General features: G+C 41.4%; 1 protein-coding gene and 1 long non-coding RNA gene across 2 annotated transcripts; one reads left to right on the forward strand and one right to left on the reverse strand.

Moving 5' to 3' along the window:
• Positions 1–6232: 6232 nt before the first annotated feature.
• Positions 6233–28737, reverse strand: Slc30a4 (solute carrier family 30 member 4). Its single transcript, XM_028878740.2, has 7 exons — positions 27982–28737; positions 20604–20750; positions 14340–14493; positions 12819–13023; positions 12082–12187; positions 11116–11250; positions 6233–10454 (listed from the first exon to the last, which is right to left on the reverse strand). The coding sequence occupies exons 1-7, from the start codon at positions 28370–28372 to the stop codon at positions 10300–10302; spliced, it is 1293 nt and encodes a 430-aa protein (XP_028734573.1). The 5' UTR covers positions 28373–28737; the 3' UTR covers positions 6233–10299.
• A 23058-nt stretch (positions 28738–51795) lies between these two features.
• Positions 51796–57205, forward strand: LOC119087883. Its single transcript, XR_005091394.1, has 2 exons — positions 51796–52077; positions 53166–57205. It is a non-coding gene; the product is annotated as an uncharacterized LOC119087883 (long non-coding RNA).
• The last annotated feature ends 14884 nt before the right edge of the window (positions 57206–72089 follow it).

The raw sequence follows: 72089 nt of genomic DNA on the forward strand, positions 1-72089 counted from the left end.
TTTTAGAGGCTTGTATGAAAGCACACACATCAGGAATGCTAGAACTGTCATGAACCAGCTCAATGTCAACATTGGGTTCAGATGGAGAGATGATCATGTGCTTTAAGAGTAATAACTGTTGCCTATTAACAGTAAGCATTTATTGTATTTACCCAAACAACAGTGTGGGATGTTTTGAGAAAATATCCTAAAATAGAGACATGGAAAACAGCCATAAAGATCTCACGGCTGTAGCATAACCACACACACTCCTAGTACACAAACTTGGTTCTGTGTATTGGGAGATGGCTAGTTTGGAGTGATTTCATGAAACAGCAGATACATTGTAAGAAAAAGGTTAGAATATTGATGGCCATGGGCAGGATCATTAGGGATTTTGCAAACTTCCATGTAGGGGCTGGAGAGATGGCTCAGTGGTGAAGAGCACCAACTGCTTTTCTAGAGGACCTGGGTTCAGTTCCCAGCACCCACAGAGCAGCTCACAACTGTCTGTAACTCCAGTTCTGTGCAGGTCCTGTGCATGCTGCCACAGTCTCTGTGAGTTCTTATGTGTGTCAGTCCTGAAGGGCCTGGAAGACATTGTTTCCCTGGAGTTATCCACCACCTCTGGCTCTTACAGTCTTTCTGCCTCTTCCACACAGATCCCTGAGCCCTGAGGGGAGGGGTTTGATAAAAAATCCCGTTAGGACTGAGTTTATTACTAGAGCTCTGTAGAACAACTTGAGGTCTAGGATGGTGGCACTACCAGCAGATCTTTTATTGTTCAGTATTGTTTTTAAAAGCTATCCTGGGCTTTTGTGTGTTTTCATATGAAGCTGAAGATTGTATTTTTATTTTCTGTGAATTGTGATGAAATTTGGATGGGGCTTGCATTGAACGGTAGATTGCTTTTGGTAGAGTGGCCATTTTCACAGTAGTAAGCCTACCAATCCGAGAACATGGGAGATCTTTCCATCTTTTGCTGTCCCCTCCAACTTATTTCTTCAGTGTCTTAAAGTTTTATTATGCAAATCTCTCACTTGCCTGGTTAGAGTTATCTGAAAATAATTTTTGAGGCTACCGTGAAAGGCACTGTTTTCCTGAGTTCTTTCTCAGTGTGTTTGTCTTTTGTTTACAGAATTCCTGCTAATTTTGTAGTCCTGCCTCTTGGCTGAAAATACTTCAGTTGTAGACTTTTCTGGTGGAAACTTTAACGATCTTTTGTGTATCAGATTATACCATCTGAAAATAAAGATCTTCTGACTTCTTGATGAACTATTTATGTCACCTTTGTATCCTTCACTTGTCTTATTGCTCTAGCCAAGACATTAAGTACTACATCAAATAGGTATGAGAGAGTGGACATGCCATATGTTAGTCTGTGTCTTTTTATTAGGGAATTAATATGAGGATTATCAATAAACAGTTTTAATTTCTGTTACTTTTTGTTATGTTGTGGGCTTCATCTCCCTCTTTTGATTTGCTGCTCAGGAATTATTTATTCCTTGTGTCTTCTTGGGTGTGGTTAGCTTCTTCAGACTGAAGTTTTCTTCTAGTGCCTTCTAGAGCTGGCTTGGTAAATCAAAACTGCTTGAGTTTGGTTTTATCATGGATCTTTTGTTGGTTATGATTGATCGTTTTGCTGAGTATAGTAGTCTAGGCTGGCATCTGTGGTCTAAGTTTGTAGAACATCTATCATGGCCCTCTGGCTTTCAGAGATTCCACTAAAAAGTCAGACGTTATTCTAATGTGCCTGCCTTTGTATGTGACCTGATCTTTTTCCAATAAACTTTTAATATACTTTGTTTTTTACATTTAGTATTTTGATTATTATGTGTTGTAGGGAATATCTTTTTCTGGTCCTGTCTATACAGGGTTCTGTATGCTTCTGTACCTGATAGGGACCTCCTTCAGAGTGGGGGAAATTTTCTTCTATGATTTTGTTAAAAATATTTTCTGTGCCTTTGAATTGGGCTTCTTTTCCTCCCTCTATCCCTACCATTTGTAGGTTTGGTCTTTTCATGATATCTTAAATTTCCTGAAAGTTTTATATTTAGGTTTTGTTTTGTTTTTAGATTTAATATTTTCTTTGACTGAGCTAACCATTTCTTCTACTTTGTCTTTAAGACCTGAAGTTCTCTCTTCCATGCATTTCAATCTATTGGTGAGGCTTACCACTGAGGTCTTCGCTAAGAGTCAGAGTCCCCAGGCAGTGGAGGTGAGTGGGGAGGGAGGGCTTCTGCTGGCTAGTAACTATATCACTAAGAGTAATTCAGGAGAGACTGGAATTGAGGACAGGAATGATAGTAGAAACCTACCTGTATACCAGCTCAGTGTGGCCCCTGGGGTCCCGGGTAGAACATGTTTCTGTAGATCAGCAGCTGACACAAGGGAATGGATATGGGCTAAAAGGAAAGGCCGAGAAGGATTGTGGGAAATAGCTAGGGGAACCCTTGGGTCTGCACCAAGAAGTAGGGGGCAGGTATGGTGAGAGGTGGGGCCTCCTGCGGGCAGGCTGCAGCTGTAGTAGGAGGAAGAGTCAGGTAACCCTAACCCCATTTTATGGGTGAAGAAACTGGAGCATGGAGAAGTCAGAGATTTTGCTCAAGTCTCACTGCTGAGGGGGAGTCAAAATGGAGCACGGCCAGGTTGTTTTGAGTGAGGCTGTCACTGTGTGAACTCACAACAAAAATATGCATGTGGTTTAGGGCAACCTTATAACTAACTCTACTATCAACTGTGTCTTATCCACTCACTTGAACCTCGACTTCTGACTTCCTGCACAGCTCTGTGACTTTGCAGAGGTAAGCTGCTGTTTCTGGTGCTCCATGCAGCATTTCTGAGCTGTTCGTTTCCATCCTGTCTTGATGATGGTCTATGTGTGGGCCCAGTGCCTTCTCTTAGTGCGGAGTACTGCTATGACCACTGCGGGCCATGGGATGTTTTATTGTTATATGCAGTTACTTCCTTCTATCAAAGACCAGACCAAGGGAGGATACAATACCCCAGTGGCAAAGCAGAGGCCAGTTAGAGAGCAAAGGTCAGTAGAAGCCTTAGAGTTACCATTGTAAAGGCTGAAGAGAAGAAGACACAGTGACAAGAACACAGTGGAACCTTTATCTGATACTAGTCTGGTGCTCCCCCTCCCCCAGTGACCTAACACAGCAAACTCTGGCTACATCATCATCATCAACCAATCATCAATCACCATCACCATCCAAACATGCATGTAACTTTGGAGAATGCTACTAACCATTGTTATCCATTATGTTTATATGTCACCTAAAACTTGGTTGTGATTTTTAACCACATTAGCCGACACTGGATCCCTTTCGAGTTATATCTTACTAGTTGCAACTGTTTGTAGTGTGTGACCTACTCCTGCTTTCCAGCTCTACCTACAGGACTTTGGGGAAGTCATCTATCCTCTCCTGGTAAGGATTACAATATTCTTCATGGCACCGTCCTGGGGACTAACTTAAGATAGCATATGACACATAGCACAGCTTCTCAAATGCGTAAAGATGAACAAATACAAGCAATAGTATATTCCTTAGGTTAGCCAAAGTTGGTTGTGATTTGGCATGGCTGACACAGAGGTGGCAGGACAGTGGCAAGGGGATTTAGCAGTGGGGTGGTTAGCTAAGTGGTGACCAGATCAGGATTTTGTGTGTTTACTGAGAATGGACTTTATCCTTGTGGGTCAGGTTCTGAAGTCATTCTTCAATGGAAGACAAGTATAACCTTCTATCTGTTGGGAGGTAGTTTATGGTCCAAGATGTCCCCATGTATAACACTATTTCCTGTTTAACTTAGCCCATAGCAATTCCGTGCCCTATCCCACACCATGCTTGGTGGCAGGAAGGTGGTATTTAAAGGATCTTGAAATGGAAGACATTTGCAAATAGTTCCCATATACTAGTGTGCTAACCCTTTGAGATGCCTTAATTCCAGTATCATGGCATCTTAGAGATGAGAAGTGCCTCTAGAGCCAAATATACATCCATGCCAACACACTGGGAGTTATATAATACTTTGTGTTAGGATTTTAAAGTTATCTTAGTCCTTCTAAAATATATTCACACAAAGAGGTATAGCTGGAAGTTTTCCTGTGTCCTGCAGCTGCTTGGTCCCAAATGAACAGACAGAGGCTTATATTAATTACAAACTGTTTGATCTATGGCTCAGGCTTATTGCTAACTAGTGCTTTTCTCTTAAATTAAAAATTAACCCATTTCTATTAATCTATGTATCACCACATCTTGTGGCTTCACCTGTGTTACATCTTGCTCCCCCAGTGGCCCACAGCATCTCCCCTGATTCCTCCTTTCTTCTCCCTGTATCTTTGCTTGGATTTTCCACCTGGCTATAACTTGTCTTGCCATAGGCCAAGGCAGCTTCTTTATTAACCAATGGTAGCAGCACATATTCACAGCATACAGAAAGACCATCCCACAGCAAAGAAGCAAAGGGAGAGTGGAAAGGACTTGTGTTCTGATAATAATGAATGCAGGAGGTAACCGATTAAGAGCCCAAAGGAACAAGAATTGTCCCTTTAGCTGGTACAGGTGATAAGTGAGTAGATGGCCAGGAAATACACTGTGTCTGCCCCCAGGACCTTCTTCATACCCTGAATGAAGTTATAGTTACCACATTACTGTTTGGAGACAAGCATCCCTGCCATCTTTTAAGTAGTTAGTAGGTTTCCTCTGGGTAGAAATGGAAGTAGGTGGTAGGAAAGGGTGGGCCCCCCTGGGGTTTTGAGGGGGGCAAGGTGGTTTTCCTTTAAAGCTAGCTAGACCTTACTCTCATGAGGTCTTTAGCATTTTTCTAGTTTAAAAAGAAACCTACTCTTACAAAGAAATAGCTCAATATATTTTGGGAAAAACCAACCCACATACATTTTTATTTTTTTTGTCTTGTGGTACTGGGATTTGAACCCACGCTTTGGGGAAGGTAGGCAAGTGTTTTGCCACTGAGCACTTACCCTGCCTTCATTTTCTCTATCTCGTCAGGTTTGTTAAAATGAAAAATTACAAAAATTAAATCAACCCTCCCCCCAAACCAATGTGCAGAAACTGGCAAGTAAAACCAAAGGAATTTGAAAATGAGGCCAGAACCAATGTTTAAAAACCATGTCTGCCAGGACAGGACACATGGAGCTATTTGATAACCCAGAAGTATCATCTTGGTGTTTCTTGTGCAATACCCACAGACCAAACTCTGTACTTTGTAATTTTCTGTAAATGTCACATGAAGTCTGTTAAACCAGGATGCTGCTCAAAAGATTGTATCTTTTGTAGATCTCTAAATCTCATAATCTTAAATATGCCGCCTGTGGGTTATAGTCACAAGGCTGTAGACTTCCCATTATTGTAGTCTTACTACATTTTCCTCAGTTTTTGTTATAGCAAGTGAGAACTGAAAAGTGTCTCTTTAGTTGAAGGCACACTTCCACGGCAGCGGCCAGCATGTGCTGTGCAGACTGCTCTCATGAAGAACTGGAACACTAAGATGGGAAATCTTGCTGTTTGGATTATTTCTGCCCTGGACCCAAAAAGGAATAAAGAAAAAAGCCAAGCAAAGATCCGGTGGTCAAAGATGCTTCACCTTTACCAGATACATAAACTTCCAAGTGGGAGTCTCAAACAATGCATGCTGTTGCAGCCTTGCCAAAGTACAGCAATCAACACCAGGGCATGGCAAACATGCTACAAAGTCCCCACGGTAAAAGCTCATGTTGATCACAGCTATTCAACACTGCCGCCACCACCCAGCATGAGAGCAGCTGTGGCTATGGAGCTGGATCGTACACATTTTCCCAGGCACACGATGGCCACTGGAACTTAGAGTTCACATAATCTTCATATCATGAAATATTCCACTGATTAAAACCATTTAGAGACGCAAAACCCACTTTTAGCTCTTGGGTCAAACAAAAATGGTCGCAGGCAAGACCTGGCCAGGGAGGGGTTTTATCACTGGCCCAGAACACTGGAGTGGCTAGGCTGTTCTCTTCAGTCTGATTTTCATGCTAGCGTCTGTCCCTTTTGCAGGTTTCTGTTAATGGAGGAACATTACAAGTGATTGACACCAAAAGAAAAAGGTTCTTTTAATATCTCATCCTGTTTAGGCAATTTTTAAAAGAGAGTTTATTTCTTAAACACTTAAGAGGGCATTGCAGTTTGAGACTACAAAGTTAGACAGTTATGTTTTAAGGTCTTCCACTATTAATCAATGAAAGTAGCAAAAATTTAGGACACTGTACATTTTGTTTTTAATAAACCACAAGGCAAAAACAACACTTTATTTAATAATCATATAGGAAATTTCATTTGAAAATGGCAAATACAGTACATATACAAAGAATCTGATCTTCATTACACAGTAAACCCCAGCTTCAAAAATCTTTCTAAAATCAGTCATATGCAAAATACTTGGTTTTTGGAGGAGGGTTAAGTAAAGTATATACAATTTCTTAAACCGTGATATGGCTTATTTAATCACATATTTATTTAGAGAGGCAGATACTTTCCAAATACAAGGTATCTTCCAGGTAGAAAAGGGACATACTGGCACATTTCAACGTTGTGCTGCATTTATTTCAGGATATTCTTAATGGCACTATTTAAATTGACACTGTCATGGATTTAGCTGTCAAAGTCTCTAAAAACATTTGCCAATCTTAACAAAAATCAGAAAATGACTGTTGGTTCCCAACAAACCTTTTGTAACCAAGAACTCAATGACTGGCTTGCCTAAATGGAGACACATACTGAGGATTTCCCATAATTTCTTCTTTCCAGTTTGCATGCTCCCACTAACATCACAAACAACATATCTAACTGTAAAATAAAATCTGAAACCCTGGCCTGCAGGATCCATCAGACAGCCCTAGAGTTGGAGTTACAATCTGCAAATGATGCTGTGGCTACAGAGATGTTAGGCCAACCACTCGGAAGTCAGACTTGCTTCCCCTCAGCACAGTATCTAGTGAGATGCTACTGTTCATTTATAACTAAGCATGGTCCAAAGATGAACTGAACTGAATGAACTGATCTTGTATGTAGGGATACATTCTGTAACTACATACAAGGTAGTCAACAGCAAAAAATGCCTATGACTGTACTTCAAATGGGTTCAGATTCTGTAAGAACATCTTATGATGATGAACCAATGATCCTAAATACATAAAGCCAAATGTAGCTGAAGTATGTACTTTAGGATCAAAATCTCCAACAGGGCTGACTGGTATCTCGAGAAACTCAAAGCCCTTCACAGTGGCCGCTCATTCTAATTCTGTCAATATGCTCTACTAAGTTCAGTGTGCAGAAACCTGGGCAGGGGATGATCCACTGTTTTAAAAACCTTTTTCACCTGGAAAGATATTTCTAAGTATTGCCTGAAAGTTCTCTCTGAAAAATGAGAGAGAAGCTGTGTATCTATCTGATCTTGACTGTTTCCACTCTGGGAAGGATTGGCTAAAGACAAAGCCTGACAGGTGGGCCACCTAGGCTTAAACAGGACACTGCGAGTTGTATAATCAGGAAACATTTCAGAGAGAAGAAATAAAACCCCTACCCCAAACTGAAAAGGAACACAATAAACTAAGAAATCCAGTGATCTGGCAAACAATGCTGATGGGAGCTGTGAAAATTTCTGATCACATCAAAACCTGTAACACAGCTGTATGTAAGAATTACAACAGCTTCGGGTTCTGACTATCAAGTACGTTTCATTCACTGCATTCTTGTTACGCTTGTTAAGGTAGCAAGGTCAGTAGTCAGATAAAGTCTTCCTAAAACTAGAGACTGCAGTGGGCCAGAGTTGTGAAACACAGGTTAATTCCTGCAGTAACTGGTTATCTGCAGATATCCGTGAGAATGGACTGCAGTGGAGGATTGCCAAGTTTTTATGTTGTGATGGTTCCCAGTGCAAAATTAGCGCTGCAGCTCTCCGATCCAGACCCTGCTTTTCACAGTGCAGAGAGCTCGGCCAGCTCAGCTAAGACGGTGTGCCACTGTACGCTGGGCTCAGCGGGTGAAGGACAGAGCAAACCCCACAGCTGTGTCGTCGCTGGGGCAACTGCTGAGTTAATGCCCTCCTCTGCAGGCGCTGACAAGTTAAAAAGTAAAATCTATCAGTTCTCTGTCTGGTGGGTCCAGTCAAGGACAAAGTCTAGTGCAAAGTAAAGCACAGAAACTGCAGGTACACCCCACTTTAAGTTAAGATTTGCAAAAGTTTTCAGTGTTTCTGTATTTTATAAAACCCTTTTCAATATTCAAATTGCTTTTTAGGCTGTTTTATCAAATAACTTAAAGAATGAGTCAATAAGAAAATCTAGATTATGGACTACAGAGTTCGTTCCAGGAAAGGCGCAAAGCTACACAGAGAAACCCTGTCTTGAAAAACCAAAAGAAAAAAGAAAAAAAAAAAAAGAAAATCTAGATATGCCCACATTGTGATAAAGGATGCTTACAAGAAATAAACTCAACTGACATGGGAAAATGTTAAGTATAAAATGTACATTTTCCCTTTCTTTCCTAGATACCTAAAGGCCACAAATGCCCAGGCAGCCACTTAAATGCCTGTCACTTACTCATATGGTTATCGTTGTTGTATTTAGTTTATATTCTAAAAATTTTGAAATTCAAACATTTATAATTTTAAGTGGACTCACAATAATAAGTCAACAAAGTAAATTTAATTCTTTTTTTCCAAAGCAAACTTGGAATTCAACAAATACTGCTGGGTTTTATTAGGTAACATCAGCTGTTTTTTTTGATTACCCAACAACCTTATGGGTAAATCCAGATTTCCTTATTTTAGCTTTATACATAGGGAAAGTCTGTAGTAAGAGGATAACACCTATTCCCTCTCTTCATTTACACATCATTTGGGTTTCTAGGATTTCAATTCACAACATGTTGGGACACTGTTACTCCACTCTGATTCTCTGAGGAGCCAAGAGCCATATAAAGGGTCTACGCTGAAAAGAGATTATCTCAAAAAAACTGTTGGAAATGAAATATAAATATTCATGACTGTCTCTTCTGCCAATTATGTTCCCTTAAGCTTGGAAATATTTATGCTGCTCCCCTAGACATAGCTTGAACGTCCATCCTTACTTCGGTTCTTTTGTGCACATACATGGTTAAAAAACCAAAACCCTTTATCCGTTGTTTTCTCAAAGCACTTTCTCCGCCAACTCCTCTCTATCTTTCTGCTATAGCATTATTGCAAAACTTCAAGACTGTACTTTGGGGGTTTCTGTAATGCATGGAGAACCCTCAACCCATATCATAAACAGGATTTCTCTCTGGAGTAGCAGGGTACTCTGTATGGCAGGCATTAATAAACTCAGGTACTCTCTAGGCCACTGAAAGATGCATAGGGATCATGGTGTACACATGAGAACAGGGCACCAAGCAAATGATGACTAACAACTGTTGGCACTTCTTCAAAGGACGTGGAGAACTGTTGAAGCTTTGTTGTCTCCTACTGTCCTTAGACAACTCTACAGAAAGCACAGAAGTGATCTTCAGGGAGGACGGAAATCCAAACCTCACACCCCACTGCTTGCTCCTCTGTTTTAGATCACCACATGGCAAAGTAACTGAGGTTAAATCTAATCTCTGCCATTTAGAGTTATAGTAAAAATTTCCTAAATAATTTAATGACAGTGACCACATTATTTCTGATGAGATTACAAATAATCAAAACATTGAGATTCAAAACCCAGTAACATCTGGAAAATTTGCTTATAAAGTATGACTCTAGTAATAATATTAAGAGTTATCTGTGAAATAAAACAGTTCTGAAATACTTAGGAATGCATGCTTATTCCATTTTCTGGATATTATTACTTTCTGAAATCTGTTGAGGGCTGATTTTTATAAAAAGAGAACACAATTCCAGAAACTAGATGCCAAGATTACACAGAGACATAAAATCCCAAATGATTCAACACTGAGTTTGCTAGCACTGACTTCATATAAAAGGCCTGTAAAAAGTAGTTTTAGATGCAAATACTGAATTCCGAGTCTTCCTGTACGTCTTGTGTATTCTGTCAAATTAGTGAAGTATGGTCTTGGATTGTCTTCTATGAGGTATCTGCAGAGTTACAGCTCACTCTGTAAACAGTACTTTGGAAACTTCATCTGAAAATCATGCAATTATCAGTCAGACCCGAGTGACTGTTTTTGAGAGACTGGTACTTGACATGGACACAGCTGTCAGGGACTCCATTAGGTTTGCATTTATTGCTCTCAAGTCTGTGACTTCAGGATAAATAAGGCTGTCGACCCCAACTACACAGACTCAGGTACTGGAACTCTGACAATTTGCACAAGTTCTGTTCACTTCTTGTCTGTAACTCTGGAGCTGAATAGTGCATTTATACATGCCAAATGTGTTCAGTAATAAATGCTTAGCTTTGGACTGTACTTCTTCCCATTTAGATGAACTTCCAGGAACTGCAATACCAAGGAAATACCACATTATCTATTGTACACTACTACACATTAGTAAACGAGATACAGAAAGAACCAACAGTACACTGCGATCACATGCTCATCAGTCTGACCCCCCCTCGCTAAGCCCTTCTTCTGTAGAAGGCAGTTCTTAAGCCCAGAATGGCTTCTCAGGACCTCAGTCTTTCCACACTCAGTAGAGAGAATGCTGGATACAAGCCTCTTGTTTAAGGACCTTAGGCTCCTTAAGAAAGAATCAAATGCATATATTATTTTGATTTTAAAAAGCCATCCATCTCTGAAATGATTTAAATAAGAGTCTTGTTTTTATTATCTAATAGACAGCACAGCAGAAGTATGTAATGTTTTTAAAATGCAGGTAGATATCAATTTGTAATATTTCCTCTCAAAGAAGTACAAAAAATTAAATGTTATTATTTGTTTATTTGGCGTTCTGGGAATTGAACATGGGGCCTCATGCACGGTAGGGCAAATGCTCTACAATGAGCTACTGTCCTGGCCCTGTTATCCTCTGGACCTGCAATTTATCTTTGAAGAGCCTCATCCCCCCTTAAGTCTTTTTGTCAGAGAAGTCTTCATACATATGGTAAACTCAGATGTTGGCTCCAAAAACAGACCCCTGTGAACCCCATCAGCAACATACTTAGCTGCATGTGAACTATGGCAGTGGATTTTCCCGAAGTGAGAGACCAGATATTCAAATCTTCCACAGAATATACATCTTCTATTTTCATCAATGACTCTTTGATATAATCTACATTCAAATGGCTTGGTACACCTATTAGTTTGGAACACAAAATTTGTAAGTTTACTTTGGTAGGAAAAGTTTTATATTACATTTAAAGAAAACAAATGGTTTTTGCCAAATTCAGTTTCTATGAATTGGTCAAGCTATGTTTGTACTTTGATATAATTATAGCCATTCTATAAAAACATAGGAAATATACATGAGATGAATACATACTTTTACTCCTCACTAAATGGAGTGGCAGTAAAGTTGGAACATTGGCTTAATCTTAATAGGTTAGGATATAAAAATTTTTTACATGGTTTCACTATGTAGACCTGGCTGGCCTAGACTTCCCCCTGTGTAGATCAGGTTGACCTTGAACTCACAGAGATCCACTTTCCTCTGGGTTGTGAGTGCTGGGATTACAGGCATGTACCACTATGCCCAGCTTAGAAACATTTGATAATGACAAGTTATTGCTGAGAACTTTTGTCTTCATGCCTAGACATGCTTTCAGTAAGACAAGGATGTCCAAAATACGACAAAGTCACAAATTAAATGAGATGAAGGAATTCAATAAACCACAACTGCATTAAGAATCAAAAGGTCCACTCTTATCCTAACTACAGTTTATGAGTGACATGACACTGACCATCAAATATTTTCTTTTTTGTAAATGTCAATTCACTCAACTGTCTGCTTACCTACTGTAAGGGTCAAGTGCATGACCCACAGATGGTACTGCTTTTTGTTTGCTATGTACAAGAGAGTATCAGGAAAAGGAAAGACATGGCTCCTGTCCAGAGCAATCCTGTGACTTATCTCCACTAGGGAGGGCTAAATCCACAGTGGGGTGTTTACCTTCCAGTGAATGCTTACCTTCCAGGATTATCACTACTGTGTCCCATATGATGCGAAATGTTGTGAAAGCCACAAGTAATGAAAATACATATGTACAGATGGGGTCAGCAATCTTGTATTCTGGCTAAAAGGCAAGCAGATGAAAGTTGTGTGACTAAACAGAGAGTGACATTAAAACATACTATAAAGCAAGCAAGGTGCACGTGCCTGCTCTTTATCTTTCTTTAACAGGATTGGAAACCACTTTTAAAACTCAGATACTATAATGAGAAACATCATCTCTCTTAAGATTGTTCAAATGACTTCCTCGTGCGTCTTTTCTGGAAGTGTGATCATTATGTCTATTCTCCTCTGTGCCTTCTCTGAATCCTTTACTCAGAAGCATAAGACACTGAAGCTGGAAAGAACTGTACCAGCAATCTGGATTAAAATACTCACGAAGAGGACTGAATTAAAATTTAGAGTTGCTGCAAAGGTGAGAACCGCAGCACACAGCCTATCATCCAGTGGTTCTGAGACAAGGCTTAACACTGAGTTTTACAGTGAAGGTGCTACCAAAGCCAGCTGCAGAGAAACCAGCTGGTAAGGTGACAACACTGTGCTTACTGATAATAAGTAACTATACCGATGGCCAATTAATCTTACATCAGTGAAAAATGAATAGAAAGGCATTAGTGTCCAGTACATTGATAAAAGACAACCAGCTTTTTAAATAAGCATTTAATACTTTTGAAGTAGGAAGTGCATCATTTTACCTTGAATCGTATGATGTATGCAGCTATAAGCACACCAACACTCTGGACCAAATCCCCCAGGGCATGTACAAATGCAGCTCTCACTGCCAGGCTGTCCTGCCCATGGCTGTGTCCACTAGACACCATGCTTGGAGAATTTGAAGCCAGGGAGTGGGAATGGGAGTGGGAATGGTGGTGGCCGGACTGGTTCAACAGAAACCCCATTCTGTTCAAAATGAAAGAAGACACATTATTTCTCTAAACTATTGCTAAAACACTTATTACTACCCAGACAGTAATGGAGCAATGCAGAACAGTCATTTAATAAGAATGAAAGCAACTGTTACACAGCAAATAATTGTTTTAGGTTCAGGAAGCTTATGATCTGGATGGGACATCAGAAGCATAGGCAAACACTCATCGACACACAGCCAGTTAATGCGAAATGCCTTGGAAATGTATACAGATTTGTAGGAGCATGAAGACGAGAGGCGGGGTGGTGGCGTAGGTGGGTGGGGTGGGCACGAAAGAGCTCTCTCAGACTCCATGGGAGGAGCAGAGACTTACACAAGTCAAGAGCAGATGGTGGATGCGTATTCTAGGAAGAACAGCAGGCAGAGGCTTAAAATGAAATGTGCTCAGTGCACTTGAAGAAGGATGACATTGTGGCCAAAATAAGGATAGTAAGAAGTGCTAAGAGGCAAAGAGGAGGGCTACACAGGGTTTTATTTGAAAGGTGATTTTTATTCGAACTTCAATAGAAGCCATTGGCCACTAGACCAGATCTGGTTATTTTTTTTAAGGTGAAGTTTTAATACAGGCATATATATTTATTCACACAGTGAATCTGGCTGTTTTTGTTAACATCAGGGTTCCATCACTTCAAATGAAAACGCTCAGACACTCACTCACTAGCCTTTTAGTTGTTTTAGAAGTGCAGGAATCAAGCCAAGGCCTCAAGCATGCTAGGGAATGCTCTATCACTAAGCTTTACCCATAAGCCTCATCTATTCTTTAAAGAAAGTCTGCTTAGTTCTGCACTAAATGGTTAGGTTGATAACATATTTCAGTAGATTTGAGGAGGAGAAAATAATTTTAAAAACTGGCTAAGAGACTGGTGATATAGCTCAGCAGGTAAAGGTGCTTGCCGCTAAGTCTGACAGCCTGAGTTTGATTCCTGGAACCCACAGAATCAAAAGAGAGAAATGACTTCTGTAAGGTGTCCTCTGACCTCCATGTGTGCACAATAGCATGTGCATGCCCACACGCACACGCACACACACAAATAAAATAAATGTAAAAAAACCTTAAAGTACAATTAATGTAAAATTATTAAATATTAAACAACATACTTGGTTCTACTTAAATTCCTTAGTGTTCAACATGTGGGTAAGTTAATGAGTTTATAATGCTCCATTTTATTATACTTTTAAGTAAAATTTATGTGTTGTATTTTTAAATATGAAAATATTTAATGGTCTGAATATATACATGTGCAATAGTCTTTTAGCTTATAGTATGTGAAAAAAAAGTTGTGCTTACATTACATTAACTGCAACTCCAACAGCTGCGGTGATGAGCATGATATCACCATTTATTTCATAGTTCATATGGATTGTTCTCTGCACAGCTTCATATAAGAGGAATCCCATCAGTACATACACCAACATCACACTGATCATTGCTGACAAAACCTCTAGAGGGAAGATGGAGAATACACGAATCTTCAGCACAGCCATTATACTTCAGACCAACTAAACACTGTTCACATTTTACTCACATTTTCTTTCCTCGAAGGAGGTAAAAGCACTATGTTATTTTTGTCATACAACATTTTTTATGTATTTCACAGCTTGAATTATCTAGGCCCTTAACTAATTCGTCCCCATCCTCTATTCATACCTCCAATTAAGTATATTTATAGGCTATTCACAAGGTAAAACCAATAAAGAAGAAAATGGAAACGTGACCACAGACTGCTTTTCTAACAAAACAAGTACACTTAAAAGCGTAACAACAGGCATGTGGTGTAGTTCGCATGCAGAAAGCCCTGGGTTGATCTCGAGATTAATTCAGGTCTGGTGGTGCATCTGTAATCCCATCACTCATGAGGTAAGGTCAAATGGATTGGAAATTCAAAGTCATCTTCCTCAGCTTCATATTGAGTTTGAGGCCAGACTGGGATATAGGAGAGCTGGTCTTAACAGGACAACAAAATAAATAACCTATAAGAAAAATAACTTCTAAAAAGAGGTAAGGAAAGAAAGAGTAATTTGTCATAGAAAGAAATGGACAAATTTTCAATAACAAATGTAATAAAGAAAATTGTATTTTAATGGGTGTTTTGCCTGCATGGATGTCTGTGTACCATGTGCATGCTTGGTGTCCGCAGGGGACAGAAGAGGATATGGGATCCTGTGATTGGAGTTACAGACAGCTGTGAGCTGCCATGTGGGTGCCTGGGTTCTCTGGAAGAGCAGTCAGTGCTCTTAACCTCTAGCCCCTCAAAATTTTTATATCCTTGTTAAGTGGCAAAAAAATTTAAGACTGATGATTTCTAAAGTTAGCAGGGATACTAACAGAAATAGTAAATGGTTTAATTTGTTTTTGAAAGCCAGTTAGTAAAACTAATCAAAATTTAAAATGCATATATTTCTTAATCTAGCAATTTTACTAGTAGAAAAGAACATGTGTACAAAGACATATAGAGGGCTTTGTACTGTAACACATATCTGAAGACATGTTAAATGTACATCCAACAGGAACTTAAAGGGTTAAGCATTATATACACAGTAAGGATACCAGACACCTACTTATACTACTTAGAAGGTTAAGTATTTATACATATACAGTGGAGATACCAGACACCCTCTTATCTACTTTAAAAGAAAAGAGGATAACAAGAAAATAAAAAATCAGGCAATTAATGATTACAAGACAGGAAGAGAAGAAAGCATGTATCTGGGAAGTGGAATGAACCAGGGGCTGAAGGAATTTTTTCATTTTATTTTTTTTTGGTAATGTTTGAAATTTAAATTTTTTTTTACCACAAATATTAAAATTATACTAAAGAAAACCTGATGATTTATAATTAAGAAGCATAAGACACAGATTATACTAAATGGCTTAAAATGCTAACCAAGTAATATTGATTATTCTGATTAAACAAAAGAGCTATTTTACTATGGATAAATAAAGGTTTGGAGAAATGCCAGGAATAGTGACAATTACTGCTTAAAAATATCTTTTTACTTAAGGTGACAGGATGCAAACTGTAGTGGTTTGAAAGAAAATGGCCCCACAGGGAGTGGTAATATTAGGGGGTGTGGCTTTGTTGGAGTGGGTGTGGCTTTGTTGGAGGAAATGTGTCACTGTGGAGGCAGGCTTGAGGTCTCAAATATGCTCAATCCACACCCAGTGTCTCAGACTACTTCCTGTTGCCTGCAAGTCAAGATATAGGACACTCAGCTACTTTTCCAGCACCATGTCTGCCTGCATGTAACCATGTTGTATCATGATGATAATGGACTAAACCTCTGAAAATGTAAGCCACCCCAATTAAATGATTTTCTAAGAGTTTCCATGGTCATGGTGTCTCTTCACAGCAATAGAAACCCTAACTAAGACACAAAAAATGACAGGTTAAGTTTGTCTCCCAGAGAAAAGGAAGAGTTCAATCATCCATGCGATGATGACACTATGGTCCATTCCAGATGTCTCATTCTTGTTTTGGGTTGGTCTCTGGTCACACAGCTTACAATAAGCTTATCATTCCCTACATCACATCTATAGTGCCAGCTATGGTCAGGTTGACTTATGGTTATCCAATGTTGACCATTTCATTCATGTCTTCCTTATGCCTCAATTTAAACTCCCATTTCTAGCAAGTTCTAGAACTCAATTCTTTTCCTGTAAGAGTTCATGTGACATGATTAATTATTTGCAATAAGATGTGAATAATAAAAGGCATGAATTTTGTCGAGGGTAGGGGGGAGCTGTTAAGAATGAATCACAACTAGGTAGAAGGGCTTTTTTTTTTTTTTTGGATGCTTTCATGAAGGAAATTTTTAATGAATGCTTTCTGATCCTCTAGCATCAGGGGATAAAGCAACAAACTATACAGAATTAGTTACAGATTAAACCTTATCTAACTGGGGAGATGGCTCAGCATGTAAGAGCACTTGCTCAGCAAACTTGGGGACCTACGTTCAAATCCCCAGAACCTGAGGAAAAAAACCAAACATGGTATTGAGTATACTTGTAGGCTCATCGCTGCAGGGGCAGGCTGGAAGATCACCAGCAATTCCTGGTGATCAATCTAGCTCTAGGTTCAGTGAAGACACTTAACTCAAGGGAGCAGGTGGAGAGTGACAGAGCAGGACATCTTTGTCCTCTGTGCGCACTCATGGGTGAATGCAATCCCCTACACATGTGCACGTCAAGCACATATACTATACTACACACATACACACACACACACACACACACACACACACACACACACACAAAGCTCTTTATCATAAGAGTTGTGCATGTGTAAGAGAAAGTGTACACATAGTGTTCAGTAATATCCATGGCCTCAGGTGTTCACTTGGAGTCTTGGAGTATACTCCTTGCATATGAAGGGAAGCCATTATGCATATACTATCTTCATAACACTGTCTACATAACTATATAGCATATATCTGTAGCCAAATGCTGCCCAAGACACAACTAGCTGGCTCTGACCATGATCTCTGCTCAGCAAACATTTTGAACAATTCCTGTCCTATCATCATTGACACTGGCTGAGAAGTTAAGCCACACACACATCACATCACACACTGCTCCCTACCCAACACACAAACAGCTCTGCTTACTACAGTCTTTCTACCAGTGGAATCCCTGAAGATCTGGAAGAAATGCCATATAAACAAAGACAATTACTAAGGTAATTCACAGAGAGGCAGAAAGGAAGCATGGAGATGGGGGCAGCTGTCTTCAGAATGGCCCCCTTGTAAGAGAATCTTTTTCCTCCTGAGGATTTGAGATTTCTTTCAGCGTGGTTTCATTAAATCCTGAGTTTTATTAGTTCTCAGAGCAAAGAGACATGCCCACATCAAATAAATCCAGACATTTAAAAACAACACACAAGGCTTCGGTCCTCCTCCCTCCCTCTCCCCACATAAACCTGCTGCTGTAGCTCACTGTAAATAAAGAAAACCCAGAATGATTTCACAGCACCCACAGCCTTACACAAAGGAAAAGAAAAACTGCAGCGATTTAAGAGACTGGTGACAGCTCTAGGAGAAGAGGGTGACAAGCTCTCCTGCTCATTCCCACGGGCCCTCGGCATTTCTTTTCTGCTAAGAAGCACACATTCTGTCTTATCTCACAATGTGGATTCTTAACAAATTATGATAAAAAATTAGCAAACATTTTCAAGACTGAATATTCTAAGGAGTTATACTGGCTTTTCTGCACACATGCATACGTGCTACACAGAAGCCTTGAATTCATTTTAATTGTTTTTCAGAGAAGAAATGAAGCTGATTAAATGAAGAATGATGATTCCTTTAAGTGTTGGATACTGTCCTGAGTGCTTTTCAAAGAGTAATGCACTTACTGCCCTTAATAACTCTATGTGGAAGGCACTATTATTAACATCCTTTACAAACAGAAAATGGAGGCACAAAGATGTTACAGAACTTGCTAAGGTCAGATTGGTAGGAAGTGAGACAGCCAGGATTTGAACCAAGCTATTGGTTTCTTTGCTGCCTCTCATGGGTGTTTGAAAACACCAATTAAAAGGCTATAATCAGCTGGGCAGTGGTGGTGCATGCCTTTAATCCAGCACTCAGGAGGCAGAGGCAGGTGGATCTCTGAGTTCCAAGACATCCAGGACTACACAGAGAAACCCTGTCTGGAACCCCCGCCCCCCAAAAAGGCTATATTCAACAGAGCATAACTGTGTGTGTCTGTACGTGGGCATACACACATGAGAGCAGAGGACCGCTAGACCAAAGGCAGCTGACCACTGGGGCTGAAGTTATAGGCAGCAGTCAGCTGGGAACCGAGTCTTCTTCAAGAGCAGCACATGCAGGGCTGGGGCAACAGCACAACATTAAGAGCACTGGCTGCTCTTCCAGGGGACTGGGTTCAATTCCCAGCACCCACATCGTGGCCCACAACAGGCTGTAGATCCAGTTCTAGGGGATCTGATGCCCTCTCTGGCCACTCTGAGTACCAAGCATGCAAGTAGTGCACAGGCATACATGCAGGTAAAACACCCATACATATAAAATAAAGATAAGTAAGTCTAAAGATCAAAGTATATCTTTATTTAAAAAAAAAACCAAAATTTAAAGAGCAGTGTGTGCTCTTAACAGAGACATCTCTCCAGCTCCAGAAAATGTGATCTCTAAGAGTGGAGAACATCTACACAGCAGAACTAAAATGACAACTGCAATTAAACTGCTGTGGACTATTAGTTAAAGCTGTGTTACATCTGCTTATGCTGTGGAACACTTGTTTAACGATGCAAAGAGGTGTTGCATTCTTTTAACTCTGTGAAGCTGTGTTACTGTGCCTGTCTGAAACACCTGACTGGTCTAATACAGAGCTGAAGGGCCAATAGCTAGGCAGGAGAGGGATAGGCGGGGCTGGCGGGCAGAGAGAATAAACAGGAGGAGAAAAAGAGAAGAGGGAGGAGTGAGAAAGGGAGAAGGAAAGGATGCTAGGGGCCAGCCACCCAGCCAGACACAGAATAAGAAGGAAAGAAAAGATATACAGAAATAGAGAAAGGTAAAAGCCCAGAGTTTAGGTAGATGGGAAAGTTTAAGTTAAGGAAAGCTGGCTAGAAACAAGCCAAGCTAATGCCAGGCATTCATAAGAAAAAAATAAGTCTCAGTGTGATTATTTGGGAGCTGGGTGGCAGGCCCCCTAAAGAGTAAAGAGTTTTTTAAAAAAACAACTACATTAAACCATGTTGATATTTACTACTGTCAGATGTTTGATTTGGTTCATTAATACAGTGCTAATTTCTAATAACTTCAGTCCTATTTTCTGATTCCTTATGTAGAATCTCAATGCAATAGCCAGTGTTTAGCTTTTATTCAAAAAGCCAAAGAACATCATTTTTATCTCAATTCCTTAATTTTTATTTTTATCTCAATTCTTTAATGTGCATTATCAAGTGCTGAGCTTTTCAAACCAGAAAATTCTTAATTTGGGGGTTCTGTGCAAATATCTATTGATATGGCCCTTCATATAACAGTTCACATAGTTATTTTATGTATTTTCAGAATAAGAAACAAGTTTAAAATCACATCAACAGTAAGAACCAGAGCTATGTAGGTAATGATATAGATTTAAACCCTTCTGAATTAAATATTATGAATGTATTTGCAGAATTACATCGATATAACGCAAGGTCAGTCACATACCATATTTTGTACATATGATGAAAATGCTTAAAATATGGCTTCAGTTGAAATTCTTAGAATACGAAGAAGCAGCAAATGCTTATTAGAGTTACCCAGATGGGTTTGCTAGGTTCAATAAACTGGAAATAAGCCTCCTTACAGTGGCATTTTCAGAAACAGGAAGACATGAGTAACTGTAACCACATAATTCTGGTACTATTTAGGGAGGCCTGAGTGGGATGTTCCATGGAAGACAGTTTTGTGGATAAGTATCATTATTTATTTTCATTTGCTTTGTTCAAATCCACTATTATCACCTTAAAGATTGCAGTTAATTAAGGTCATAGTTCATTGTAGTTTTACATTAAAATATTATAAGCCAAATGAAACTTATATTACCTACCTAGGCGATGAAATCCAAAGGTGAATCTTCTGGTTGGTGACTTTGAGGACAGCCACAAAGCAAGCAAAGTGAGTATGATGGCACTGAGGTCAGTTAGCATATGGAGTGCATCTGTCATAATTGCTAAGCTATTTGCAATGTATCCACCTGGAAAAAGGGAAGGAAGATTAACATGTCAACAATCAAACCTGAAATGTACAACATCCTACAAAACCTAACTGTGAGCTTAATTTCTATCCTGATATAGCTAAATCAAAGTATTCTAAAATTTCATGCAAAATAGTATACATGTCATGTCATAACCTTCAATTTATATGGGATGGTTCCAGAAACCCTTTGATACCCTTTGGGTATAAAAATCTGCATGTATTCAAGTATCTTATACAAAATGGTGTATTTGCATACAGCCTTACATATAAACCTATACATAGTTTATCTTATTTCTAGGTTACCAATACCATCTGATACAATGTAATCATTATACTGTACTATTTAGGGAATACTATAAGAAGACAAGTTATATATACTATACTATAAGACGACATATTCTATACAGACATTATTTTTTCAAATATTTTCCATGCATAAGTAGCTGAAACTATGGTTATGGCAACTGTGGATATGCAACTTGTGGGTATGGAGGCCCCACTGCACAAATTTCTGGCAAAGAAAAAAAAAACCATTTTTTTTTTTTTGGTTTTTTGAGACAGTGTTTCTCTGTGTAGCTTTGCGCCTTTCCTGGATCTCACTCTGTAGACCGGGCTGGCCTCGAACTCACAGAGATCCATCTGGCTCTGCCTCCCGAGTGCTGGGATTAAAGGCGTGTGCCACCACCGCCCGGCAAAAAAACCCATTTTTATCAACAGGGTCTCCAAAGTGTTAATTACTTCATACGGTTAACCATTAAATTGGCAGTAAAAACAAAAGAGGGTTGGAAATTTTTGCTCAACTTACTAATTCTATGAATACAGTGAGTTAATAACTACATTATCTGAATACCACAACAAAGCAGGAAAACATGTTTTCTTTTATTCAGACATGGAATGACATTGAAGAAATCAATAAAGTGCATACTAGCTCAATCCAAAGGGTAAAACTAACTTAGCTTTTAATTCTGAATACAGATAACAATCTCTGAAGAGAGGAACAAAAAGTGATATTTAGAAAATATTTTATAATCGATGGCACAGGAGTAGTAGTAGTAGTAGTAGTGTAGTAGTAGTGTGTGTGTGTGTGTGTGTTAGAGCTTGGATGTCTCCACCACAACTCATTCTGATGTTTCATCTTCACGAGGTATTAAGAGGTTGGAAATTTAAACTGATCATTGGGAGGTAATGTTAAATGAGACCCTAAGTGGAAGGCCTCAATTTAACAGGACTGTGGCTTTATAGGAAGAAGAGATCTAAAAAGGGGACATCTTCCTTATTATGTGACCCCCCTCAATACTGCTTTGAGACTATGAAAAGGACCTTAACAAATGTGGCCTCTAGATCTTGAATTTCCTAGTCTTCAGAAACACAGGCTGAATAAACTTTTCTGCTTTATAAATTACTTAGTCTGCGGTATTCAGTTATGGCAACATAAGACAATATAATTAGGGTTTAAAATATGTAATTTCAGGCATCCACTAGGAATTTTGGAATATATCCCCATGGATAAGTGGAGGACAACAACACAAGTGTATGTATGTATATTAACACACATACTTTTTCATTTCTCTCCTATTATTAATTTTATTCTATTCTGGAAAAGTATAATAATGACTATTTTCTTTTCTTTTTTGGAGCTACAGTCTCCAGATGTAGCCCTGGCTGGCCTAGAACTCACTATGTAGGTCAAGGTGGCCTTGAACTCAGAGACCTGCCTGCCTCTGCCTCCCAAGCACTGATATAAGACATGCACCACCATGCCTGTCCCTCATTTTCTATGAGTTTTTGTTTGTTTTCAAGTTTCTTTTAGGCTTTTATTGTTCAACAGGCTTTTTTTTTCTTTCTTTACCCTGAATTTCTTTTGTAGAACAACCTGTTCTTTTCTAGATACATGATCTTATCTCTGAGTATACTAATTATATGATTATAACTGGTTCTTAGAACAGGTTTTTCATTAGCTTTCCTCATTTTAGCCTTCTTTGTACATATACAGAGGCACCTGGCATGGCCCAGTCTGGCCTGCTTAGGATGATCTAGTGCAATAATCTTCTATGTAGGTCCTGTGGGGGTAGCATCAGCATTCTCTTCGTTCCAACAAAAATGCAAATGCTGGCCAGGTATAGTGAAGCACACCTTTAATAGCAGCATTCAGGAGGTAGAGGCAGGTGCATCATTATGAGTGTGAAGCCAGCCTGGGCTACACAGTAGCAAGACTGTCTCAAAATACATACATGCTCTGGTCTTATCCAAAACCTCTCTTATTAGAACTTTTGAGGGTGGGGATCAGTAATTTGGGTTTTAACGAATTCTCTTCATGACTCTGATGTACAGCAAAGCTTGAGAAGCACTACTGTAGTGTAACCTGGGTTGGTCCTCAGCTGAGGTGTTGGCTTTCTTGAGTGTAGTAAGACAGTTAACTCTACCTGTTTCTTTTCCAGTTTCCAAGATTTTTGCTATTTTTCTCCTTTTTAGTTTTTCTTGTCTGTGTGGATTCATCCCTTCCCCCAGCAAGACAAATCCTTTAATTCGTTTGGAGAGATATTTTGAGACAGGGCAAAATTAAATACACCAGTTCTTTATCTAAAAGTCAGTGTGTATAAATTTATGTGTTTTTAGGTGCAATAAAAACATGTAAAACATTGCTTTTTCTGTTACCAAGTCCAAAGGCTATCTTAGTTTTCATTTAAGAAGTTCTCATTTCCTCTTTGAAATACAGTAGTTCTCTTCACCCTAACCTGAGGCATGTACTCCAAGATGGTCACTGGACACCTGGAATCTCGGCTAGTACCAAATATTGTACATGTATTTCTCATACACATACGAAACTAAGATAAAGTTTAAATTATTAGTTAGGCACAGTAAGAAACTAAGACAATAGCTAATAATAAAACAAGATAGCTGTAACAATACACCACAATAAAAGCTACATGTGGGTACATTCAGACAAAGGGATGCTTCACATCCAGGGCAGGATGGAGCAGGACTGCAAGACTCCATATTAATACCTGTAACAGTGAACAACTGAAAACATGGATTATTTAGTTCTTGAATTTTCCATTTAATAATTTTGGATATAGCTGTTGCAATCAATTAAAACTGCATAAAGTGACATCAACGGTAAGGGAGGGGACTGTAGTTTGGTTCCTTGGATTTTGGGACACCTGTTTGCCTCTGTTTGACTTTCTAAAGTTGAAGTTCCTCAAGACATAGGTTCTCAGGGAGTCCTGTCTGTTCTAGGGGCATCGTCTACTGTGCTGGGCTGTCTTCTAAAGCACAGGCTTGTATTTAACAGCCCACCAGACATTTCCACTTGTCTGCATAAGCATGCAAATAAACATGTTTCAACAGTCTCTGAGTCCATGCCCCAGCCTTGCTCTGCACCCTTTCCACTTCATACATGACGTCCCATGTATCCAACAGGTGAGTGAACAGCTCAGGATCACTCCTGACCTGTGCTCTCCCCCACCCCATGTCCAGACCAGTCCGTCTGTTCATCTTCCCTCGAGACTGCCTCTCCAGCAGGACATTTCCCTCCATCCACTCGGGTTTGTTTCTAGCCAGGAGCTCTCTAAGTCTGCTCCCACTCTTGCACTCACATTCCTTTCTTCACAGAACATCCACGGTGAACTTTTAAAAAGTTGCTCTCCTACGTAAAGCCGTTCACTGGCTTCCCATTGTACTTGAACAAAAACTGCAGTCATTCGGTGTGGTCTATCAGGACCTGTTTATCTGGTCTTCCTGTTCCTTCCTTTCTGCCCACTACACTCCAGGCACACGAGGCTTCTTTCAGTTTCTTAAAAGAACTGAAAGTTTGGGGTCCTCTGCACATGCTGTTTTCTTTGCTTGGGTGATTCTTAATATCCTTTTTGTTGTTGGTTTTAAACGCTCCTATCCACGCAAAAACTATATCCCACTGGGTAATATGTCTATTTTTTCTTTGTAGAACTTAATATTTGAATTTACAATTTAATCACTTGGCTATTCATTTAATGTTCGTCTCCTATATTAGGCCAAGAACTTACGATGATAACAACAGTTTTGCTCTCCATTAGATAGCCAGAACATGCAGGACAATGCATGCAAACTAACATGTAGGTAGGTGCTCAGAAGGATCTGCTGAATGGAAGAGAGGAAAGAACAGACCCTGTCCAATGTCTTCAGAGGCAAACTTAGATTCAAAATAAGTCTTCACTCTCAAATCTTTTAATGATTTTTTTTATTGGCTCATACTTCCTACATAAGATGATTTATTTCCAAGTTCTCTGAACACATTTTAATAACCGCTCCACTAGATCTAAGTCTAGATAACATTCTGAGCACTATGGTTCCTATCATTTCTGTATTATTAACAAAAGATTCTGTATTTAGATATTGAATCAGTATTTGAAAGGAAACACTTATTGTGGCTTTTGCAAAGTATTTACCAAGAGACTCTGGAAATGAGAAGTCAGGACAATTAAATATTAATTTTTACTTAAGTTAAATTATATCTAAATTAATTTTATGGGAGAAAATTATGATTAACATGACTAACTTCAAATACTCAATATCAGCTTCAAAATCACTAAGTCTGAACGGTATTTTAGCTGCATGAGTTTGAGAAAGTCCCTGAAACTTGGTCTGTTGAAGTCATGCGATCATGCTCTGACCACAGCTTACCATCTCTGCATTTGAGAGTTTACACATTTATAATTCTCTAATAGAAAAAATAATTCAGAGTGCTCAGCCCTAAATGGAACATCTATATCGCCTCCTCTGAGGCTCAGGGAACACGTGGAAGAGGGGGCGGAGATGAGTTTGGAGCTGGAGGATGGGGAGATGTGCCACGGAAAGCTGTCTTCTGTATATGGCACAGCTGTTGTACTCAGGGTGCCACCATGATTCCTTAACAAGAACTGCAACAAGACTGGGCCTGTGGATACTTCATCTGGGGGAGAGGAATGTACAGGGTTTCACCTCCCTGAGGGACTACTGACAGCTGCAGCCCATGCTTCAGAAGTAACTTTTCCCCAATGCTCACACAGACAGCCCCAGTTAAAGTCAGTGAGTGCATCACATATCCCCAACGGACATGAAAGTGGGAGCCTTGTTGGGAAGAAGGTTTCCAGTGGGAAAGGGGAAGGGTATGAGAGAGAATGGGTGTGTATAATGATTAAAACTCATTATCAACAGTAAAAAAAAAAAATCCAAGAATTTAAAAAATACAATTAAAAATTCAACAAAAGCTCATTTACTATGTCTAATTTTTATCATTCGCCGTTGGAGGTGTTAGGCAGTCAGCTTACATTTCAACAACAACAACAACAACAACAAAGGGCATGGAGATAGTTAAAGCGGGAAAATGACAGGTTTACTCCAGACAGTCGAAGCCAAGCCTTTCAGAGGGGTCTTTTGAAATGAGATGAGACAGGACTGACACACTAGCCGAGGGATGATCTGGGAAAAGGCAGGGATCCAAAAGGCAAGCTCAGAGGCTGCAGAGACAGCTCAGTGGTGGCTCCCAGCACCCACAGCAGGAAGTTCACAACCACCTGTAACTCAGCTCCAGGGGATGTGATGCCTCTGCCTTTACGCACCTGCACACACTCACGTGCACACACTCATCCTCCCCACGCATACACGTTAATTAAAATTAAGTAAACATTTTTGAAGAAGCTGGAAGATGGGTGATGTGCCACATCTGGCCTACTGGTGGGCCACTGATTTCGTAGAGTGATGGGCTGAGTGATAACCGAAGACATTAGAATATAGCATGTAAAATTTGTGTTTGCTCTGAACATATTTATACTCGTATCTGTGGATACGTACAGACCTAAGTTTGCATGTGCAGTATTTTTTATTAGTGTGTATTTCTTATTACAGTGAAGCCAACAACAGCTTGAAAACCATTGGGGGGAATCAACCTGTACGAAAGTCATCAGGGCAGGAGAAGGGGAGCCCCGAGAAAAGAAAGATAATCACCACAGGTGAGTTCACTCTGGGGAAGAAGGCTGTGGCATGGAGGTAGGGAAGGGACATGATTCCTCTGCACACAGCTTCCATAGCTTCCACGCAAGCATTTGAAATGTGGGTTGCCAGGTCTCATCCTGTCACAGTTCACTGTAAGAGACAACCATCCCCCTGTTACTGTCACTTCATAATCTGTCACCAAGAACTTGTTAGTCCTCTCTCTTCGCAAGTACTGCATTCGTGGATCCCATCAATCGTGGATGGAAAACATCTGGAAAAACAACAGCGCCTCAGGACTCTCCCTGCACAGACTGGTCCTCTAAACAATACGGAATAACAACTACTTACACAGCATTTAGTGTGTATCTGGTAGTCGAAGTAATTTCCAAATGACTTAGAGTACACAAGGCCGTATATGTAGGTTATATGCAAATAACTGCCTCGTTTTATGTAAGGGACCTTTACATAAGGCATCTTTGGATGAGGCATCCTGAGATTCAGGTTTGCAGAGAGGACTCCTGGAACCAATCCGCCTTGAATATGAAGCGGGGAACTATAAACTAATGTGACAGTAAAAAATAAGGTCTAAACTGAGAACCTTAGAGTGAGAAACTATTAGCTGAAATGGTTAAACGAGAAAGAAAACAAGCTCTTGCAGCTGTGGAGGCGCCCTCTGGCTCACACAGATTCTCCTTATAATAATAAACTTTAAGTTAGTTGACGGGATTAAATTTTGTAAAGCTCTTGGTTATAATGTCAAGAGGAATGGCATAAAAGGATCCAAACAAGCCAAATGTAGAGAGAAAGGAAAGTCTAGTGCCCTAGGTGGCTCTTCCATTGCCCAAGGTGGCCTCACAAGTTAACCCCTTCAGAACCTCTATGTGTGAAAACAGACTGGTGTTGAGCAACGTCCCTTGATAGTATAAAATTCTGATTCTAAGTCACGTTAGAATTAGTATAGCTGTTCCGAGATCAACCTGGTGTCTTATCAGCATCTGTAAAAAGGGAAGTTACGTGATACACAATCACGATAACACCCGAAACCCTACAGTAAATGGCACACGGAGGAATTACAAGACAGCTGTCCGTGCAAGCTGTCTGTGGACGCTCACGGAACCGCACTTTGGAACCCGGCGGCCCTTTCCATATCCCGCGAATGTCTCTCCATACCTGACACACACTTCCTGAAAACAAAGTTTCCACCTCCACTGAGGCGTAGGTAGGGTAGCTACCGGGGCCGGACCGAGCCCAGGGAAAAGCGAGGCGGCAACAGCACTCACCTACAAGCTCTCCGATCATGAAAAGCAGGTACAGGACGGCAGCAATAGTCAGCCTGGTCTTCACCTTCCTCTGCTTCAGCCGCTCGCGCCGTTTGCTGCAGTTGTCGCAGGGGTCCATCTTCAAACTCAGCTGACTGTTGGTCAAAGGTAAGTCCTGGTCCAATAGGGAGTCATCGTCGGCCTGGAGGGCCGGGTGCGCCCCGTTCACGGGCCTGTCCGGGGCTTCCGAGTCATCGTCGGCCACCACGACCCGAAGTTTATTAAAGCGCGAAAGGCCCTCGTCGCTCACCTCGTCCGAGAAGTCAAAGGCGCTGGTGTCATTTAAGAAGAGCGGCGCGTCGTCCTTTCTCAGCAGGGATTTGAGGCGCTTCCACGCGCCGGGGCCGGCCATGGCCGCGGAGGGCCGGCGGCGGCGGCGGCGGCGGCTCCGCCTTCACCGGCGCTCGGGCTCCTCAGGGCAGCAGCACCTCGCGTCCCTGCCCATCGTGAGGAGAACGAGACCCGCTACGATCGCCGCCGCGCCCCGACCGCGCGCCAGCTCCGGGGCGGCTCAGGACCGCGCGGCGCTCAGCTCCCCGCGGGCCGTCGCCGCCGCTGCCGCCGCGCATCCCCTTTCCCGGGCGGCTCGCGCTGCGGCTGCTGCTGCTGCTGCTGCGTCCCGGGGCCAGGGATCGAGGCCGAGCGCCAGCTGCTGCTGCTGCTGCTGCTGCCCGCCCCGCGCCGCTCGGAGGCCGGCCGCGGGTCTGACAGGCCCGGCCTCCTCCGGCCCCTGCGCGAGGCGGCGCGTGCGCCCCGCCAGCCCCCGAGGCGCGAGGGAGGGGTCGCCGCAGACACGCGGGCCGCGCGGCTCGGGGGCGCGCCGAGGGGGCGTGGCCGCGCGTCGCCCCCCCGCCCCGCCCCCGCTCCTCCCAGCCCGCCCTTTAGCCGCCGCAGTCCCGTGCGCCCCGAGCCCAGGGCTGTGCCGCCGCGGAAAGGTCCCTCCCCGGGGATGGGTGTCACGGCTCGGAAATTCCCTCCACTGGAGATGGGTCTTGGGAATCTCGGGTCCGATCTTGGTTATGGCTGGACCGGTGGAAAACGTCACTTTGTGCTCTCTTACTAAGCGGGGAATCTTGGTAGCGTCTCTTTTGCCAAATTGGGCAAAATTGGCTGCTTAGCGTGGTCAGATGGCTAGGAGAAGGTGATGACGGTCAGTAGTTCTATGGCTTGCCTTATGTTTACTCTTTCTCAGCACACATGTCTTCCCTCTGTGTTGTTCACTGTGCTACTACTACGCTCCTTGTGCAAAATGGCTGTGAGCTTATTTTCCCTATCTCTCATCACATTCTCAAATGTCATCAAGACACAAGATTAAAGACCCACAGTCAAAAAAAAAAAATCATCTTAAAGTGTATCCTGGCTTCTATTCCTCCCCCCACCCGCTTTGAGATCCGGGAATCGAATCCAGGGCCTCATGCACCTTAGGTAAGTGTTTTACCTACTGAGCAACACCTCCAGCCGGCCGGTGGTGTCCTGCAAGCCCCTAGTTTCCTGGTGTTTAAAAAGACTGTAGTTTTAAAACAGTTTATATTTTACCAAATTGCAAGTCACAAAAATAACAATAAAAACCACACGAAGCATTTGGTTCTGAAGACAGTTGACACCTTCGAGTCATGGGTGAGCACACTAGCTGCTTTTTTATTCCAGGGAGATCCCTCATTTCTCAGTCTCCACACATTTCCCCCAGAGCTGCAATCATGACAGCAAGTTAGGGAGCCTGAATTAGACACTCTCTGTTCCCTAAATCAGGAAGGGAAGACTACTACCTAGAATTCCATCAATCAGGACACTGGTCATAGCCAAAGGAGAGAGCTTACTGGGGATTACTTCTGCTCCAAAAACCTCAGGAGTAGGTGGTTCTGTTGTTTTTAATGTCCCGTTTTACTGCCTGCAATGTTTCAGGAGTGTCATCAGAGTCTCTTGACACAGAACCTCAAGGAAGGAGGAGTGTAGATGTTTCAAGAGTAGTTGAAATAAAAGCGTGGTTGTTTGGGAACATTTACTGCACGCTGTGTTGAGGAGGGCTGCAGTTATGACTTCTGTTTTGTTTTTGCTCTTGTCTCTCTGGATTCTGGAGAAACTGATGAGATGACACCAAAAACTGTCCGTAAATTCTGTGCTAACCCCACTCCTCAGGGGGTAGAGTTAAATCCCCTTCCTATTGCTGTGGACAGCACCTAGTAATGGCATATGACATGTAATGAATAGAATATGGCAGAAGTGACTGTGACTTACGGACTAGGTCATAAAAGGCATCACAGCTGCTTCCTCATTCTCACTCTTGGATCTCTTGCACTGTGAGGAGACAGTTACCACATCATGAGGAACTTACCCAGCACCATAAAGACCTGGGAGGGAGGGAGCTGAGCCCCATCAACTGCCATGTGAGTGAACCATTAGCGGTGGACCCTCACACCCTAGGAAATCCTTTGGATGACTTCACCCTGGACAAGAAGCTTCATGAGGCATCCTGGGCCAGCACTACCCAGGTAGGCCACTTGCAGATGATGCAGAGACTGTGTGAGATAATGGATGCCTGCTATTTTAGGATATATTTTGGGATAATTTTTTTTACAGTGATAGATAGAGAATACACTATATTACAAATTTCTCCAGAACATGGAAATACTCTTTTATTCTTTCTTTTTTTTCTTCTTATATCACATGGGGTCTTGTTTCTACACCTGCCCTGGTACTAATGGCATGACTTATTTTTCAAATGGGCCAAATAGACTTATGTCAATAGATATGGAACATAACCACATTTATAGCCTTATGTCTCTGTGTTTGGTATTTATAACAATAGACAAACTGTTGAAACATGACTCAGCAGCAAGACCTACAATTCTGCTCGCATTCTTTTATATGCTTTTTTCCAGGCTGGAGACTTTTTTTTTTTTTTTTTTTTGTAACACATAAGAAATTTAACCACCATTGAGCCTACCTTTCAGCCAGGTGACTCATAATATGTAGGTTGTTTAGGTAACTCCAGAGGCCTTGCCGAAAGAAATACAGCTGAGATAGACATAAATCCACACCAAAACCTATTTTCTAGCCTAGATGTCTCCTAGTAACAAAGCCAAACATTATAAAACAGCTAACATTTACTTACAACTGACTTGTTTATGTGCCAGGCACTACGCAGGGAGTGACTTATGTTAATTCAGTTAGCTATTAAACAGTGTGAGGAAGAAGGTAGTGATAATAACATGGCTTTCAGAGTCCAGTTGCTTATCTTTGAATCCTGGCTCCACCGTTCTCCACCTAATAGTCTCTGGCAAACTACCCTCCCTTTGCTTGCCTATCAAATGTAGATGATAACAGTGCCTACTTCATAGGGCTGTGATAAAGACTAAAAACGCATGTCAAACAAGACACACACTTTCCTGGAATGTTGTAAGTGCTCAGTCACTGACAGCTGTTATTTCTACATAGGCAAAGGTACAGTCTCAGAGTGCTAAGTGTCTTCTTGGTCAAGATCATACAGCTAGGAAAAAGAGCAGGAACTCAATTGCACATGGTTTCAGTGCTCAGACTCAATAATTTCTGTACCGCCTTCCTTGTTGTTAATTTTTTTCTGTGAACAAATGGAACCCACCTGAAGAAAAGCATTGAGGGGCTTAGAAGTGTACAGAGACCTTTATTTTATAGAATACCAAGGGCTATGAGGCCTCTGTACATCCTGGGAAAATTCCTCCTTGGAAATTAGTAGGGAAGAAGTGTTTTAAACATTGAAACAGGCGAAGAGGCCACTTAGTCAACTGAGTTCAGTACTGCACATATTAGAATGCTTTTTCTCTTTTCAGAGTGTGTGGCCTTAGGAGGTTCCCATGGGATGTGTTCTCCTTTTCAGGACATGGATACTGTTGGAAGAACAGTGATAACTATGTGATACACAGCTAGTAATATAATACAGGCTTTCTTTGGGGGTATTCTGCTAACAAAATGGACAGTTTCAATTTGAAACATCCCCCGAGGGAGGAAACAGGAAGGTCCCAAGATAGACAAGAGAATTGTCCAAATATAGGAAAGGCCCCTCCTAGGATGGAGGGGAATACAGAAGGACCCCTAGCCTAGTCAGACAAATCTACCTGTAAACCAGATCTGTAGGTAACTGAATTCATTGTTTAATACCTTTGGTTTTGTTTTCCTATAGTTTTTAAAGCAAATATTGCTAAGTATTTCTCTATTCATGCTGCAGTGGTGTTTAGGGGAATAAATGATAAGATGGGGGTCTGGAAGGCAGCGCTGGGCTGGAAGTTTGAAGATGAAGGCAGAAGAGGGAGTGCTTCATCACAGAGCTACCTGGGAACTTGGAGAACCAGGAGCAGCTTCTAATTTTGTCCCCCATTCCCTGTGACCCCCTTGTTGTACACTATTGCTGCGTTAGTTTCTTGTCTGTGAAAGGTAGGAAATGGTATTTGTCCTACCCACTTTATAGGGACACTGTAAGATCAAAACAGATCCCTTGCTGACTTTACTAAGGGAGATTAGAGATCATGGTGTTGGAATTAGAAGGTCAGGAATCTAGTCTAAACTGTTTTTGTATCCACAGTACCTAACATCATATATGATAGGAGCCCTGGAAACACTTACAGACTTATTCCTGAAAGCTATTTTAATCATAGGGCATCCACCCATAGCTTTACATTTCCCTCTAACATAAATGTCTAGCTAGTTGTTTAAAAGCAAGCATAGAAAGCCATTCCTAAGAAAATTCTCAAAGCCTGGTATGGCTACATCTCATTCCTGTAATTATAGCACAGGGAAGATTGAGGCAGGAGGATTGCCAGGAGTTTGAGGCCATCCCATCCTGAGTTATGACTCAAAAAAATAAATAAATAAAAGATAAAGAAATGACAAGAACAAACAACAAGGCAAGTTTTAGGGGTGAGCTCAGTGTTCCTCATAATGATTAGTGATTACTAACTCACTACAGTTATTCTAGCTCTATTATAAAATTCATGAATTAAACCTGGACAAGAAGCAACTTCATACAAAGTAACTCGTTGTGGCCTCTAACCATTGGTGACTTTAAACAATAGGCCTTTGTATAAAGTCACTCCAGAGCTTATTGTGAGGATGATTTAGATTAAAATCTGCCAAGTGCTTCAAGCTTTTCTCAGAATTCTTTTATAAATAAAAATAGCATTTTTTTTAAATCTCAAAAAAGAATGTTTATTCTGGTCCTGCCAGAATGAAATATAACAAGCTCACCTGCTGCTGAATTGCTTGTGTTCCCTAAAGAAAAACAAAACAAAACCCAAGATTAAAACCAAGCCTAAATTACCTTTAATGGCTTTAAGCTGACTACAGGAGCACACTTGACTGAGCAGGAATTACTACCTTAATCACAAAGAGTTTGGTGTATAATTTATACTACACAACAGTACCTCATAGCCATCATGCCAGATGGTAATTATATATAAACTCTGTAATTACTGTAGCTATTCTACACAGAGGAGCAAAGATTTACTATCCTCTTTGTTATTTATATTTTAATAATTTACATTCTATTCACTTACAAATAAGATGAAAGGCAGCCTTCCCTTTAGTAGGCTTCTTCATACAATGTAAATGCTAAAAAAATTTCTCCAACACCAAATACTGTTCAATCTTCATTGTATGCAGAAGCCAGCTCCCAGAAGTGAGATCCAAAGGCTGGCTGACTTCCTTGGGGACCCCTGCTCCTTAGCCGCCTGTTGTCCTCTGGTCGGAATCCTGTCCCTAGTGACTTGCCCACCTCAGGTTGGCTATCCCCACCCTCAACCAGAAGGAAGAGCTCTGAATATTCTAGACTGTAGGCTTCTGGCTGCAGAACTCTGGAGTAGGCCAGATCTTGGAAGAGGGTGGATAAGAGCCTCATTGTATTTACAATGGCGCCTGTCTGGCAGGTGGCCAGCCAGGTTTGCTTGGGGCTGCAAGGGTTCCTGGGACTTGGGACTTTGATTTACTGTTACCTGTTTGCCTGGCAGTGGACATAGATCCTAGAACCCTGACACTGACAGATTTGCTGGGTGGGGAGGGAAACTAACCCTGGGAAAGACACTTGGTGCCTTTTGGATCCTGCAGCACATTGCGCTGAGTATTCTCAGGGAACTCTGGGCAGAACTCTTGTGGCTTTGAAAGATGTCAGAGGTGTCTGTCTAAGAATCAGCGCAGTTTTACTCAGGCAGGACTTCCATGGCATCAGGGCTCTGGAGCCAATAATGTCAGTCCTTAGGTCAACCAGTTCTGCAGCTTTGCAGGTGGGGAGCCAGCACCTGGTGGGTCAGTGTGGTAGGAAACAGCTCCTGCTAAACAACCGTGCCTCGACACTGAATTATGTCACATATCCTGGGGATATGGTGATCATGTTCTCTAGAGGCTCTTTTCCAGGAACTAGTGACCCGACACACCTAGCTGCCTTAGAGCTAAAGCAAGGGTGTCCAGGAGATTTAAAGAACATTGCTTCCCGGTATGTCAGCTTCCCTCCTCCGAGTCACCCTCCTCAGCCAGCTCGCTTGCTTAGGTCCAGTCCAAACCCCCGTGGATCTGCTCAGTGGCCATTATCCCTGGCCACCTTTCATTCTTCATCCCTCCTCTCCCTATTTCCCCTCCTGTCCTTCCCCCTCCCTCTTCTGTCTCTCCTCTTCTTATCTTCCTTCCTTCTCCAATAAATATTATTTGAATGCCTAACAGATGCCAATCATTAACTGTGACACTTACACTCTAGGGAAAGAGAAAGCCCAGATGATAGTTCACTCCTCAGTCCTGCATTCGCAATTGCAACTTCTAAATCTGGAATAAATGCAGATTGTTACTATCTATATGTGTGTGTGATTTTAAAAAAAGATTTATTTCTTTTTATTTTATGTGTGTTGGTATTTTGCCTGCGTGCATGTGTGTGCACCACGTACGTGCCTGGTGGCCTTGGAAGCCAGAAGGGCAACAAAACCTCCTAGGACTAGAGATACAGACAGCTGTGAGCTGCCATGTATGTATTGGGAACTGAACCCGGTCCTCTGGAAGAGCAGTCAGCACTTAGCAACCACTGAGCCATTGCTCTAGACCTGATGTTTTACTCTTTTTTTAAATATTGCCTGCCTGGCCTTGAACCCTGAGGTTCGAGTCATTCTCCTGCCTCAGTCTTCTGGGTAGTTGAGTCTGGAGATGCTCATCATTGTACCTGGTTATCTATGTGTAGTTTTTAAAGGAAATCGCAAAATAATGGATTCGTTATTCCTAGGCGATTTTCAGTCTTGCATTCTGGGAAAGGTCTTTGTACGCTCTCACCCGATGAACTATGCAGATAGGCAGCTGCATCCATTGTGTTATGATCGGGTGCAGGAAGCTCTTGCTTAATTCTGTCGCAGCTGCCTCTGGTCCTGAGCTGCCACCTCAAAGCTCAGAGTCCTGTCTTCACTTTGCCCATAATTTGGATATTTTTTATCTCAAAGTGCATTACTTTGTATTTGCTTCCACAAAAGCTCATTTATCAGTTGTCTGATCACATGGTCAGATTTCTGGGCTCTTCCTGTAAAAGGCCAGATAATGAATAATTTCCGCTGTGTGGAGGGATTGAAGTGTCTTTTTTTTTGTTGAAACAAGTACAAAAGCATGCATGGAAGACAGAAAGTCAAGGACAATGACTGTGCTCCGGTAAACCTTACTTAGAGAGAAACAGTTCATGTAATTTTTACTTGTCATAGAATAGGATTTTTTTTTTCCATTTCCTCCAACCATTAAAAAAAAAGTAGAAACTATTCTTAGTCTGCAGGTTGCACAAAAATAGGCAGAGACTGGCTTTGTGTCCAGGGCCTGATCAAGGCCATCACTATCTAGAAGTGTTGTTAGAGACTGTTTACCCTCTCTGCCCTCCACAGCATCACACCTGTACCAGTGGGCCCCAACCGGCACTGACGTGGGAGGGTCAGGCTTTTACACAGTTCTGTTAATCCTGTCTTCCCTGGATATTGTTAAGGCCTCCGTGTTTAAACTGCTCAGCAGTCCTTGTTTAGGTGAGGTGTAGCCAAGGTCTCTCTCTGCTTCTGGTTCTCCAAGATGGTCCTGTTAAAATACCTGGAATCTTTCAAAACAGAGACGATTGTGTCTACCCTGCATCCTCAGCTCAGGGACTCTTCCGGTGCCCCTGCGCTTTAGTCACATCACACTGCATTTGTGTTGGGAAACTTACCATGGGCCTTGGCAGGTGCAGTTCGTTTTCGATGCTCTTCGTCACCACTTCTTTATCTGTTTAACTCGGGTAAGCGTTAGAGTGACTCTGCCCCCTGGGAGCCATCCGTTTTACCTCAAGTCCAGATGAGCCCACTAGTTAGAGGTCGTCTGCTGCACTCCTAAGTGTTAGTGGCACTGTCTGGCCCAGGGCTGCCTCTAACTCCTTGTTAGTAGTCTCTAAGCTCCAAGAAAGCAGGGACTGTCTTTGCTCACCACTATATACTCGAATCCTAGCACTAGATCTGGCACAGAGCCAGTGCTCAGTAAGCACCCAGTAGGGCCTCAGCCTGCTGGCTGGGACATTGACACCTCTTGTCAGTCTCCCCATACCAGTAGACTGAATGGCCTTGGGTGAATTATAAGATCTTTTCTGTTTTCCTCTTTTAAAATAGTCCTGGTAACTAGTATTGTTGGGTTGTGATGATTTAATTGAGATAATGTGCATCACACACCACACACACACACACACACACACACACACACACACACACACACCTGACCTAGCGACTGCTAGGTTACTCTTAACTCTCTTCCCCACTTGCCCCTCACTGATGTCAAATTCATGGTTGCTTGACTCCCAAGTACCATTTTCCCAGATTGTTAAGGGTGTGGTTCTCCACCCTCCCGGTGAGCTACCTCGTTTCCATGGAGAAATGCGGTTTGATTAGCACGCCATCATCTACCCACTGTCAGAATCAGTCACCTGGTTCCTGCAGTTCTACCCACTGGACTCAGGAGGCCCCACCCATTGTTTTCAATTTGAGCTATTTCCTTATTGTTTCACAAAACATTCCGATCCTGGGCAACTTATGTCAGCCTGTCCCTTGGAAATGTGTCAAATGTTTTATGAGGTCTCTAGCTTGATTGTGCTAAACAGGTTTTTAAAATCTACCTACTATTACTTCCTCAAGAATTAGGCCGTCCAATTTGATCCTTAGCTGTATCATCTTGACATCCTTTCCTGATAGTTTTTTTTTTCCTGTGTGGTTAGTCTGCCTATGTCACAAGTCCACCGTGACTTCCCCTGTTCACGTTAGAAGTTTTAAAACAATAACATCATTGTGCAGTAATGATTTCACGGCTTTGAGCTCCCTATGCTAGAAATATGCTTGTATAATTTATTTAATTTAATCCTTGTAATAATTTTGCAGATGAGACACTGTGAGAGTGGGAACTGGAAAAAGTGACATCAGTGAAAGAAGCCAGTTTGCAGAGGAAGACAGAAAGCCCTTCCTCATCCTGCTGTCATCTAAGGAACAGAGCATAATCAGCAAAACAAAATACAAGAAATACAAACAGGAAGCGGGGGACTAGAGAAGACCACACATTGTGTGTCTGGACACCTTTGGGACTTGTCCTAGCTCGCTTTCCAGCACTGTCATAAAGACCATGGCCAACAGCAACCTGGGAGCACAGGTTGATTTGGTTTGCATGTCCTGATCACTTTCTGTCACCAGGAAGTCAGGGCAGAACCTCTAGCAGAGCAGGAACCTGGAGGCAGGAACTGAAGCAGAGATGGTATAGGGACATTTGTATAGGGACATTGCTTTCTGGCTTGACTTCCCTAGCTTGCTCAGCCCCTTTCTTTTACAGCCCAGGGATGGCACTGCCCATAGTGGACTGGGATCTCCTATATCGACCATTAAATAAGAAACTGTCCCACAGACTTGCCGATAGGCCAGTTTTATGGAGTAAATCCTACAATTCAGTTTCCTACTTCCCAGATGACTTTAGTGTCAAGTACACACATGTGCGCGCTCGGCCAAGCGCACACGCACACACACACACATACACACACACACACACACACACTCACTCACTCACTCACTCACGCACACCTTTCACAAGGCTCTTCTTTCAGCTCACCATTCCACTTCTGTTTGTGAGAATGCTTTTACTTTCCTAATAAAACTCTTTCTTCCATGCCTAACTTAAAAGGCAAGGCTCTCTCTCTCTCTCTCTCTCTCTCTCTCTCTCTCTCTCTCTCTCTCTCTCTCTCTCTTTCTCCATGGTGACTACTGGAATTTTTGCCTAAACTGTACTGTGTTTTTCTCTTATAGTCAAATAAAATTTCCCTCAAGCTCCCTTCTGAGTTCATTTCTAATTTCTCTTTACCACTTAATGAATTTACTACTTAATAAAAAATAATTAAGACTAAGAACCCCTAAAGGGCACATCAGCTTCTCTGGTAAAAAACACTAATGTTGCCATTTTGTTCGATGACTAGAAGAAATTTTATATATGATTTGTTCAAAGTCACAGAATTGGAAACCTGTCAAAGAAGGATTTGTAGAGGTTTGTCTGAGCCTAGGGTCCATCATGGTTCCACTCCTATATTTTCCTTTTATATTAGATATGGTGGTTAGTGACAGCAGTGGAAATGGTATGTGTGTGCTTTTTTTTCTCTTTTCAAATTTAAATGAGTAGCTACACATTTTGACTAAGGGTCTTAAATGTCATATTGGACTTCTAAAAGAATTCGTCAGGTATTGTCCTTGTATGTAAGATCATCATCCATCTGTCCATCTACCCATCCAATATCCTGTACAGTTTTGTATACCAGATATGTGCTATGTACTAAACATAGGCCAAAGCTTAAATCTCTAGTTTCTGAAAGGACATTGAGAGTTAGAAGAAGACACTTTTGGCAGGGGGTGGAAAGATGGCCTAGGAAAGATCTCAGAGCTAAAGGAAGGTCTTCCTGTGGAGATAGGTCCTGGGTTTACTAGTTTGGTAGAGAATTCAGGGCACTATCTCTCAGATTCATGTGCTCCAAGATGTGAGTGGTGGGTGGAAATGGCCTTCTGTCCTGGTCTGACGTGGCTCTGTGTGTGGTTTACTGTGGTTCTCAGTTCCCTTCCCCATAAGCGGGTGCTTTCCTGGTTCTCAGTGCTCTCATTTTCAAAGTCAGTTTTCAAAAATTTCTGATGTAGATATTACCTTTGAATTTTGTGGTCTCTGTATAAGTAGCACCCTATTTTAGGTGTCTTCATATGTTTGGAGTTGTAGTAGCTCTCTGAACTTTAAGCTCATAATTCAGCTAGGCTGGCTGGCCGCTGAGTTCCAGGGATCTGCCTATTTCTGCTTCCAACCCCCACCTCAATGTTGGGGCTACTGCAGTGGCCCAGTTTTCACATGGGTGTTGGAGTTCCAAACTCATGTGCTCATGCATGTGTGGCAGGCACCTCACTGACTGAGTCATTGTCCCAGCCACTCATTACCTTGAAAAGAAGCTGTGCAGAAGTGGTTTGCTTCATTTTCTGCTGCAGTTTTGTGTTATGCATATGTTTGTATGTGCACAGTGGGTGCATTGTGCCCTTGAGTGTGTGTCGACCTGTAAGAAAGGAACCTGGATTGTTGTTGTTCAACCATTAAAACATGTTCAGACAGGAATCTTGGTGACTTAGAGTTCTTTGTGGGGACTTTAATTTGATGAGTCAAGCACTTGATTTTGTTGACATTCTCAGAGTACATTTAATTCCCTTTAACCTGCTTGCAAAAACCAACAAATACAAAGCAGAATATTGTGAGGATAGATGGATGGATGGGTGGGTGGGTGGGTGGATCTATCTATCTATCTATCTATCTATCTATCTATCTATCTATCTATCTATCTATCTATCAATCATCTATCTACCTATCTATATATCTAAAGGTGTGTGTGTGTGTGTGTGTGTGTGTGTGTGTGTGTGCATGTCTTGGGGATCTATAGGGAACTAAGCATCTTGGTCAGTGTGGGCTGTGATTTCAGAACAACATAGACTTTATTTCTGACAGTTCTGGGGAAGTAAGTCCATAATTGAGAACAGGCTGCTGGTGCATTCGCTGTCTGGTAAGGATCCTCTTTCTGGTTATGGGTAACCAACCATCTTTCCATGTCCTCACAGTGAGAAGAGACCAGGGAACCCTTAACAATCTTTGCTGGGAGGGCATTAATTGTGTGAGGTTTCCACTGATTATTTCTGATTATTTCTCAAAGGCTCCACTTCCTAAAACATTGCTTTAGAGTTTAAGGTTTCAGTTATGAACTTTGGGAGCACACAGTCAGGTCGTAGCAGAGGGGATGAAATGATTTAGGTGAGGGATTTTCTTTTCAAATGATTTAGGGATTGACTTCTAAAACTGGCAAAATTTTAAGGATTTTATATTTTATTCTATGTATAATATATAGTAGTCATTATAAAGCAGTGGTGGCACATGCCTTTAATCACAGCACTTGGGAGACAGGCAGGTGGCTTTCTGAGGGTTCAGTCTGGGCTACACAAGACCCAGGTTCTTTTCAACAATAAAAACTTTTGGGCAATAGACTGGAAATGATGAAGGTGGGAGATTTTTATCTTTCCCTTTAAATAGCTCTGTACAGTTTGAAATTTAAAAACATGCAACCATTGCTTCTATAAGCTACAAAGTTAAATATAGAATGACACTAAATAAAAATACTCACCAGTGAATCATTGCTTAGGTATATGTAATGCTGGATATTCAGTGAAAAAATGAAGTAGTTTTATGTGAATTTTAAGAAAAACAAGTGGCAGAATTATATGACTATGATAGCATTTCAAACAGTTTTGGGGGTGGGTGGTAGTGGTGTAGCTGTGTGTAAACATGTATCCAAAACTGGAAGGAGATATATATGAAAGTGTAGGGATGACAGCTGGGGACACTTTGACTGACTATGCCTCCATATATTAATCATTTTCAGGACCATTTACAAACCATAAAAGGATATAAAATGTTGTGTGGATCCAGTGAACTTTTTCTTTCCCTTCCTTCCTTCCTTCCTTCCTTCCTTCCTTCCTTCCTTCCTTCCTTCCTTTCTTCTTTCTTTCTCTTCCTTCCTTCCTTCCTTTTCTTTCTTTCCTTTTTTTTTTGTTTTCATGAAATAGGGTGACTCTATTGCTTTATGGTGGAGCTAGGATCTCCACACTGGCTTGTAGTTAAGTGTCTCTGTCCCAAAGTGGGAAATCTGTGAACTGGTGAGTCCCTCCCTCTCTAATGTCCTATCTCTCTTTAACATCAGCACAATTTCACCAGAAGTCTGAGTCATATTTCCTTTTTCATTTTTAGAGAATACGTCACCAAGAGAAAGTGAGTTTAAAACCTCCAAACTCAGTCTTTGATGACTGTTGTAAGATCCACCACACCTTTGGAGTCTTGGATTTGGTGTTTTGACTAACCCTGATACTCACTAGAATACTTTAATGATATTAGCGATAAAGCCACTGGCTCTGAGGCTCTGTATATTCATCTGCCTGTTATGAGTCTCCCAGTGAACCTCAGCTTATTACCTAGATCTGTTGTGATGAACTAATGAACACATATGAAAACTATAAATGCTGGAAAGATAGAGGAGTATTACTAGGCCAAGTAACAAAAAGATACTTAATGTCCACCAACCACAGCTACCATGCTTACTTCCTCTTCCTATCCCTGGGAAACCACCCCCACTAATCTAACCCTCCTCCACACACAAAATACAAAAAAGGATTTTATTGTTGGATTTGATGAGTAAGTGTCTTCAGAATAGTGCATGCCCATGAACTTGTAGCAGAGCATTTCCCTTTTTACCTTCAGCCTGGATTGGTCCCTGGCAGCCTTAGGTAGGTCTTTTGTATCCCTTCTCCTTTCATGTTTGGTTTTCACTAGAACGGAGTCTTAAGGTCCATCTGGTGCTTATTACCAGGTCTTCTGATGGGGCTTTAATGATTTTTAATGATGATCACAAATTCCTCATCACTCCCCTTATAAGAGTCACATCTGTATTCCCTCTGAGTCTGGGGTGAACTCTTTCCTGCTCTGGTTGGTGGAATACGGCAGATGTGCTGCGGCTAAGTCTCAGAATACTGGAGCCTTATTCCAGTTCCTGAGAACTTCTACTTAGACTCCCTGCTTCCATGCAAGAATAGCAGCCACACAGAGCCATTGTGTGAGAGTAGCCCTGGGTAGATGCTCTGGTCAACTGTCCTCCTTTAGTCTAGGCTTCTAGCCAAGAAGCCGGAAATATGAGTGGAGCTCTCTTGGACCTCCGGGATCTGGGTCACCACACTTACCATTCTGAGTCTTACTTTCTTGTTTGTTTTTTACTGTGAAAGAGCCCAAGTGTTATTTCATTATATTACATGAGAGTCAGAACCTTAGGTTGACACTTTTTCTTTTGGCTAATCTATCCATTGCATGATAACCAAAAGAATTTGCACTTAATTACCATATATTGGTTGTATAAAGCAATGGGTTTCATGGCATTTTTCTGCATGGATATAATATACTTTGATCATATTCATTCACCTGTTATCCTTTCTCATTATCTCTCCCCTCTTTCTCCTTCCACATCCCTAATAGTTCCCCTTTTACATATAAGAAAAAGCATGTAGTATCTGCCTTTTGTGATCCTGGATTATTTTACTTAAAGTGATATCAATTCTACTTATATTCTTGCAAGTGGCATTCATTTATTATTTATGACTGAATAAAACTCCATTGTGCATATATTCCACAATTTTACTATCCATTCATCCTTTGATGGGCACCTAAACTAATCCCATAACTTGACCATCAACAAATCAAACAATCAATGTAGGTGTGCAGGTATCTCTATAATAAAATGACTTTGAGGATTCACCCAGAAGCTTACATTGAAATTCCCCATGGACCAAGGACATTCTCTGGCTCTCTGCCCCACATTTTGTTTTAGGGACCTTGACTGAGGCCAAATCAAGGTTCATGGATTCAACACACTTGTGCCTTAACATCACTTTTGGTGTGTCCTTCACCAAAATGTGTTTGAACAGAATTCTCAAGCCAATGATCTGCAAAGTTGTTTGGGGTTAGTTTGTTACATAGTAATTGGAAAACAGAACAGGAGGCATCTATTCCATCACCATTTTAACTTAACTTTTGGGGCAGATTAAATAAAGTTATGGAATCAGTTTATCTTCTGTGGTAGTTTGAATGTAATTGGCCCCCATAATCTCATAGGGAGTGGCACTATTAGGAGGTATAGACTTGTTGGAGTAGGTATGGTCTTGTTATGGAAGTGTGTCACTGTGGAGAAGGGCTTTGAGGCCTTATATATGCTCAAGATACTGCCCAGTGTCACAGTCCACTTCCTGTTGCCTTTTGATCAAGATGTAGCCAGCACCATGTCTGCCTGCATGCTGCCATGCTCCCCATCATGGTAATGGACTGAACCTCTGAACTGTAAATGAGCCACCACAATTAAACATTTTCTTTGTAAGAGTCGAGGTGGTCATGGTGTCTCTTACAGCAATAGAAACCCTAAGATATCTGCCTTTTCATTTGTACTGAATTTTTACATTGTTTATTTACTTGTGTGTATGGGTGTGGGCGTGTGTGTACAGGGGTCAGAAGACAACTTATGGGAGTTGTTCCACCATCTAGGTTCCAAGAATCAATTTCAGGTTATCAGACCCTAAGCCATCTCACTGGCCTTAGCACTGAACTTTGGATATAAAAATAATTCTGGTTCTTTTAATTGCATCCACATGTATTATGAGTCTGGTTCATTCATACTTAGTATTTTCTTCATTCTAATTTAATTTTATTTGGGTTTGCATTTTTGGTACTCTGGGGCCTTCAATGGGTATAGGGATCTTCACTAAAGCCATTTTTCTTGTTGCTCCCGAGGAAAACGTGAGGTTTCCCTTTAGTCAGGGCCTTTTTCTGTCCTCATCATGTCACAATTGTAGATGTGTCCCCATTTATTTTGCCACCTAACTTTATTTACACATCTTTCTGTTCCTGATTTGCTTTGAATTATTACCACAACTAACAAAAAGCTTCATGCAGCAACTATGCTACAGCCTGAGTGTTATTACACTATTTTAAAATTTCTCTGCCCTGTTATTTAGCCTCTTATTTTTGAATTCTGCCTCACTCAAATTTTTAGGATGCAGGCAGATCATAAGCACATTTTCAGCCAGAATAGCACAAATGTCTTCTAGTTTAAATCCCTGTGGAGTCCTCGTTTGTGTCTCTCTGAAACGTCGTGAGTTCAGTCTTTGTTGTCCACATTTCTGTTGGTGTTCTGTCTGCTACGAGACAGCGTAGTGAAGCAGGGCCTGAGAAGAAAGACTCCTAGAATCCCTTCGAAGCTTTTTGTCAGCTGAGAAGCAAAAATTCTGCTACAATTATCAGCTGCTTAAAGTCTTCCCAGCTGTAAACCTGTAATTTTCTAGGATTCTTGCCAGGAACTCCATTATAGGGAAAGGACATGTACTAAACCCCTTGTGCGGCCCTGGTGGCTTCTGGTTTGATCTGATCAGATCACAATCCATCCAAGGCATCTGTGGAGCCAACACATGCATCTCTTTGATCAAAGGAGAGGAAAAAGGAGGAAGAGGAGATTTATTTTTTATGCCTCGCAGGTGTGTTTTATTCCTTCCAGTGTGAATCACGTGAAAACCAAGATGCTGTATTATCGCCTTCAATCGACCTGCTATTTCCTGGAAACAGTAATTTGCCAGACCTGTCCTTGTTGTTGGGGTGAGTCTAACCCTGTTCCCTCCATCCCTCCCTCCACCTCCTTTCTAGGAGTCAACAAAGCATAGCATACCAAGTTGAGGCAGGACCAAGCTTCTCCCCTCCGCATCAAGGCTGAGTGAAGCATCCTATCATAGGGAATAGGTTCCAAAAAGTCAGCTCCTGCTCCAGGAATGTATCTTGGTTCCATTGCTAGGGGCCACAAACAAACCAAGCTACACAACTATCACCCACATGCAGAGGGCTTAGGTGGGTCCCATGCAGGCTCCCTAGCTGTCAGTCTAGAGTCTGTGAGCTCCCATAACCCAGGTCAGCTGTCGGAAAAGATTTTTGTGGCAACTTTTGTAGCTGTAACCCGAGAGCCACCAAAAAGGTATATATGATAGTGCTAAGAAATTAACTGCTCACTCCTCCTCAGGAGCCTGCACCCACGTTTAGCTTTTCCTATTTTCCTCTACTGTCCATTGGGAAGCACATACCCTTATCTGGGTGGGTCTTGCTTTCTTCTGAGCACCTTCTTTCTCTTAATCCTCATGCTCAAGTCTATATTAAAATCTGTTTAATAAAACACCCGATTCTGTTTCATAAACTATCCAGTCCTGAAAGTTTTTTTTTTTCTTTTCTATTGACTCCATGAACCTTGGTTTGGCCTCAGTCAAGATCCCTAAAACTCTAGGGGAACTCCTTAGGTTGCTGAGGGCCTATCTCACAGCTGGAGCTGTGTGACTCTGTTCCCTTACCAGTGACATGTCACATTCCCACCAGAATGGCTCATTGTTGTGTGGTATTTTGTTTGTGTTCTGACAAATAAAGCTTGCCTAGAGATCAGAGGGTAGAGCTAGTGACTAGTTAACCATAGAGGCCGGCTAGTAGTGGCACACACCTTTAATCCCAGAACTTGGGAGGAGGAAGCAGGATGATCAGGAGTTCAAGGCCACCCTGGGCTACACAAGATTGAACCAGTCTAAAAGAGAAACAGAGCCAGGAGGTGGTGGTGCACTCCTTTAATCCCAGCACGAGGGAGGTGGAGACAGGATCTCGGCCCCCTATTTGGTCTGAGAATTCATAGAGGTAAAAAGTTTCTAGTGGCTGTCTGTCCTGCTTCTCTGATCTTGCAGCTTTCACCCTTGATATCTGACTCCATGTTTTTATTGTTAAGACTAATTAGGTTCGTGCTTCAGCCCATGCATTATAGGGCTTTATAGCTTGCAGCTCCAAATCCTTCTGTGTTCCTCCTCTGAATCAGCCCTGAAGTCCTATAAGCCACACGGTCAGGCAAACCCCAGCAATGACCCTGTTCTTGGTGCCATGTTTCTTATTGCTGTGTCAGAAGCTTGACAGAAAAATTTAAGGAAAAGGGAACTCATTTTTGGTCATAGTTTCGCAGAAGGTGTAGGGTTGAAGGGGGTCAGTCCCTGGGAACTTCTGGTGTGGTTTGTTTACATCTTTGTAGACAGTGTGCCAGAGACCTTGGTGCTGAACTTACGAATGGATATCACTTTCAAAGCATGACTCAAGAGACCCACTTTCGCTTGCTAGGTCACACCTGCTAAACGTTCCAAAACAGCACCACCATCTGGGACCCAAGAACCTATGGGAGACAGTCCTGTATAAACCTTAACAGTCCCACTTCCAGATTTCCCATAATACATCATCCCTTTCTTTTCTAGTCTACCAGTTGAATGAAGAATGGAAGATACAATAGCTGACCCCAGGGACCTGACTGGCTGGGCAGAACTGGGTTCCAGAACTTTCTGAGTTCTGTGGGAATATGTTGAGAGATAGGTATTTATCTGGGTGAGCCTCAGAAATAGTAGCATGCACCTGTTGCAGCAACATCTGTCTGCCTTCACTGCGGAGGGTGTTTTGAATGTCTCTGCTCCTGTTGTGCACAGTTCTTCAGACGGGAGAGCAGGACAATAATTATTACTGACTCATTCTAGTGCTCACCACACTTCTTATTGTTTCCTTTCAGTGAATTACCTAGGAGGTTCTGCTGGCATTTTAAGATTTAAAAAAAAAATCTCTGGGTTCTTAGTGCTAAAAACCTTTTTAAAAGATTAAACATAAAACAAAACTTTGAATTACATATTTGTACCATAAACATAGGACTTTATTAGATAAAGTTAGTATAGCATGTTGATACTGATGTGTCCTGGGAGGCTGCATGGTCACATCTTTCCATCATTCATTAGTTTATTCATTCACTTATATATACTACCTGTGGTAGACACTGAAAACCAAAGATAAATGAGACAGATTTAACTTTTAATTGTCACATGTACAATCATATATTCTCAGGGTGACCATGAAAAGGTTGTTAATGTCTGTGAAGTCACTGTACTTAAAAACAGGGGCAATGCTGCTAGTATCCACATTAATGAGATTCAGTCATGTGATAAAGTGCCTGCTATACACTGCTTAATAAGTATGTGTCTTTAAGAACTCTCACTAATCATTCTGATAGTTGAAAATAGCAATTTCCAAAGAGAAAACCTAACCCTGTCTCTAAATAGGGGTATCTGGGCTTACCTGCTCTTATTTCCCTCATACTAAGGATACTGGATTAGCTACACTCTTCAACAATAATTTTGTAAAAATATTCTTAGCTGGTTATCACTTCTCTTGGGTTAATAGCTAGGACTGGAATTTCTGTGTTATGGGACAGATATGTGCTAAACTTGTTAAGAAACTGCCATTTTAGACCCTCATTAGGAAAGGTTGAGAGACCATGCTTCATCTCACCAACTGATGTTTGTGGTGATATATAGTGTACCCTAATAAAGCTTACCTGAGGATCAGAGGACAGAGCCAGCCACTGGATAGACAGAGAGGCCAGACAGTGGTGGCACATACCATTAATCCTATCACTCAGAGGCAGAAATCCATCTGGATCTCTGTGAGTTCAAGGCCATACTGGAAACAGAGCACATGCCTTTAATCCTATTACTGTGGAGCACACAAGCCTTTAATCCCAGGAGGTGATGTCTGGGCAGAGAAAGGTATATAAGGCATGAGGAAGCAGGAACTCACTCTCTTTAAGCTGAGGATTTTGTAGAGGTAAGAACTAGTGGCTGGCTGCTCTGCTTCTCTGATCTTTCAGCTTTCACCCTGATATCTGGCTCTGGGTTTTTTATTAAAAGACCATGTAAGATTTGAACAAAAGATGTTGTGTTAGTCTATTTTGCAGCTGAATCAAAATCCTTGAGGCTGAGTATTGTTAATCTCACCAAGCAAGAATAAGACCACTACTACAATTTTGAGCCAAATTTAAAGCAAGCTTTATTAAATACTGGCCAGGATGATGGACACTGGCCAGGTCTGTACCCAGGATTCCCAAAGAATGGCACTGAATTAGGTTAGTCAGGTGCTTATAAAGGCAAAACCACCAAGGCTATGTACTTCCTGCCTTTGTCTAAAGAGGGCAAGCATACATTGACATACTTCCTGCCTACTTACCTCCTGCCTAGGTGTGATCAAGCACATCCTATGTAGTTGGGGCAACCAGCCTTGTTTATAGAAGTGAAAACATGGGTTTGTTTTCTTACATGAACAGTCCCTAGCAATCCAGGAAGTTATTTGTCCTTGGGCCAGTGGGGCTGACAGGTTAGAGATGTTTTTGTTTTGTAGATCTCTTAAACACTGTAATCAAAACATAACTTTAGCCCTCACAGTACTTTATAAAGAAAAGAGGGTCATTGTTAGTGGACAGTTCTGGAGGCTGAAAGTCTAAGATTGGGTAGCCTATTCAGTCCAGCTTCTGTGGCTAATGACATCAAGGCAGAAAGCCTGAGAGATTTGGGTGCTAGGCTCTCTCTCTCTCTCTCTCTCTCTCTCTCTCTCTCTCTCTCTCTCTCTCTCTCTCTCTCTCTCTCAGCATGACAAAAAAATAATGCCCTCTCAAGAATCAAATGATAACTACATGAATCTGATTATCTTCTAGTGGGCTGTACCTGTTAGTGATTCTGCCACTTAAACACTGTCCCACTGGACGCCATGCTTTCAGCACTTTAGGTGACACTGAAACAACATCCAAACCATAGCTTGAAATAATAGTTGATATAAAGGATTTACTAATAAACTTGCTTAGGATATACTAAGTTACACATGGTAGAATCTAGCTGAAGGAGCATGGCCTCCAATATGACTGGAAGATAAGTAGTGGACTAACCTCCCTTGTCAGAAACTGCAGGAAAGAAAAGTTTGCAGCAAATTGAAGTTTAGGCTGCTGAGAAAGTTTCTGCTAATGTTTACTCACCAAGACTGACCTCCAGTTAGACTCCATTCTCATCACAAAAGGAGACAACCCTGACTCAAGTGCCATTTGGTCATCTCCATATCAAAGAACAGGTCTCTAAAGAGCATCTCAAGGGGTTCAACTTTGAGATATCATCTTACATCTGTCAGAATGGCTAAGATTAAAAACATTGATGATAGCTGATGTTGGAGAGGATGTGGTGTAAGGGGAGCATTCCCCCACTGCTGGTGGGTGTAGATGTAACCAACCATCTTATTAAAATAAAAAACACAGAACCAATGTAAAAGAGAAAGCCGAGAGGTCAGAGCTCAGAGCTAAAATCTTACCTCCTGAGGTGCTCCTACTTCCCCGAAAGAGCTACTTCCTGTGTGTCTGTCTTTAAATAGTCTTTCTGTTCTGCCTTCTCATTGGTTGTAAACCTAAACACATGACTGCCTTGTCACTGCCTGTAAGTACAGCCCTCCAGGTCTTAAAGACGTATGTCTCCAATGCTGGCTGTATCCCTGAACACACAGAGATCTACCTAGCTCTTCTACCAAGTGCTAGGATTAAAGGTGTGCACCACCACCACCACCACCACCACGCTCTTGCTATGGCTCTAATAGCTCTGACCCCCAGGCAACTTTATTTATTAACATACAATGAAAATCACATTTCAGTACAAATAAAATATCACCATAGATGGGAGTGCAAACTTGTACAGCTACTTTGGAAATCAGTATGGTGACTTCTCAGAAAATTGGGAATCAATCTACCTCAAGACCCAAATATACCACTCCTGGGCATATACCTAAAGGATGCTCAATCATACTGCAAGGACGCTTGCTCAACTATGTTCATAACAGCATTATTTATAATAGCCAGAACCTTCAAACAACCTAGATGCCCCTCAACTGAAGACTGGATAAAGAAAATGTGGTACATATACACAATGGAGTATTACTTAGAGGCTAAAAAAAATGACATTATAAAATTTGCAGGCAAATGGATGGAACTAGAAAAAATTCATCCTGAGTGAGGTAACCCAGACTCAGAAAGACAAATATGGTATGTACTACTCATAAGTGGATATTAGATGTAAAGCAAAGAATAACCAGGCTATAATCCACAACTCCAGAGAAACTAGGTAACAAGGAGGACCCTAAGAGGGACATGCATGAAACATCCTGGGAGGGGGGAAATAGATGAGATCCCCTAGGTAAATTGGGAGGGGCAGGGGAGAGGGGAGGAGATGGGGGTGAGAACATGAGAGAATGGGATGGTTGAGTGGGGAGAGGGATGGAGAATGAGAGCGATGAAAGAGATCTCCTGATAGAAAGAGCCTTATGCAGTTAGGGAGAAACCCAGTGCTGGGGGAATTGCCAGGGATCTACAAGGATGACTGCAGCTAAGACTCCTAGACATAGCAGAGAGGGTGCCTGAATGGACCTTCCCCTGTATTCGGATTGGTGACTCCCCCAATTGTCATCATAGAGCCTCCATCCAGTGACTGGTGGAAACAGAGGCAGAGATCCACACAAGGCCGAGCAAGCACCTGCAGTCCAGAGAGAGGGAGGGGAGTCAAGATCATGATGGGGAAATGCACAACAGACAGCTGACCTCATCTAGTGGGAGCCCATGGACCTTGGGTAGTCAGCTGGGGAGCCTGCAGGGGACCGAATGAAGCCCTCTGAATGTGGGTGACAGTTGCGTGGCTTGGTCTGCTTGTGGGGATCCTGGCAGTGGGGCTTGGATTGATCCCTGGTGCATAAACTGGCTTTTTGGAGCCCACTGCCTATGGTGGGTTACCCTGTTCAGCCTTGATGCAGCGGGTAAGGGACTTGGGCCTGCCTTGACTTGATGTACCAGACCTTATTGACTCCCCTTGGAAGACCTTGCCCTCTCTGAGGAGTGGATGTAGGGTGGGGGGTAGGTGGGAGGAGAGCGGGAGGAGGGGAGTGAAGGAGAACTGTGTTTGGTATGTAAAAATGAAAAAAATTAAAATAAAATTATATATATAAATATACCAACAATCCCTAGTGAGTACTGGCCTGCCATTAACTGTCAGGAAAAGCATACTTCTGTTGGGTAGGGAAAATGGACAACTGGGTAACTGCTAGTGGGAAAGAACAACACTGATGTATGTAAGGAATAGTTCTGGCAATGCCTCCACTGTGTAAATCTCCCATCTGCCCAAGTGGTTGGACTTGAAGGAGATTTAAGGATGGCAGTGTATATGATGTTGTGAGATATTTGTACACTGCGTGAAGATGTGTCATTGTGATTGGTTTAATAAAAAGCTGAATGGCCAATAGCTAGGTAGGAGAGGTTAGGCGGGACTTCCCAGCAGAAAAAGGAACTCAGCAGGATGAATCTAGCTAGGTACAGGGGAAATGTCAGTGAGACACGGAGGAAGTCAGACATACAGAATGAGGATAGTAACAAGACATGTGGCAGAACGGAGATTAATACAAACAGGTTAATTTAAGTTATGAGAGCTAGTGGGACAAGCCTAAGCTAAAGGCCAAGCTTTCATAATTAATAATAAGTCTCTATGTCATTCTTTAGGGGCTGGTGGTCCCAAAAGAAAGTCAGACAAGAAAGTCTGATTACAATGTGAAATGCCTGGGGTGTGTCTAAGTTAATAAATCCTTCTATTTGTGACTGGCTTTTCTTTGGGCATTAGCCAGAGATGGACATGTGCTACATTAGAGGGATATTTACTTTATTAATCTCTAAGTGTGTGGAATGATTTCTCACTGAGAAGGCATATTACTTCCAGAAAAACTGTTTAATTTTGATGAGTTCTGTTTATCTGCTGTCTGTCTTCTGTTGCTTGTGTTTTGGACATTGTATCTTAGAAATCATTTCTTAATCATAGTCACAAATGTCTATATCTATATTTTCTTTCCAGAGTTTTATAACTGCAGTTTCTAGGTTCTGGACAATGAACTCCTTTGAGTTAATTTTGAGTACCGAGTGAGGTAACGAGCCACACTCATTCTTCTGCACAGGGGTGTCGGAGTTTGAACACTGCTGGAAAGGTGTATCATCACTGAATCATCTTTGCAATTATCTTGTGGAAGATCAACTGACCACAAAAAGTATGGATTTATTTTTAGGCTTTCCATCATTTCACATTACTCTGTATACCTATCCTTGAGCACAGCTTTTATAGAGTGATTCACCGAGGCTTTAATTTGTGTTTTCCTGGTGAGTAATGGCTGATTTAGAAGCTTTCTTCCTGCCTGTTCCAGCCGCCCCTCACCTCATCCCCAGGCATATTTTGATGATTTTTTCCTGTAGGTTAGCCTTAATTCTTCTAGAACTCTACGTAAAAGTAATGGCACAACATTCACTCACTTGGTCTTTCATGCAACATATTTTGACAATCATCCATGCGTTTTGCGTACTATTTCTTCAGAATTATTATTACCAAAAGCTATTCTTATATTTCAATTTCTGTTTTCATGTGGAAAATTCTAACCTGTTGTTTATGTTTCTTATCTAGTTGATTAACCTGTGTGGTTATGGGTATCAGTTTTTTTTTCTGTCTACTTCTGGTTTTTGTCATTTCTATATAATTATCTTTTTATTATTCCTTGATGTCTATACCAGAGTCAAGGGTCATTTTCTTCTGTCTTTCTTTACTTAAAAAAATAACTTTATTTTAAAGAACTTAAAATAAAAATACCATGCAGCTGGATTAAGGTGACCATTCACACACTTGCCCTGTCCCAAACATTTCCATCTTCCTTTTCCTAAAATATTTTAATCCCTATTTTGTGTGTATGGGTGTACCCCGAGGTCAGAAGAGGGTGTCAGATCCTCTAGAACTGGAAGTACAGACAGTTGTAAGCCACCATGGAGGTGCTGGGAATCGAACCTGGATCCTCTGCAAGATCAGCAGATGCTCCTTAGCCACAGAGCCATCTCTCTAACTTCTGCTTTCTTCTTTCTATGCTCATAAATACTGCAGTCATTTTACATCTGGATGGTGTATATTCATGCAAAAGTCCTACTTAGTCCATCTCTAAATTTTATTTTTGCTTTGAGTAATTAAAATATATAGAATACTTATGAGTTTCTGAAAACTTGCCAAAATTATTCATATTAGGGAAACATTCCTGACAGAACAGGAAGTTTGTTCCTTTTCTGCACTGCTATTTATTTGTTGTGTTTGACTTTGCAGATGAATCTGGAAACACTGGTTGTGAAGACACACATTTACTTCTCTGGTTATACGAAAGAACAGAAATACAGAAAGAAACCAAAATACAATTGGGCTTTCTGAAGAATAACTTCCTTTGATGCACTCTGCAGATGCTGAAGTCGGCTGCCTCTTCTTCATCCCACCCCACCCGACCCCTGCCAATACCTGCAGCTGCTGAAGGACAGAAGGACAGTTGAGTTTGTGGTACAACCAGTTTCCCCACCTTTACACTGAACTCTCTCTGTCTTTCCCCCTCTCCAGATAATGCTTGCCATGGGCGACTGTCGAATTAACCAGAAGTTCTAGACTCCCTTTGTGGCCCCAGGCTCTTTACGGCTCTGTGCAGACCTCACAAAACTCAATCTCAATCCTGCTAGAGTTCAGTCAGGGAATCAGAAACAAAAGCAAGAGTCTGCTGGGAGACACACTGCATGGAAATGGCTCTGTTGCTAGAATTCCTCCTCAGAGGGAGAAGCATGTCTGCTCCCTCTTCCCATGGTGGGAAACCAATGAGTTTGCTAGGCTGAGGGGGTTATAGCAGGAGCATTAGTAGCCTGAGAGCATCTGCTCTGGAAGGTCTGTTCTCAGCATGGGTGATGATACCCCATGACTGTGGATTTTGGAGCTCCTCCTGCCCCAGACTTCCCACCTGGATACTGACCCTAAACCCACAGAATCATGTGTGTGAACACGAGTTTGAACCCCGGCTGTTGGCATTGTGTTGGGAAGTTATGTAACCGGTGGGGAAGTAAGGCGTGGCTGGGAGGGATGGATTTTTAGGGGTGAATCTTTGAGGAGTAGGATCTGGCTCTACTTCCTGTTCTGTTTTCTGCTTCCTTCTACTTCAGCACACACTTCCAATGCTTCAGAGCCGTTCTACCTTGTCTGCTCCACAGTGACGGACTAACATTTCTGAAACCATGAGCCAAACAAGCCTGTTGACTCTGCTGTTGGGCATTTTGTTACAGCGATGAGAAAAAGCTGACTGGTATGATGAAGAAAAAAATTAAGAGGGAAACAATAACAAACTGAGAACATGTAAAGGATGTGAGAGCTGGGGGAGGGGAGGGTAGAACTGAAACTTACCACTATTTAAAAGTTCAAGACTGTGTGGTCATACCTGTCAGTGTCTCCTTAGTCTCCTGGGATATCAACCATTCTTATTCTTTTATCTCTACAACCTAGATCTAACGTGTGTTCTACTGGCGCCTCCCAGTTTCTCTTCACAGACATACCTGGGCAGCTGCACCTAACAAGCCTGCTTTGGTCTTTCTCCACCCCCTACAGCCCTGTGCACAGACTCACTGAAGGGATACACTTTTCTCCAAGGTTTATTCTGTCTTCTACAAAGGTTCTTCTGAAGACCAAGTTATTCCTCCATCAAATATTTATGTAGAGGATTGGCAGGTAGTGCTTGCAGATAAACAGATTAAATTCTTTATCTGAAGACTTTGACTTCTAGATCAGGGGACAGAATGTAACAAGGGGGCGGAACAAAACACAGACATGAACGGTGTGTACAGATTGGCAGAGTTGAGAAAGCTGTCCTGAGCTCTTCTGCTGGAAGCTGAAGGTTCAGAAGAATCCTAGTGGATGGAAGAACGTTTCAGGTTAAATCAACTAGGTAAAAAATGCAAGCATTCTTGAAGATGAGGAAATAATTCAGAGATGGCGTGTGGAATGGATGTAGGATATAAATGGTAAAAGATTAGATGGATAAAAAGCCAGTCAGTGCCTTGCCTGGACCAAATGGTTACACTTAAAAATGGCTAACATGGTAAATTTTATGTGTATTTCAGCACAATAAAAACATAAAACTAAAATGTTTCCATGTGCCTTGGATAGGTCAGTCTACTTCCTCTCTAGCCCAGGCAAGAACTGACCTGCTTTCTATTGCTATAGATGGGTCTTGCCAGGTCCAGACCACCTTGTAAATGGAGGCATAACAAAACAAACTATCATGAATTTGAAAATGGTCCGTGTTCTGTGTGTCAGCAATTGACCCTCTCAGTATTGCATGTAGTCCATTGCACGGTGTGAAGAGACTCTGTTTGTCTTTTTGTTGTCTTCTCGGTCACTAATTCAGTTGTTTTGAAGTGTATCTGTTTATGAAATACATTTAACTTTTATAACAGTTAGGCTGCCAACTTATTTACCCCAAAGCTGAAGTGAAGAGAGACATAGAGGGAATAAATCATGGGAAGTGATATCCCCTAGTCCCACGAAAGAAGTCTAACCTCAAAATTTAGTCAGTGCCAAAAATACAGTCTGAGCAGGGAGGCCTGCTGACTTCCCCAAGTTCTTCCTTTCCTCCCCCCTCCCAGACTGCTAACTGCTTTTCCCTTCCCAGTGCTTGGCCTGTGCGCATGGCCATCTTTGAAAGGCTGCATTTCCTAGCTTCTCCTGCAGTCATGGGCGACATGGGACTAAGTTCTGGGAAGTAGGATTTGAGTGGTGGTGCTTATGCACCTCCAGGCCACCGCATGGACGGTTGTCCCCTCCTCCATCCCTTCTCTTCTATCATGGTGGGTATATGGACACGCTGGGTCCCTCTCAGATCCAAACACCCAAGTCCAACACCTGAGGGATGATGGAGGTACAAGTCAAGAGGAGCCCATGTCTCTGTGCAGAGGTCAAGATTTCTAGTTTATTTGAGCTGCTATTAACTTGGTCTTTGCTCAGATAACCACCACCACATCATCACACCACCACCAACAACCACCACCACCACCATCACCAATACCATAATAATAATAACAAATATGGTGATGGTGGTAGTGGTGATAGGTGAAAGAGCTTAGTTAAAGTCTTGAGGGAGTTCACAATGTACTAGGAGAGAAAGATACACACTCAGTAATTATGGTTCAGAGTGGATCTGGGTAGTGGCTTTATTTCAGATAAAACAAAGCCTGGAGAAAGAGATTTGAGGAGGAAGCAATTCATTTTGATTGAATTAGAAAGAATGTCTAAATAAGGTGGTAAGGGATTCAGACAATGAGTTGGTTCTGATAATCAGAAGAGAATAAATAAATGCATTCCAGACAGAACAGACTATGTGAGGGCACAAAGACATAGACAGACATGGTACAGCCAGAGAACAACCAGCACAAAGGGCAGAATGTAAGTGAATGCAGAGAAAGACAAGTCATGTTAAGTAGGGGTAAGAGTCTGACGGCCCTTGAATCTGGCCCAAGGAACCTGGCTTTGGGTAAGTTGAATTTGGAGTGTTTATGGAAGAGACTGTCAGGAGATGGCAGGAAGTGATTCTGAGTCGGGAAGGAGGTGAGAGCTGAAGATGTAGGTCTGTGCATCATGCAGATCCAAAGTGCAGTAAGTAAGGGAGGACGTACAGAGTGAGCAGAGGGCCAAGGAGGAGATGTTGCTGACCTCTTCAGGGGTGTGAGGAGGTGGCACTCACAGGAAAGGGGTTGACGGATACCTGGACTTGGTGACACAGGTGGGGAGACCAAGGGGAGCCTGGGAAGTCATAAATGACCTCAGCTTACTTCCAGCTAACGCCAAGAGTATTCTTTCAGGCCTCGCTGGCCCTTTTCCTAGGGTGTGTTTTAGAAGCAAATCCTCCAAGCATCTATGATCTTTGGCACTTTTTGGATAGTTTCCGTGTGTTTTCCTCTCTCTCTCAGCTTGAGACTCCATTTACTGATGGAGCTAGAATCTCAGGGTGAGGGCGACCGTCCACAGTGTGCTGAGGTGTGCTGCTAGGAGCTATCCATTGGCACAGAGTTACTAACTTCTGTAGCTGCCCCGCCTGGCTGCTGCTAACTCAGATTCTAAGATCCTTTCTGAATGGGTGCAGGTGTACACAGGCTGGATGCTTGTATTTATTTGAGACCATGGGAAGAGTATTTACAGCTCTAGAACTTTCCTCCAGACCAGCCAATGTCTCTTACACAACTCCTAACCAACTCAACTCTATGACCAAGCCCTATTCCTTCACTCCCTTACAGTCCCTTCCTGAAAACATGTCAATAAACCTGCTTGAAATCCTGGCCTCAGAATCTGTTTCCAAGGGAATTCTATCTAGGACAGTTGGTCTTACTTACGCTATATTAGCAGCTCTTGGGCAAACTAGCAATAAGGATCTCATTGGTAGCTGGCAGCCTTCTACCAGTGCAATTGTTTAAAATAGCTGCATGCTAAACCTTGTCAGCAGAGGGCGCTGGAGAAACACTGCAGGAGGAAGAGTTTTGTTTTTTTGTTTCTGTTTTTTGTTATTGTTTGTTTTTTGTTTTTGTTTTTCTCCTCTGGCTGCCCGATTTGCTTGGGAAGATCTGTGATGCTTGACTCCGTGACTCGCCTGGCTTCTGCAGCATTCAGCTCCTGAATGCACACAGCAATATTCCCTAGGCTGTAGGACATGCTACCGCCTCCCGGGCAGTTTCTCAATGCCTTCCTTAGCGAAGCTTTTCAATGAGTCACTACGAGCGTGTGGCACTTCCTTGTAGGTGACTTTCCTCGGGATCCCAGAAGCTCTTCTGGCATGGCACCTCAGAAAACTTTTGTTCAGTGAGCCATTGTTATTTAATTTCCAACAAGACCTCCATCTTAGCCTTGGTGGGGTGGTGCAGGATCTTGTTGGAGGTCGTATCTCAGCCAGTGGTTGAGGCCATTTCTTATATCCGCAGTACTTGTAGTGAGAGGTTTCTTTGCTCCTAACTGGATAACCCTGTGTTACCTCCTTGTCTGGTATAGTAAGTAATCCTTCATATTATACTTTCCACTTTCAAATAACTGTAGGTGTTTTCTCTCCTGACTGGGACCTGGCTGATGCACTTGTAGCCGGAATCATGATTGGACTCTCCATGGGGGCCTGAGGCAGGATGCAAATCTACTCACTACTCTAGCTACCTCATGAGGCAAACGGAAGAGATGTCCTGGTTTCTTATTTATGCCTTCTTTCCAATCTCCCATCCTTCTGTCTCCACCAGTCCTTCCCTTGACGACATCCCTCTGGAAATCAGTTAACACTGGGAATGTAGAACATTCCTGCTCCCGGAGATAGCAGGTCCCCTGTTCTCAGGGATAGCAGCAGATCCTCTGCTCTGGGAGATAGCAGAGCAGGGGGAGGTAAAGATGGCACAGAGGGCAGCCAGGACTGACCGTACCCTTCAGTAGTTGTTGATTCTACCAAGTTCCTCACGAGATAGGACAGACTGTGCTCAGCACTGCAGTGAATCAATACAGCTCACCCCCTCATCCCTGGCACATGTAAGCGACTTTTCTGAAACCTTACAAGGAAATATGACATTCCGAGATCTTTAGCTGTCAATGAAGCTAATGCCTGTGACCATGCCCTTTCATTCAGTAAATTTAATAAGTGGTCTAGAAAAAGCACTCTGAGATGAAGGGAAGTGGATAGCTCATTTTAAAGACAGCACTTTCATAAAATAGAGGGAGAGATGCTGACAAGAAACTCAGAGGAAGGCCAAGGACTAGGGCAACAATTTCGAAGTTATTTGATCCACTGACATTCTTTTAAACAAAAAAGGAACTGGAGACCCTGGACTCTCAGGATTACTGATCTCATCATGTTAGAAAGAACTCGAGGGACTGGAGAGGTGGCTCAGTGGTTATGAGCACTGGCTGCTCTTGCAGTCACATAAGGTGGCTCATCACCATCTGTAACTCTAGTTCCAGTGGATCTGATGTGTTCTCTGGCCTCTGTGGGCACCTGCACGGATGTGGTGGACACACACAGGTACACACACTTACATGTAAAATAAAATGTAGATAAATCTCTAAAAAAGACATTGAGTTTTTTAAGACCGTGAATAAGTTCATCTTGTTCCCAGCACTAGCAAGTTTGAGTTTCCTTTTGGTTTGCCTCATTCTCTAAATAATTAACCAATACAGTCAGCCTTTCCCCCAAAGAGAGTATGAGAAAACATCAAAAAACAAATCTCAGAATGCCACCCACGACGCCTCCCAATCAGTATTCTTTCTTTTAGATCAGAAAGGTCTGGAACTTGGTGACCTGAAGATACTGAAACACGCCAAGAGAATTATTACCAGACTTAATGACCTTTGCCACACCCACGTGGCTATTAGACTCCCCTGGGTACCAGGCTTTTGCCCCATAGATCACTGGCAAGATGGGGTTGGGGTGCAGATCTTTTTTTTTCTCCTTCTTTCTTTCTTTTATTTTATTTTACAATACAATTCAGTTCTACATATCAGCCACGGATTCCCTTGTTCTCCCCTCTCCCGCCCCCTTCCCTTCCCCCAGCCTACCCCCCATTCCCACCTCCTCCAGGGCAAAGCCTCCCCCAAGGACTGCGATCAACCTGGTAGACTCAGTCCAGGCAGGTCCAGTCCCCTCCTCCCAGGCCGAGCCAAATGACCCTGCATAAGCCCCAGGTTTCAAACAGCCAACTCATGCAATGAGCACAGGACCCGGTCCCACTGCCTGGATGCCTCCCAAACAGATCAAGCCAATCAACTGTCTCACCCATTCAGAGGGCCTGATCCAGTTGGGGGCCCCTCAACCATTGGTTCATAGTACATGTGTTTCCATTCGTTTGGCTATTTGTCCCTGTGCTTTATCCAACCTTGGTCTCAACAATTCTTGCTCATTGGACTCCCTCCTCTTTCTCGATAATTGGACTCCCGGAGCTCCACCCGGGGCCTAGGGGTGCAGATCTTCTACTTGGTACCTACTTGCTTGTTGCCAACAAAACTGGTTCTTCTCCAGTCACCTTGTCTCTTGAGTTGTCACTGGCTGGCAAAAGAGTGGACTTCTCATGATTACAAATTTGTCTGGCCAGCCTTAGATGGGAATATGTCCATTAGTCCCCACTGCTGCTGGGTTTCCTTAGTCTTACCCTCCATTCCTTGAAGTTGGATGCCTTTCACACTGCGATGGAGTGAAGCAATGGCCCAGGAAAACCAACTGGTTGTCTCTGGAGTTGGGTTAGTCACCTGGATGTGCCTACTCAAAGACTCCCTTCACCTCCTTCTGGGCTCTCTTTCTCTATTCCTCATGGGAAAGGAACAAGAGCGAGGGCTTGGCCTGTTCCAGTTTCTGTTTGTTGCTGGTCTCTGCTCTGTTATTGCTTCTGTTGTTGCATGATGGGAAACATGTCATCAGGTTCCAGCAAGAGCCCTCTGGTATAATTTTGAACAAGTGGGCTGAAAATAGCTACAGTTCCGTGACGAAAATGGTATTTTTAAGTGGCAACACTGCCTCAGCATAAGGTTGAAGAGGAATGGTCAGTAAAGGCCTCCAATCACTGCAGCATTTTTCACTTAGACTTATTCTGCCAAAAGGAAAGGAGGAGGAGGAGGAGGAGGAGGAGGAGGAGGAGGAGGAGGAGGAGAATAAGAAGAAGAAGAAGAAAAAGAAGAAGAAGAAGAAGAAGAAGAAGAAGAAGAAGAAGAAGAAGAAGAAGAAGAAGAAGAAGAAGAAAGAGTTCTCTCATGTGAAAGGGTTAATGCTACTCTATATAATGTATTTGCTCTGCCCATGACCTTGGGCTATATGGCCTGAAGCAGGTGATGCTGTTGTACATGACCTCTTAAAAGGAAAGGGAGAAGGGTCATAAGCCCCTCCTCCCTGCTGCCTAGTTCCTGGTGTGATCAAATTGCCAGGTTAGATTGGCTCCTGGTCAGATCAGAGGACAACTTCAGCTGTCTACTCCGTTCTGTATTCACAAGTGTATTTCCTCAATTTACCCTAATAAATTCTCTAATACTCCTCAAGCAGACTCTCATGAATGTATCACTTTAGATGGTGCCCAACCACGCGGATCTGAGCCCCACAAGCCCCTACTGGGGCTACTCATGTGACCAAACCCTAACGCCCGTGGGTGGCTGCTGGTGAATTTCTCTGCTCTGTAGAGCCCATGCGCAGCCCAAACCCCCAAGGACCTGCCTGATCCCTGCTCAAGTGATGCCTGCATACAGTGGCTGTGTGGGGAGCCTGTAGGCCAGGTGGCTCACACAGTATCAGTTCGTGTAACCACTGCCAGAAGCGGGCACATTCTGTTAGAGAAAGATGCCAGGCTGAATCAGGTCACAGCCCACCTCACCCCTCCCCCCCCCCGGCCTGGTTAGAGACTACCAGCAGACTTTAAAAACTGTTACTTTTAAAACTGTTCGGTGTAGCTGCTGCCAATTCCCCTACACCCCGGGCTGCCGACCTGGAGAGCATGCCCGCCCAGCAGCCCGGCTCCCTGCCGCCACCACCGCTGCTGCCATCACCATTCCATGCACAGCCACCATCATTGCTCGGTGTTTGTATTCCATCATTTGTTGTGATCCGGGCGGCTCTGCCCAGGGCTCACCGGTAGGAGTTGCCTGGGTTAGTGTTTGATTCACAGAGCTCATTCAGGGAGCTGAGTCCGCTCACACCACACCTGACTTGTACGCTACACCTGCGACACCTGCTGGTCAAATATCGCTACTACACGCCCCCAGCCCATCGGGAGACCTGGAACATCTGGAACACCGAGGACTGTTAGGACCAGCTCTCAAGGATTTCTTCCGAGGTAAAATTACTCAATAATTTTACACCCTAAACTGATTAATAAATAAACAAATGAATACATTTTTTCTTTACAAATTTTGAATATTTCTCAAAAATGGCAGGCAATATCACCATTCAGGAATTTAAAAACTTTTGTTTGTACTATGAATGAAATTTTACAGGACATAGACAACCTTCCCGGGACGTATTCAATGTTTGTCGTAATAGCAATTAGCGTAGTGATTCATCTCATATCATTGAAAAATTGGCTTAATAATAACAGCAAAAATGAGACATTAATGGGATGGATACGGGCTTTACAAAGTGGTAATGAGGACTTAAATGGAAGGATTCTTTCTATGGAATCTGCTAATTTACCACAAGAACTTCAGGCTTTGAAGATGGTAATGAGGACTTAAAAAGATGGATTCTTTCTTTGGAATCTGTTAATTTACCACAAGAACTTCAGTCTGCTAATAATAACTGGACAACCAAATGTAATTCTATGAAAATAGATATGAATACTTAATAGACAAAACAATAAATCTTCAGAGCAATCTTAATGCTATTCAGATAATTTCTAAGGAGGAATGATCATTGTTAATTGATAGAATAAAATCTTTGGAATCAACTGTTTCTAATGAAGATAAAAATTGTCTGATTCCATGAAATCTCTAGAATCCTTTACAACAGAGGAGGTTCAAACACTGCAGCAGGTGGTGGTTAATTGATTTCAAGTTCTGGAGGATTCCCTCAGAAAGGACAATAAAGAAAATAATAAGCAGAGGGGAAAATTCATACAAGTCATAACATTGCCAGGTGGCTCTTATAAAATGGCTGATCCTGTCACCATCCGTGAGAAGCCAACAGATGATACACAACCTGAAGAATATGTAGAATATATCTGGCAACTTATTCATATGAAAGATTTAAAAAAGGAAGCGGCAGTCACCTATGGACTATATTCAACATATGTAAAACAGATGTTAAATACATGGTCTTCTAGAAATAGAATTACACCAGGTGACTGGAATCAGTTAATCTCAGCTGTATTAGGATACAGCCAGCAGTTACAATGGAAAATCTGATTGAGAGAAGAAGTTAAAGTCCTTGAACAGCAAAGTAGAATCAGAAGTTTTGAGATCTCCCAAGATCAAATTCTTAGTGAGGGTCATTTTGCTGATATAAACGTATACACTACCTTCCATGAGCATACATTATTCCTATGCTGTACAGCAGTTTTAAATGCTTGGGGAAAAATTCCAGAACCAGGGAAACCAACTGAGCTATATAAGAAGGTTTTTCAAGGGTCAAAAAAACTGTTTACTGTTTTTTATTTTTTTTACAAAGACTGACTAAGGCTATAAACAAGACAATGTCAGACCAACAATTAAGACAAGTATTAACTCAATCTTTGGCTATTAATAATGCTAATACAGAATGCAAAATAATACTTACACCTTTAAAAGTCAAGTCAGCCCCTTTGGAGGAATGGATTCAATATATAAATGGTGTTGAGTCTCCTAGCCATGGTAATGGGGCTTGGATAGGAGAGGCGACTTCCAAAGGTAGAAGGAGGCATCAAGGTAACAACAAATGTTTTAACTGTGGTAAGCAGGTCACATAAGAAGAGATTGTACACAGGTGCTCCTAGAAGCAATTCTTCTTCTAGAAATAACCCAAACAGGAGACCCCAACCTTCTGGATTATGCAGAATATGTAGCAAAGGTCAACATTGTACCAATGAATGTAGATCAACAATAGATATACAAAGCAACCCTTCACTGGTGGGAAACACCTCAGGGACCTTTTGTAGGCCCCCAAATTGAATGTAGTCCAAATGTTTCCAGTCACTGTAGAGAAAATTTCTCCCCAGCACAATTAAATAACCCAGTGCCTAATGTAAAGAACGATACTTCACTGGATAATAGAACAACTTTGATAGATGGATCAAAAATTCCAAAAAAACATAAAATGGACATTTTGGCAAACTTCCATAAATGAACAAAAATCAAAGCTTAGAGTGTGAATTAACAATATTGTCCTGGACTTGTGGACACAGGTGTGGATGTTACTATAATTACACCAAAACCATGGCATCCAAATTGGCCTCTTCAAGAGGTAAATGTCCGATTTCTAGGAATTGGAACCCCATCTCAGGTAAAACAAAGTTTGAGATGAGTTGAATGCATGGGGCCAGAAGGACAAAGAGGAAGGCTGAAGCCATATGTGGCAATTGTAGCAGTAAATCTTTGGGGCTGAGATCTGTTAGAGCAATGGAATACCCAGATTAACACTCCAATCTCAAAAGCAGAATATAGACCAATTCATGTTTCTGGGAATAATATTATAAGATACTATAAAAAAACAGCCACCTGCTGTGGATATCACTCTGTATAAATAAAATGCTGATTGGCCAGTGGCCAGACAGGAAGTATAGGTGGGACAAGCAGAGAAGAGAATTCTGGGAAGTGGAAGGCTGAGGCAGAGAGACTGAAAAATGTAAGGTACCAGTAAGCCATGAGCCATGTGGCAAAGTATAGATTAATAGAAATGGGCTAAATATAAGAGTAAGAGCTAGACAATGATAGGCCTGAGCTAAAGGCCAAGCAGTTTAAATAATATAAGAGTCTGTGTGTTTATTTTGTAAGTGGGCTCCGGGACTGACGTGACTTGGAAGGAGCTGGAGAGAAATTCTCCAGGTACAGCCACCAACCATTCAGGCTGTACATAAATAGAGCACAACTGCTGTTGAACTCTCAGAAGTACCAATGGCCCTACCTTTAAAATGTCTAACTGATAAACCTGTCTGGGTTGGACAATGGTCTATGACACAAGAGAAACTACAAGCTTTTGAACAGCCAGTTCAGGAGCAGTTAAATGCTCAACACATTGAAGAATCTACCAGCTCTTGGAATTCTCCTGTATTTGTTATTAAAAAGAAATCTGGTAAATGGAGAATGCTGACAGATATGAGAGCCATAAATAAAGTAATTCAGCCTATGGGCTCCCTACAGAATGGGATGCTCTTGCCCTCTTTGTTACCTAAAGAATGACCTATTATAGTTATTGACTTAAAAGACTGTTTCTTTACTATACCTTTACAGGAAAAGGATAGAGAAAAATTTGCCTTCACAGTACCTAATTATAATAATTCCCAGCTAGTCAAAGAGATATCAATGAAAGGTCCAACCATAGGGAATATTAAATAGCCCTACCCTGTGCCAATATTTTGTGCAAAAACCATTGGAAATAATTCATGCAAAATTTCCACAGTCTGTAATCTACCATTATATGGATGATATCTTATTAGTTCATCCAAAGTTAGGTACCTTAGAAAACATGTTTGAAGAAGTAAAGAAAGTTTTGCCTCATTGGGGATTACAAATTGCTTGTGAAAAATATAAAGAGGAAATTCTATTAATTACTTAGTATATAAGATCTACAAAAAATTAGACGCCAAAAGATACAACTTGGGAGAGATCAATTGCAGACTCTCAATGATTTTTAAAAATGGTTAGGAAGCATTTCCAACTTACAGACTATCATTGGAATACCTAAAGTTGGACTAGTAAATTTGGCCAATACTCTAAAAGGGGACAAAGACTTACACAGTACAAGAGAATTATCAGCTGAAGCTGAGAAGGAATTGACTCTAGTAGAAAAGAAAATACAAGAGGCACACGTGGATCATGTGAATCTAGAACTTAACTGCATTCTGATCATACACCCCTCCAGACACTCCCCCACAGGGATTTAGATGCATAAGAAAGATATTATATTGGAATGGATATTTCTACCATGTAAACCAAGTAAGAAGCTAAAAACTTATGTAGAAAAGATCCCTGATTTGATTCTAAAAGGAAATTTAAGTCTTTGTCAGTTGACAGGAATGGACCCAGAAGAAATTATAGTACCTTTAACTAATGAGGAAATTTCCTTTTTATGGAAAGAAAATGAATACTGGTGAAGAGCCGGCAGTAACTTTTTGGGAGAGATTAACAATTGTTATCCCAAAAGCAAGAGAATAGAATTCATAAAAACAATTGAATGGATCCCTCCTCACATTGTATGGCAAAAAACAATTTCTGGAGTCCCCATATTCTATACTCATGCAAATAAATCATGAAAGGCAGGATATAAATCAGAAGACTTGTAAAGTGGTTCAAAGCCCCTACAGTTCTGTACAAAAGGCAGAACTGTATTCCATTTTTATGATACTAATGGACTTCACAGAAACTCTCAATATAGTCACTGACTCTCAATATGCAGAGAGAGTTGTTTTACATATTGAAACTGCTGAATTTATTCCTGATAACACAGAATTAACTTCACTATTTGTACAATTACAGGAAATCATCAGAAATAGGGAACATCCTATATAACACATATCAGATACCATATAGGTCTGCCAGGTCCTCTAGCACAAGGTAATGATGAGAATGGTCAGTTATTAATAGGTAATGTGCTAGAAGCCTCAGAATTTCATAAGAAACTTCATGTAAACAGCAAAGGTTTGAAAAAGGACTTTTCCATCACTTGGCAACAAACCAAGGAAACTGTAATAAAAATATCCTACTGGTGTCTTCTATAACCAAACTCCATTACCTGCAGTCCAAAAGGTATATAAAGGAATTTGGCAGATGGATGTGTTTCACTTCACAGAATTTGGAAGAATAAAATATGTGCACCATACCATTGACACCTACTCAGGATTTCAATGGGCAACTTCTATGAGTTTTGAAAAGTTTAATTCTGCAATTACACACCTATTAGAAGTTATGGCCATCATGGAAATACCTGTACAAATTAAGACTGACAATGCTCCAGCATATGTCTCAAATAAAATGAGACAGTTTTTTGCTTATTACAATATAAAGCATGTTACAAGTATACCACAAAATCCCACAGGTCAAGCAGCCATAGAATGATCCAATTGATCTTTAAAGGATATGCTAAATAAACAGAAAGAGGTAACAATGACCCCTAGCAATAGATTACATAGTGCTTTATTAATCTTGAATTTTCCCAATGCTGATGAGAAAGGGACAACAGACTCAGAGAGACAGTGGACAACAGGAAAAACTCCTGAGCTAAACCAGCCAGTTTACTTCAAAGATGTGTTGACCTCAGAATGGAAACCAGGATACATCCTACTTTGGGGAAAGGGTTTTGCTTTTGTTTTTGCAGGAGAAGAAATGCTATGGATACCAACAAAATTAATAAAAATTTGCTGCAAACAGGAGAAACTCCTTGATGAGGAGAAGTAATAGCTCATCCACCAATGTGACAACTCTACAAGTTGTAAGAAAAACTCAACAAACAAGGGTTGGGGAAAGGTTCTCTTTTTTGTCTTTATAGGATAATAGAAATATCCATCTTTAAGAAATCATAAGTCCTTGGTCCTCTAGATGTCTACTGCATAAAGGAAGGACATATTGGTACCAATATACTTTACAGGGTAATATCTCACTACCTAACATCAATATCTCTTTAACTCTAGAATAGTTGTGGTCCTGATTCAATTATAAATCAAGCTAGCGTTGGAGTTGGAATGTGGCTCGCTCCTTCTCTAAACCCAGGCATATTGATAAAAGAAAAATTAAGAGATTCTGTCTCATGTTCAAAGAGCTGACTGGTTTGAGACAGAAGAAAACCAATAATCTAGGAACCATTGTTGTCAAGATTCTATTTCTTTACATGTTTATCCTTGATTTCTGGAAATATTTCCTTAAATCATCCTAAATCCAAACTTTCTATTTTGATATTAATAATGTTCAATTTTTCCACAGTGAAAAATAAGTCTTTCCAACATTTTATATATTTCCTTGAATGCTTGAGGCAGGACCAAGACCCTCTCCCCTGTGTCAAGTCTGAGCAAGGTATCCCACCCTAGGGAATATGTTCCAAAAAGCCTTTTTATGTACCTGGGATAAGTCCTGGTCCCACTGCCAGGGCCTCCCCAAACAGATCTAGCCACATAGCTGTCATCCATATTCAGAGGGTGAATATGGTGAATATTCACCCATATTCATGTTCAGTCCCATGTAAGTTCCCCAGCTGGCAGGCCAGAGTCCATGAGCTCCAACCAGCTTGGGTCAGCTGTCTCTGTGGTTTTCTCCATCATGATCTTGACCTCACTTGCTTTCGTGATCCCTCCTCCCTCTCTTCAACTGAAGTCTAGGAGTTCAGCCAAGTGCTTGCTTGTGGATCACTGCATCTGCTTTCATCACTTACTGGATGTAGGCTCTATGATGACAATTAAGGTAGTTACTAATATGATTATAAGGGGAGATAAGTTCAGGCATCCTCTTCATTATTGCTAGGAGTATTCCTGGAGATTTCCCTAGTACCAGGTTTCCCTAGCACCATGGTCCCCTCTACCAACATAACTCTTTCATTGCTTCCCTCTCTGTCCCTCTCTCTACTCAGCAATCTCAGCTCCTCCTGCTCCCATCCTCCATCCCTTCCCTTCTACCTGCCCTCTGTCTTTCTGATTTTAATTCTGTCATGGATTTTTTTTTATTTTGATGGTAGATGACTGCATAAAATACATCCAATGCTGAAAATGTAAAATTCAGTTTTTATAAGTTTGGTTAGGAGTATCAGTATCCAAGAGATTTTAACTATTTTCCCTTTCTGGTACCCTCCATGTGTGTTCCTCTTAGGGTCCTCCTTTTTACCTAGCTTCTCTGGGGTTGTGGATTGTAGCCTGGTTATCTTTTGCTTTGTGTCTAATATCCATTTAAGAGTGAGTACATACCATGTTTGTCTTTCTGGGTCTGGGTTACCTCACTCAGGATGATTCTTTCTAGTTCCATTCATTTGCCTAAAAATTTCATGACGTCATTTTTTTTTTTTTTTTACCACTGAGTAATACTCCATTGTGTAAATAAATGTACCACATTTTCCTTATCCATTCTTCGGTTGAGCGGCAGCTAGTTTGTTTCCAGGTTCTAGCTATTATGAGTAATACTGCTATGAACATGGTTGAGCAAGTGACCTTTTGGTATAATTAAGCATCTTTTGGGTATATGTCCAGTAGTGATATTGCTGGGTCTTGAGGTAGGTTTATTACCAATTTTCTGATAAATCACCATGCTGATTTCCAAAGTTTGTGCTCATACCAGCAGTGGAGGAATGTTCTCCTTACTCCACATCCTCTTCAACATAAGCTGTCATCAGTGTTTTTGATCTTAGTCATTCTGACAGGTATAAGATAGTATCTCAGAGTCATTTTGATTTGCATTTCCCTGATGGCTAAGGATGTGGAACAATTCCTTAAATGTCTTTTGGCCATCTGAGATTCTCCTGTTTATCTCTGTACCCCATTTTTAATTGGATTATTTGAGTTTCTTGAGTTCTTTATATATTTTGGAGATCAGCCCTCTTTCAGATGTGGGGTTGGTGAAGATCTTTTCCCATTCTGTAGGCCATCATTTTGTCTTGTTGACCATGTCCTTTGCCTTACAGAAGCTTCTCAGTTTCAGGAGGTTCCACTTATTAACTGTTGCTCTCAGTGTCTGTGCTACTGGTGTTATATTTAGGAGGTGATCTCCTGTGTCAATGTGTTCGAGGCTACTTCCCACTTTTTCTTCTCTCAGGTTCAGTGTATCTGGTTTTATGTTGCAGTCTTTGATCCATTTGGACTTGAGTTTTGTACAGGATGATAGATAAGAATCTATTTGCAATCTTCTACATGTTGATATCCAGTTATACAAGCACCATTTGTTGAAGATGATTTCTCTTTTCCATTGTATAATTTTAGTTTCTTTGTCAAAAATCAGTTGTTCATAGGTGTTTGGATTAATGTCAGGGTCTTCAATTCAATTCCATTGATCTATGTGTCTGTTTTTATGTCAATACCAAGTTTTTCTTTACTATAGCTCTATAGTAGAGCTTGAGGTCAGGGATGGCGATGCCTCTGGAAGTTACTTTATTGTACAGGATTGTTTTAGCTACCCTGGATTTTTTGTTTTCCCATATGAAGTTGAATATTATTCTTTCAAGGTCTGTGAAGAATTGTGTTGGGATTTTGATGGGAATTACATTGAATATGTAGATTTCTGTTGGTAAGATTGCCATTTTTACTATGTTGCTCCTACCTATCCAAGAGCATGGGAGATCTTTCCATTTTCTGATATCTTCTTCAATTTCTTTCTTTAAAGACTTAAAGTTCTTGTCATACAAGTCTTTCTCTTTTTTGGTTAGAATTACCCCAAGATATTTTATGTTGTTTGTGGCTATTGTAAAGGGTGATGTTTCTCTGATTTCTTTCTCAGCCTGTTTATCATTTGTATATAGAAGGGCCACTGATTGTTTTGAGTTAATCTTGTATCTTGCCTTATTATTGAAGATGTTGTCAGCTGTAGGAATTCCCTGGTAGAATTTTTTGGGGTCACTTATGTATACTATCATATCATCTGCAAAGTTTGACTTCTTTCTTTCCAATTTGTATCCCCTTGATCTCCTTTTGTTGATCTCCTCTTATTGCTCTAGCTAGAACTTTGAGTACTGTATTGAATAGATATGGAGAGAGTAGGCAGCCTTGTCTTGTTTATGATTTTAGTGGAATTGCTTTTTTTCCTCTCCATTTAATTTGATGTTGGCTGTAGGCTTGTTGAATATTGCCTTTATTATGTTTAGATATGTTCTTTGTATCCCTGATTGTTTCAAGACATTTATCATGAAGGGGTGTTAGATTTTTGTAAAGGCTATTTCAGCATCTAATGAGATAATGGTATGTTTTTTCTTTCAATGTGTTTATATGCTGGATTACATTGACATATTTTCATATGTTGAACCATCCCTACAACTCTGGGATAAAGACCCCTTGATCATGGCGGATGGTCTTTATGATGTGCTCTTGAATATGGTTTTTAAATATTTTATGGAGTATTTTTGCATCAATGTTCATGAGGGAAATTGATCTGTAGTTCTCTTTCTTTGTTGAATCTATGTATGCTTTGGGTACCAAGGTAATTGTGGCCTCATAAAATGAATTTGCTAATGTTCCATCCTGTTTATATTTTGTGGAATAATTTGAGGAGTATTGGTAATAGCTCTTCTTTGAAGGTATAGTAGAATTCTATGCTAAAACCATCTGACCCTGGGCTTTTTTTGTTGGGAAACTTTTAATGACTGCTTCTATTTCCTTAGAGATTATAGGTCTATTTAAATTGTTTATCTGATCCTGTTTTAACTTTGATAAGTGGTATCTATCAAGAAAATTGTTCATTTCTTTTAGATTTTCCAATTTTTTGGAGTGTAGGCTTTTGAAGTATGACCTAGTGATTCTTTAGATTGCCTCAGTGTCTCTTGGTATATCCCCTTCTTGTTTCTGATTTTGCTAATTTGGATATTCTCCCTCTGCCTTTTAGTTAATTTGGATAGAGGTTTGTCTGTTTTGTTGATTTTCTCAAAGAACTAACTGTTTCATTGATTCTTTGTATTGTTCTCTGTATCTATTTTTTTATTTCAGCCCTCAGTTTGATTGTTTCCTGCCTTCTACTCCTCTTGGGTACGTTTGCTTCTTTTTGTTCCAGGGCTTCCAGGTGTGCCGTTAAGTTGCTAGTATGAGATCACACTAATTTCTTTACAAAGGCACCTAGTGCTATGAACTTTCCTCTTAGCACCACTTTCACTGTGTCCCATAAGTCTAGAGATGCTGTGCATTCATTTTCATTGAATCCTAGGAAGTCTTTAATTTCTTTATTTCTTCTTTGACCCAGTGGCAATTTAGTAGAGAGTTGTTCAATTTTCATTAGTTTGTAGGCTTTCTGTTGTTTCCATTGTTGAAGTCTAACTTTAATCCAGGATGGTCTGATAAGGTACAGGGGGTTATTTCAGTTTTCTTGTACCTATTGAGACTTGCTTTGTGACAGAGTATATGGTCAATTTTGGAGGATGTTCTGCGAGGTACTGAGAACTAGGTATATTCTTTTGTATTTGGGTGAAACGTTCTGTAGATAACTGTTAGGTCCATTTGAGTCATACTGTCTGTTAGCTCCATTATTTCTCTGTTTAGTTTTTGACTGGAGGACTGTCCATTGGTGAGAGTTGGGTATTGAACATATCTAAAGTCTTCCACAACTAATGTGTGAAGTTTGATGTATGATTTAAATTTTAGTAAGGTTTATTTTACAAATATGGGTCCCCTTGCATTTGGAGCATAGATGTTAAGAATTTCAGTGTCCTTTTGGTGGATTTTTCCTTTGGTGAGTATGAAATTTCCTTCTCCATCTTTTTTGATTAATCTTGGTTGGATGTCTATTTTGTTTGATATCAGAATAGCTACACCAGCTTTTTTCTTAGGCCCATTTGCTTGGAAAATCTTTTTTCAACCTTTTACTCTGAGTTAATGTCTATCCTGGCATTGAGGTGTATTTCCTGTATGTAGCAGAAGGATGGATCCTGTT

The sequence above is a fragment of the Peromyscus leucopus genome, chromosome 4 (assembly GCF_004664715.2).
Source record: "Peromyscus leucopus breed LL Stock chromosome 4, UCI_PerLeu_2.1, whole genome shotgun sequence".
Taxonomy (NCBI): domain Eukaryota; kingdom Metazoa; phylum Chordata; class Mammalia; order Rodentia; family Cricetidae; genus Peromyscus; species Peromyscus leucopus.

Excerpts from the sequence above, each read along its gene's own strand:
- Slc30a4 (XM_028878740.2), bottom strand. The coding sequence starts at position 28,372 with ATGGCCGGCCCCGGCGCGTGGAAGCGCCTCAAATCCCTGCTGAGAAAG. Across the intron at positions 14,494-20,603 it reads CTTTGGATTTCATCGCCTAG|AGGTTTTGTCAGCAATGATC; the intron begins GTAGGTAATATA and ends TCTTCCCTCTAG. Across the intron at positions 13,024-14,339 it reads GGAGTTGCAGTTAATGTAAT|AATGGGGTTTCTGTTGAACC; the intron begins GTAAGCACAACT and ends CATTTTGAACAG.